Genomic DNA, 72,089 nt, shown 5'->3' with positions numbered 1-72,089 from the left:
TGCTTTTGCTTTCATTTTGCCCTTCTAAGCTTTCGTGATTAGATGTAAAGTAGATTTATTGTAGGAAATAATCTTAATCCTTAGATATGTCTTGGGTATTAGGGTAATGTACGATTATCTGCAAGTATTGCTAGAAGTGAATTTGCTTGTCTTTCTTTTGACCAAGAAAAATATTTTGGCAAATCTTAAGATCACCATCTGATGACGACACTGTAAAATACGTTATTTTAAAACTACTTTTGATTGACACTGTCTTCTCTCTGAAAACATATTTAAAATTGTTTGTGGTATGCAAAAAGTAGGAAACAGCCCTTTGCCATCTTTAGTATAAACCTTTTAATTCTTGTATAGGAATGCTATACTGGCCCATTAAACGCTAGTGGCTTCATCGTTTTATCAGATCAATGAACCATGAACTCGAGAGTCTCCTAAACAGGCCTTGACAACACTGATACTTCTGGAAAAAAGCCATCAGCGTCTTTCAGATTAGTGACTGGCTAAAGACAAATTCCCAAGGAAATGGTCTGAGGTAGCTGCAAGTGCAAAGCTTGGTAAAAAATAAATAAATATAAATGATCGTTACTGAATAATGATAAAGTGAGAGATTGAGTGAAATAAAGATTAAGATGGTTTCTTCTTATGCTGCATTTATGACCCACCCATCTCACAAATACGTTTAAAAAATGGACGTACAAAGAATCTCAAACCTTACTGTGTTTTTTTAATGTGGCTGTTATTTAAAGAAAAGACCTTTAGTAGCTATAATATGTAGCAGTTTATCGGGTTTTGATTTTTAAAAGCAATGACATAGATCTCTTTATTACAGTGCTAATTTTGTGAAAAGAATTACCTCAGTATGAAGTCTACTGTTTTAAGTGTTGAGGTATAAAGACTATGGATTGTATATTTTCCCCTGTGCCCAAGTGGAAATGTTTAGGTTTGTTTTTCATAGAACAAGTGCACATGCTTTCATTAAATTGTGCTTGATTATGCTGAAATAGGAAACAGATTAAGAGTTTGGTGAGTGTGTACATATATATATTTAGCATGGTTTTTTTATATATACACTATATATATATTTGACACTGTGTATTCCTTATTTTTGTGTACCTATGGAGCTCTAGGTGAAATTGTGATGCTTTTGAAGTTAGTGGGAATTCTGACTTCACTGTATACAGGATTTCATTGTGACTATGAGTGATGTGTTCAGTCCCTTGCTTGACCTATGTTAGTCTGGGACAAAGAAGCCTGAAAGATCGTTTAAGTTCTTTGCTGTCATTAAATCAGACATTGGAACACTAAAAATAAATTATTATGACAGAGTGAAGTATTTTTGTCAGTTTGTAATGCCTTTTTTTACTTCTGTAAACTCTTAGGATTAAAGGCTAAGCTGTTGAGGCTGAAGATGTTTACTAATCACAGGGAAATAATTTCAAAGATCTGTGGTCGAAGGCTTGTGGTATTTAGGGGTTATCAACCTTTGTAAGAACAAGGATCAACAGAAAAATGTGCAACCGCAGGGACAATTCTGCAGGCATGATGAGGATTTAAGTTACAGGAGCCAGATTCAGTCCATGCTTAACTGAAGGAAAAAAGGTTTAACTGCTTTCAGAGAGTTGGATTGTGTGAGCCAGGACAGAATTGTACAGATGTGGGAAAGGAATATGTCAGGTTTCAGAGAACAGGGATAGAGAGAGAAAGAAAGGTGCTGGTATGGAAGTGTCAGTGAAGGAATGGAGGGCCTTGTCTAGTAATCACTCAGGTAGTCTGGTCTGCTCGACAGCTACAGGCTACAGCAAAAGGTAGACAAACCTAGATTTTTGGTTCGTAAAGACAATATAACATTGAAATAATTTGCCAGTGGTACAGAGGGTGCTTTTTTCAACTTCTGCATATGTTTCTAGAAATCTGAGGGATGAAGTTTTTACTTTCAATACTTGTAGAAGTGCAGGTGTTGATCAAGTGAAAGTTACGTTTCCTATTGCCTTGAAAGCACAATCTAAAATCAATAATTCAGTTGCATGCTTTTCACAACCGATTAGAAGTGTTGCATTTCCAACTAGTGAATGATGGCCTGGTTATTTTTCCATAATTCAAATAAAATATTACAGTTTTTTTAATTATGGGATTTGGGGTAGAAGAACCTTGCTGTCTGTAACACATAGATCTGCACAAGCGGTGAAGAGCCAGTGCAGCAGGGCTTGGAAGTAAGGCTGTCAGCTTAATACATTGTGTGAAAATTGGGGCCGAAGGTCACCAGTCTCCTGGTACACAAATCTCCCTCCGAGAATCTCATTTCATTCAGACTATCAGTTAGATTAGAAATACCCTAATTATCCCACTGAAATTAAATTACTTTATGTAAGGGTGATATAATGAACAACCATAAAGAAGCTATACAACCAATCATCCTATTAGTCGCAGCAAGACTAGACTATACACTAAATGGCTCTGGTTTGATTATTGCAGGCTGGTCTGTGCCACATAAACCAGGGGGGAAGGGAAAGACCTAAGGGAAGATTAGTTCTGATTTCTTTTTCTATTTTACTGGAGAATAACACAACCACCCACATTTTAATTCACGGTACACAATTTCTAGGTGACAAAAGCATATGACTGACTGTCAGAGCAGGTGTGTTGTGGACTTCATGAATCACGAAGAGGTGATCAGGATCTTGGGGCATGGTGAAATGTGTGTCTACTGAGAGTATGAGGAGAGCTGTGGTAATGTGAGTAGACTGCTCCAGCACCTCACCTAGCAAACTTTGTCACAGAGTCAGCCTTTTTCTAGATACATTTGTAGTCATGCGTAGTCCCCTCTGCTGGAGTAAGGTGATGGTTTAGCAGGTCTTGAACCTGAAAGAGTAGAATGTTTCAAAGGTTGGAAAAGGTCAACTATAAGAAATAAGCTGAAAAGGCTATCTTTAATCTTTATTTAGTCTAGGATTGAAAAAGCATTCTTTTCTAACAGGTCTTGCAATGTCCTGGCAGACCCAATAGAGGCATTGACCACCTATTTCAGATGTGCATTTCTGTCAGAAAAGCCACTGCTGCAATGAGCCACATTTTTCACTTAAGGTGGAAATTTCCATAGAGGGACAGAGAGAGAGTAAACCAGCTGCTTATCTGTGCTTGTTGGCATTCTCAGTCAGAATTTAAGAATTGCTTACTGAGTAACTGTTGTGAAGAACCAAGAGCTGCTGCTGTATAAGGACGGCCAACTATTTTGAAAGGGCAGAATATCTTTAGAGGCTTGCTTAATCTTGATTTGCTTATTTTAATTGTTATACTTCAGAGAGTATTTAACATGAAAGGGCGATTAATAATTCAGCACTCAAAATGCTAAAGATCTTTATGAAATGGAGCTGCTAACATTCTAAAGCTAGCTGGACTTATTAAAAGGGGTATACCTGGAATTAATTCATGTGTAAATGTCAAATGGCTATTTTAAAACATGGACATGAAAGAAACATAGAGGAAGTATCCTTGGAAATGGAAGAAAAGCAGGAATATCTTACTACTTTGGTCTTCTTGCAGTCTGTCTTTACTGAGATTATTTTATGCTGTGATACAGGGCACTGCTGCTTTGCTGGATTTCTGTCTTTCATGGATGGAGACTGGGTGTTGATAGCATTACGCATTTTTCTAAACTGGTCTTCAAGTTATGTTTCATAAAAACTTTATTGTCCAGAATATGATGGTCTATAAAGGAAGATGCTAAATTCACATTCTGTTTCTTTTTCTATTAGTAGTCTTATGTCATCAGTCAATAGTATAAAATGTGTTACGAGGCAGTGCTGGCCCGTATAGTGTTTCCCTGAGTTGTGTCTTCTCTTCTGGGGTTCACTGTAAAAAGTATTTCAGGCATGCTGCATGTTATTTGTGGTTTACCTTTTAGTAGTCATGTAATAGAATTTTTTTTTGGAAAAGCAGCAAACTATCTAAATATTCTAAATATCACATAAAAATGATTCTTTCAAAGAAAAATAAAACATTCTGGAATTTTGTTCAGTTAAATATTTGATTGCTAAATGCCTTATTTGAATGTGAACAGAATGAAAGTATGAAATGTATAATTTCTGTTGATCAGAATAGCAAAGTGTAATTTGTGATGAGCAACACATGTTGACTAGTGATAAAAGTTCTAGTTTATCAGCTTATTAGGCAATCTTTACCTATATATTAGAAACTAAAATAACTTTTCTTCATTCAGACAGTGCCCAGGAAATAAAGTGATTTGGTTATCATGCTATTTTGGGAGAAGTAGGAATGGAGGACAAACACTTTCAATGAGAAGAATAAAATTAAAAACGTAAAATAAATCAACATTGATGCCAGCAGACAGTCATTTGGAACTCAAGTTATGTAGAATTTTAAGGGAATATTAAACCTGCTTTCACTGACAATATACAACTTGTATTCAAATCTGAGGATAGATGGGAACAACAGGGCTTCACAAAATTTTTTGATGAAGCTTTGTTACATTGGAGTTTTCAATTTAAGAAAATTGACTTAGCTGGAACTAATATGCAGTACTTTAATCACGATGTCTGGAGGAAGCAGAGTTTCCCCAACTGCTTTGAACAGAAATTCATGCTGTTTTTGTAGATTGCTACCTGAAAACCTATTGAAAATCTTCCATTTTTGCTATATTAACTTCTGCATATTCTTTAATTTTCATATGTTATTAGGAGAGGGGGGGATGAGAAGTTAATACTGTGCCAGCTGGTGAATGGCAATACCCTTAAAAGATAGTGGTTTTGAAACTCAAATAGTACTGACAACGAAGAATGTAAATTGTTTTCCTTGTTTTTTGGGTTTTTTTGGCTTGGTTTTTTTTTTTTAAATTATTGTTATGGAGTTGCACAGCGATCTGTTCTCCAAGGGCTTTGAGAGATCATAGAATCATAGAATAACCAGGTTGGAAGAGACCCACCGGATCGAGTCCAACCATTCCTATCAAACACTAAACCATGCCCCTCAGCACCTCGTCCACCCGTGCCTTAAACACCTCCAGGGAAGGTGACTCAACCACCTCCCTGGGCAGCCTCTGCCAGTGCCCAATGACCCTTTCTGTGAAAAATTTTTTCCTAATATTCAGCCTAAACCTCCCCTGATGGAGCTTGAGGCCATTCCCTCTTGTCCTGTCCCCTGTCACTTGGGAGAAGAGGCCAGCTCCCTCCTCTCTACAACCTCCTTTCAGGTAGTTACAGATCCTATGGAATAAACTTGATCTGGCAGTTTAACAGCTCGAGAACCACCAAGTTTGTAAAGGATCCTCACTAGCTGTTGTGATAGTAATTGAAAGTGATCTCCTGCTCTGGAGGTAAGACTAATACTGTGATTCTTACCTCATGCAATTTTCTTTATGCGTGAATCTCCCAGAGCTGTCTTGTGGACTGCCATGGATCCCCAGTATGGATGGTTTTGTATGGTAAGTTGACATACTGTTCAGTGAGAGTGATCAGAGTCCTTTGAAGATCTCAGGTTGTTGGTTTTTTTTTAAAAAAAATGCATTTCCCTATTTGTGTGAAATGTCTTGTAACAATCTCTTTCATGTTGACGCCTTATATGACCCTTTGGAGAAGGTATAGAGGGGGAAGTCCCTGGAATAGTGTGTGCAGTACAATTGTACACAATTTATCACAATGTGGCAAAAGCCAATCAGGGCAACAGAGTACGACAATTAAATGGATGACTGAGGAGAACCAGATAGGTAGATGGGATTTTAATGGTGGAGCCTAAATCTTTCATGAGTGCATCCATTTATGTAGCAAGCTATTTTAGCATTAAAAATGTTTTCTGTAAGTACTAATAGTAGATGCATTAGTCTAGCAAGTAATTATGTTGATTTCTCTGGGACTTTCACAAGAAAAATATCATGCAGGATTTGACCTGTCTCAAGTTAAAGCTTATTAACATAGATTACATCAGAAAATAACTGTAAATGGAAAACTCAAAGACTCAAAGTTGAATTTTAAAGCTTAGGTTGTTGGACGTGCTTCTAGCCTGGGACCGTATGCTTTTGCAGACTGGCACAGTTCAGGGAGGCTCATCTTCATGCAAGGCTCTTAGCTCTGGCCTTGAAAGAAGCTAATGGATTGAATAGGTTCTGCCAGGCTGCTTCTTTGAGTGTTCTCAGAGTAACAGAAAAAAAAAATCAGTAAGGAGTGGACTATAGGCAAACAGACTGGGATTTTGTGCGACCTTGTCAGTTCAAACTGTAAAACTTATGCCAGACTAGAATCAGTTGAACTTAAAAAGAAGGTGAGATGTATGTGTGAAAAGTTCTGTCTTTCAAATTGGCACTTTGCTTATGAAGTTTAAGCAGCAATATGAATTTCTCTATTGTCTAATATTGAAGTTTAGGAGGGATTTTGGGGATGCCTTCAAATTTTCTACAGGATTAAATCATATCAGCTCTAGTGTAGATCATAATTGAAAAGATTTGGTTGTATTTAAACAAAATTTTATCAAGGTATAATTGTTCCTCTGTGTCTGTGACAATGTGTCTTGCTTGCAGGGCAGTGGCAACATGAGTTCCTTTATACTTCAGCATCCAAGCAGAGATTTCAATTTTGTGCTAGAGGACTTAGATTGTGAAGCAAAACAATTAGTTCTGCATCTGCTCCTATGTAGTATTTTATGTAGCATTTTAGATAGTTTCTTGCTTTATGCTCTGGCTGTGACTTATTTCAGAATGGTACCTAAGTTTTAGCTTTATGATTTTGGGGGAGGAAATATTTAACTTGCTTATTTGAGTTGCATTTGCTACATGAATTCTCCTGATCACAGAACTTTTTTGGTAGCTGAGTGACATACTTACTGTTATGGAGTTCAATGTGTGTTAAGGTAGAGGTGGTTTCCTCTCTCGTAGTTAACACAAGTAGTTATCTGGTATGATTCAATAAAAGCTTTTTCTTTTGGAGCTAGTGTGTGATGATTCTGGGGCTAGTTCTTCATGTGTTCATTTTCCCCAGGTCTGCAATGCAGGAATGGTAGAAAAGCAAAAAGAGTATGAATCCAAATCTGAATACTTGGAAAATCTGGATTTACAGAAAGTGAAGGTGAAATTCACACGAATCCTATGATGTATAAATACAAGAAGTTGTAAAAAAAAAAAACAAAAACAAAAACCCCAAACATCCCCAAAATATTTTAATGTGGAGATACAATATGTAAATATATGTAGTACAAGGAACGTATCTGATACTACTCCGCTGAAGAAAAATTGACCTGTCAATTTTTACACCATCACAATTTACCTTCTGTTCATTAGAGGCTATTCTAAACACTTGCTTTTTTTTTTTTTAATTTGTCATGTCATTCCCATGCCAAATTAGTTAAGTTAGTTTGTCATGAATGGACAAGTCTGTGGTAAATCTGGGATATTTAAAGTCCTTGAAAGTAAGGAAAAAGTGTCACCTCGGATTTCAGTAAAAAGCCTTCTACAATCAGGGCAAAATATTTATTTCTAATGGCAAGAATTTTTCTCTTTTTTTCTCCTTCCTCCTCTTTATTTCTACCGAGCTTCAGGAGTAACTACTTGTCTCTTCTGCTGGGTTCATGTGCAACAGAAGCAGATCAGAGAAAGGGATATTTTGCTGGCATAATATGAGAACTTAGAAAAAAAATTAGAGGTTGAGCAAGCAGAGAAAGTATTAATGCAGTGGATAGTATAACTCTAAAATCAAATGCCACAAAAAGTTGCAGATACACAGTATCTGTAGATTCAAAGAGGGAGTAGACAAACTGATGGACCTTTCAGTGTCTATAGACAGATACTGAAAGGGTTAAAGTAGGGATGTGTCCTGGAAATATGCCAAGACCATAGTTTTGGATTTTGGGAGGTGCAAGGAAAACAAAACACAGAAAATTATTGAGGTTGTCTGATTCTATAAAATAGCATCTCCTTTTCTCCCTTTGTGGGAGACAGGATGCTTCTGAAGATGGACCATTTAACTGACCCAGCAGAACATGGTATGTGTTCAGAAGAGAAGCAGCTGTGTGATGTTAATCTTTTATTAAATCTTTGCCTTTGCTCTTTTCTCACTGCCACTGTTTGAGGGAGCACTTCTTTCCTCTGCCCTTATACACTTCAGAGGCAGGAGAGGGGATGAAGCAGCTTCCTCAGCTCATGCACATGTTTTTGAACTTCCAGAAGCACCTCCAGAGGACATGGAAACTCATCTTCTTGTTTTATCTGGGCTTCCTGGAGCAAACCTAAAGGGATGAACATGGCCCAGCTTTTCAAAAAGAGGAGGAGTGGTAGCTACATGAAGTTTATTCCGCCCCATCAAGTCTGCCAAGTTTAATCTGCCATTACAGAAAGAAAGCTGGCTGTGAAATGGTTAGGGTTGACTGACAACATTTAGCTAACTACTGAGAATGATTTTGTCTTTGTAATACAATTCATGTCTTTCCATCATGTCCGTGTGTGTAGTGTTTTCAAATGAATTTAATTATGAGTGATGAATACTAGCTTTACGGATGTGCTTTTCTCTGTAATGCTGTAACTGATTACTTTTCATTTGGTTTGTCACCAGTGCTCACAACTGTCCAAGGTTCGCACTTAGCTACAGTTAGTGAAACTACTGGGGTCTGGTGGGAAGAGCTGCATTTTTTGATTGGTTCAGTTTGGGGTTTTTTTGTTGTTGTTTAAGTTCTGAGGAAAAGTTTTGGGTTCTATTTCATGATTATCCAAGAATATTAATTTCTGGTTGGCTAAATGGGATTTAATACCCTTGCTTTAATTCATGATTTCTTAGGGTAGATACTGATTCAATTTCTAGTTTCTTAGGAACTGCTCAGTAGCAAAGGAAGAAGCAAAACTCCTTTTGCTGGTATTTGTGAAGGTGCTACTCTGTGCATATGCTACAGGTATGCATCAGATATCTCCCTATGACATGAGAAATTAAGATCATGGAGTGTCCTGCTAGAAGCAAAACCAGATCTCTATTTCAGGAGAAATAAACTTATTTTCCACTTCTTGATCTATTTATACTTAGCTTAACAGTTTTTAGATTGTGAAATGAAGCATCAATGGGAAAAAAAAATTAAAAGACACTGTTGCAAAGTACATAGAAAGTTAAGCAATAAATGTATAGAAATTACTGCTACAACCATGTTACTGCACTGTCACATGGTGTTATATTCTTTATGTGCTCAAAAGAAGGGGACGACTCCTTTTTCCTCCAGTCTCTACACACTGGCATTTGCTTGTCTTTGATTTCATTCCTGATGCTAATTTTATACCGAGGCTGAGGTGACCTTTATATGTACCACTTTTCCAGGTGTTGCCTACTAACTTTCACCCACGCGATATTTGCATTTCTAATGATGTAAAGCACTAGGGACCAACTTCTGTTACCTTTTATGCTGAGCTTTGCTTTGGAAAATGTGCTCACCTAAAAGGAAACATATTTGTTGGAAATTTCTGAAGTATGTAGAATCAACTTCAAAACCTCTTTTAGTTGGTTAGTAAGCGTAAAAGGAGGAGACAGCTTGATTGTGGACTTGGGAGTCCAAGGCAAAGGTCTGAGATTTCTTCCCTGTATACATTACCACTTATTGAATAATTTCTACCACTTCTATTGTGTTTCTTTGTGGTTATAATAGTGTACATAAGAAAGACTTCTTAACACATCTTGCAAAGGCAAAGGAGCTTTACGTGACAGGCAGGCTTGCTACTCTGCTCAGCCAGGTGAGTAAGACACAATCAGTGTCATAATTCATGAACGTAAAAGTGACTGAATCAGAATTCTTGCTGTGGGGAGATGGCTTCTTCCTAAAGATGCTAGCCAAAAATGATAATCAAACATTGTAGAAGAAATTTGGCTTGCGGGCAAGTGGGACAAATTGACACATTGACATACAGGGGAAGTTGTCGTTGTGGTACAGGCTCACATGGCCATCTTTTTGTGTTCCTTCTAGCATGCAATGTGCTGATAACCTTTGTAGTCTTAAATGAGGGAGGAAATGTAGGAGTTGTATTAATAACCAAACACTGAGATGACCTCCCTTTGATCTTAACCGTTTCAGTGAAATGTCTGAATTTAGTCCATTTGTTACACTGGTGGTGTTGTCATTGTTAAAAGACTCCTAGCTGCCTTCTTTTTTTCTGAACGAAACTGCTCATTTTAGCTGTTGAAAGATGGTGGAGGTCAAAGGAAGAACCACAGAAACTGCCAGCCCAATTATAAATGTGGGCATCTGCACAGAGCTTGTGAGGCCTCAGTCCACAGGTCAAAGTGCCAAATTGTTCTTTGTGTCTCATTCTCACAGATTTCATTTGGCACACGGTTAGTTCCTTTTAAGTGTAGAGTTGCTGTAAATCCATGTCACATAGTTACAGGAGGCATCATAAGGGTTTGAGTCTAACTGGTGTATGTGGTTTTGAATTAAAAGCCAAGGCATGACGCTTTTTTCAGACAGCTACTAAATGTAGTATGCAATACTCAATGAGAGTAGATGAGCCCTAAAAAAAAAAAAAAAGAAATAAAGGCATTTTTATTTCAAGTCTTGTCCATTCATCAATCCTTGTCCATCCTTCTGTTCCCCTCCCGAATCAGCCATGTCCCCTCCCTGCCCACCTGGCACCAGATGTGCTGTCAGGAACTACTGTGTGTCCCAAGTCCTCCGAGTGGCAGAATGCAAAATCTCAGGTGACATTCACCTGGAAGCGCTTAGCCCTCAACAGCTGCAGCCCCTTGATTACCTTGCCCGCCTCGGCGGCTCCGTGCCGCTACCATATCAATTGCTTGTCAATTCGGCTTAGCTATGACTTTGACTGACTGGAATGAGGGAAGTGGGAGTGGGGTGTAGGCGAATGGTTAAAATTAATTGCTACATAAGAAAAAATTGAAAGATAATTATTCCTGCTTTCCTGTCAGTGCTCGAGGGTAGATGACCTCATTAACTTGCAGCTTGTACACAATTCAATTACTAGGAGATGGAAAATACATTTTTAATTACCTCGGTGGCTTGTGCTCCATTCATCTCCATTTGCATGGCTTTTTTACTGTTGTGTTCTGAAGAAGTAGCATGGTCTTACTAAGGCTACCATAAGAGCCTGCTTCTTGCTACAATTATTCTTGTTTGAGGTAGGATATTAAATGTGAGATTAACCCTTTTTTGCCAAGTGAATTTGGAGGTCCTGTGGTGGTACTAATGTTTTTGTTACCGTGGCATGCCAGGATTTTGGAAACCTATGGTGTCAAGCAATTACCTAGGGTAAATTTGTTCCTTTGCGCATTTTGTGGCTACTTATTTTAAGAAAATTGGTGCATAATATGCAGATCACCTAGTTAGACAAATATTATCTCAATCTATGTCATGGGAAAAGCTTCTTTTGAAATTTCTAAATGCCTATTATGTCATTTACCAAATTAACGATGAATTGTTTTAAATACATAGCTAAACAATGGTTTTAACGCATGAGTTTTTAAAATTGTCAGTGATGTGTTGAAATGTACAATACACGTGGAAAGATTATTTGTTCAGCACCAATCATTTAATTTAAAACTATTGCATTATTGAAAGGCTTGGAGCTAAGAATGGAGGAGCCCTGTGACTTGGTGAATAGATTTTTTTCTTTTTCAGAAAGACTTGGCAAGGATTATACAGTGCTGCAGCTTAAGACTGTATGACGGTTAGGGTTGCATCCAGCAACTACCACAAAAAGACTGAAGAACTGATCTTGAGTGTTTCAACTCCTGCTAGTCACAGCACGACACAGACTAATTCTTGGTCTGACAATGTACTCGGTGTTGATAAGGAAAATAGGGTACAGACCACAGAGACTAGTTGGTTTTTAGCTCGTGAGAAAGTGCTTTGAAAAGTCATGATGTACAGCAGGATTTAGTGATGTGAACTGTATATGGTTTATATTGTCTATATCTGGTCACCACTTCGCACTCCACAGAAAAAAGGGGGGCGTGATGCAAGGCATTCATGAACTGTTCATGCAAACTGCATTGTAAATGTCTTAGTCCTATTTACTTCTTTTCTAAAGAGCATTAAAGCAAGATCAGGAGCTTTAAAGGCTCACTGTTAGAGAGCCTTTAATGATATTCTAAGAATTTACATTGAGAACTAAACTATTAGCTCATGGCGTGCTCTCAGCTATGTCCAGCAAGCGAGCACCTATGTGGGCGATCTCTGATGAAGCAGTGTCACCAATTTAGAGAGTTGTCCTTCCTCTTGCTGGTTAGTGTCTCAATGTGATCCAAGAGACACTGAAATGCAAGCCCATTCTTGCTATACAGCAACATTTAGGATGCTTACTCTGCAAAATCACAGTTTGAAAAAAAAATACGGTTGGACTAATACATACCTCCTTAGGCTAGCAAGTTTATTGTGACATTTTTCTTCAAGGATATATGCTAATGTAATGTACACTGAAGAGTTCCTTTACTGAGCGGTCTTTCAGGAGTGAGTGAACATGCGAGTCATTTTATTAAAACAAAAGAATGGAAATATGCTATACTATGTGTTGATTGTTTTATAGTTGATGTTTGCTGCATTTCAGAACACGGGAAGGCATCTAAATGAATAGTTTGGTAAGATTGCTTTTTTTATTTTATACTAGCTTAATATGGAGACATGCAAAATGCAATATTAAGGAATCTGTTGCTTGCAGATTCAGAGGGAAATTGTTTGGCTTTTGCTTATACCTCGTGAAATACAGCTGCAACTTGTTGTGGGTGGGTTTTGATGTGAGGGTTTTGTTTTTAATCTTTAATGATTTGGTGTTGGGTTTGGTGGACTTGATGCTAGCAAAATCTCCAGTGTAGACAAAATTCATGCACTTGCATGAGATGCAATGTCTGTTACTAAGTGCACTGTAGCAATATTTCTACTGTTCTTCCAGAGAAAAAGAGTAATGTAGTCCTAAACTTTCTTGGCTTGTTAACAACAATCAAGCCAAAAGATGTAACACGAAGTCTATAAATATTTTAAGAACATGAACTGAATATGGAAATGAACATGACTTGAATGTAACAGTTGGAAGAAATAAACACGAGCTTGGTTTGCTTGGAATATACCCTGAATCCTTCTTCTTTGCCTCCATCCATTATTTTAATTATTATATCAGTATCTGTTGGTCAAAAATTTTTGATTATCTGAAATGTTTATAGGGCTCCTGTGTCTGTCTGGCATGTCAGGTCTTTGAAATGTATGTGATCACAACAGAATTTTTTTATAGTGCTCTTAACAGTGCTCCCATTAAGGGAAAATGAATATAAATGGTGAGATGATAATTGGTAACTGTCTTACATTTGACATTTGGGCCACCCTCAGTGATTCTTTAGTGTTAATATATTTTTCAGATGACACAGGTGAAACCTTTCAGGATCTAAGGAAAAGCTGATTCAACTTGAATCTCTTTGGGGGTTTTTGTGTTAAGCATCCATTGCCCTCACCATTGAGCAGCAGGGCTTTCTGCAACCCTGTTTCTGTCCTCTACTAACCAATAAACAAACTACACCCATGCCATTTGCAAAAGATGGATCCTATCCTGGCCTCTGGGTCTGGATTTTTCTTTATATTGCTTGAGAGACTGTTTCTCCTGGTATAATGAATCTTTTGTTGAAGTTAGTTTGTGATGGATAAGTGTCATTTAAGACTACTTCTGTTGTGTACATGGGTATAAATCACAGTTCACCAGTGCTTTTTTTTTTTCTGAGCTTGTGTATCTTTGTTGGAACAGTGTTGTCCTACGTTACTTGATACAGTGTTGGGCTGGAAATGATGATGAAGAAAGTGAGATTTTGTTCTCAGTTTACAGAATAAATTTGAAAATGCACACAACCTAACAACCAAACTCCATGTTTATGAACTATTCGGTAAGAGGAGTGTAGTAGCAGGTTGATACATCTTGAGATTTAGCATCTGTAGCTAATATTCTGTCAATACTACAACCATCTACAAATACAGCAGGTGTCTTTGAAGACTGAAGATCCAGACAGACATTCCCAGATAAATGCAAAATGTACCAGGAGTCCCAGCACAGTCCTGGAAATGCATTTCCAGCCCTGAAACATAAGGCTGTGTTGGCACAAAGAGGCTGGTACCTACCTAAAAGTGCTCATCTTTTGCTACTGAAAACTCAGGCAAGGAAGTAGAATGCACTCCTCATTTTAGTAAGAAAAGGAGAATTGCACGTGTAAAATGAAGTTACGAGTGAGACAGTATTCCAGGGCTGTTGCAAAACATATTCTGTAAAAGACATCATGGAAGGGATTTTATGTTCAATCATCAATTTATATGATCACACAGTAGTCATAACTTGTAGTTAACTTGTAGGAAACAAACAGTAACTTGCTTTCATGCAAAAATCCGTGTTGATCTAGCTTGTTGGCCCATTTCCAAAAGAGATTTGCACATGCTGATTGTTAGAGGCTTTCTTTTAATCCTCCTCTGCCCTCCTAGTTAAAAAATCATTGGAGGTCTTTTCCTCCCCCATCCCCTCCACTCCAACTGTAATCAGTAATGCAGCATTTACAGTACAGGACTCAGTTATGATATCAAATACACAATATTATCCATTTACTGTGTTTAATTATAGTAAGGAGACTGCAGTCTCACAAAATATGTGGTTTGAGGTTCACAAAATCCTCAATATGTCAACGTTGATACAAATTATAATATCTTATTTAAACTGCAAAGCCCAGTTACCTCTTCCAACTGCAGAAAAATGGTTCATTAGAAGGATTAAAAAAAAATACAGATGCGGTAAAGGAATGAGCTCATTATAAAAGGTTTCACACATAATCTAACTAATTAACGTAATAAATTGGAGGGAACCATATTGGAATATCATATAATTAAATAAATTCCATATGGCCCACATAAGCTAATGTTTTCTTTTTGGAAAATTGTATGCCTTGGCAAAAAAAAATATTCAGAGGATTAACTATAATGAAAAAAAAGTCTTTATGTAATTATTCTCTCTTGTAATATGAATTAGACATAATTACATTTCCTAAATATGAAAGGAAAATAAGTGTGATCTATAGAGAACAGACAACACCACTGAGACAAGTCTGTCTTTGTTTCCTGACCCATTAAGCGACAATTATGATACTTGTGTTAAACATCTTAGAAGTGGCATGAACTTGCCATAACTCTTCACTTTTTCTGCTTGAAAAGATCATAATAGGAAAAGCTTTTGCTCTTCTGTTTTTAAATGGAGTTCAGACTATTACTTGTGCATTACAAAGAGTTCATAGAAAAATGCCATTGCATCAAGTACTATTTTCATCACGTACATAAAATAAAGGAGCACTCTTCTTGCAATTCCAAAGCCACCTCGGCTTCTGGAACGCACTACTGTAAACGTCTATGAAATGTATATATCCTTACGTCTTGTACAGGCCACTGTCAAGTCCCTGTGTGGTTTCAGTGGAAAACCTACACATAGTTTGCAGTTGTCAGGTGTGTTCGTGCACTTAATTTCATATCCTCATGTAAATTGTGGTTGTAGTTCTTAGTTTCTGTAAGTTTTTTTCCCCCCTCTCCATTTATTTATTTATTTTAAGCTAAGCAATTGTAAACTGAAGTAAATTTAGCATTTTTTCTGTAGCAAACAAATGCTTCAGAACTTTGTATTACCTGACTTCACATATATTCTACGTATTGGTGCATATATAATTAGGAGTACTGTGTGAGCTTGAGGAACTACATATAGAGTTAAACACTTTACCTACTAATTGTGTTGCTCATTCTGAGTGAGAGACTAAATCATATGTTATTGAAAGTATAGCTGCCTACTTATTTTTAGATAGAAATAATAAATTTTGACCTTTGCATGGAATTTATCTGTAAATCACCTACTTATGATTTATTGTGTTGTGATAAAAGTAAATTTTTGGGGTAAACTATAATTATGTGGTCTAGCTAAACAGCTACTGAGGTAATTTCATCATTATTCATTGTTTGCTTTTTGATAGGAAGTAGTCTTTTGTAAGTGAGAGAAATAGCTGGCTCTTGTCGCTGAAATTCTTCAGTAAAATTTCTCTGCCAGCGGACTTCATGACTTCATGAAATATGCTTCTCAATATATATCTGTTGCTCTATCATGATGAAATTTTTTTCCATGTATGTGATAAAAAGTATATTGAGTTTGTTTGCTATAAGTCTTAATGATATTTTGAAACAATTTTTCATTTTTTAATATAAAGTTTTGATTCAGTGATGCTCTTTATGTACAGAGCCTTTTGTTATGTGTTAAACTCCTGTGTTACGCTGTTGCACTGTGATTTCTCCTTTGCTCTTTTGGCTCATGGATTTCAAGAAAAGCCAGTGAAAAATTCTTTTGCTACGTGTGTGATGTCTCTTGCCACTTACAGAACTTCACTGATAAGTCATCCTGGTTTTGCTAACTTTTTCCTTGGAATAAGTTATCTTCATCCATAAAATATTTTGGGATCCTTTGATTTGTAGCAGCCACAGCTAAAGATGGAAAAAAAAAAAAATTAATAGTAGTGATTTTACTTCTTGCTTTCCTGGAAGTCATGTGTACTGGGACTCCTCTCTGTTGTGCTGTTACTTTTTACTTCCAGGGCTTCTACATTGAGAAGATGTTATCCACACATTTAGATTCCTTAAACATGAGTCACAGAGACTAATTTTCAGGCTTTTTACCATCTAGTGTTATAGATAATGATAAGCAGTTTGTTTAGTGGATGTTGTGGCCGTACTTTTCATAAAATTTGAATGCTGTTGCGTTTCTGAATTGCTCACAACAAAGACACAGGGAAATTATAAGAGTAGAGGCTTCTACCATCTACGCAATGTGTATGCCTACTTTTTTTCAAGTATTTGAAAATAAATACACAAATTGGTCTGGACCCAGCATTTTGCTTCTTCCCATGGTGATGCCTCTTCCTGAAGTGTTTATTGAGCCTTACCTGGAGTCCAGCCCTTAACAGGGTGATGTCACTTGGCTGGTTCATGTTTAGTTTTGATAGTATCTTAGTGCTCCCTGTTCTCAACACTCATCCTGACACATTTACGGTCAATTTAGATGATTGCATTAGTAGAGCCTTAGAAGGTGCTTTGATCAAAAGAGTTTTCAGCACTGCCTAGATGATAACTACCTGTGCTTAGTTTGGCAGTTTTGACAAACGTGTAGGAGAGGAGGCTTTCACTCCTCTTTACAAATGCTGTACTTGTGTTGTCTCATGCTGCACTAGAAGAGCTGTTGTGTTTTCAACTACTCTGCTTGATACTGATGCAAAGAAGCTTCAGCTAGAGCCTTTAGCTCTTTCTCTCTGTTGCTTTGCCCTACTCAATTGACAGAATGCACCCATCTCTGTCTTGTAGACTCAGAGAGATCCACTGAAATGGACTGTGATGCGTGATTTCCAGGCCCATACATAACACTTGTTGTTTAAGCTGGTTTTAAGTATGATCAACCTTTGGCCTATGCCATTCCTTTTAAATGTATGCCTGTATTCAAACAAAATTTCTTTTAAAAGCTATGATGTCTGCTTCTCTGGGAAATCTTTGTCAGCCTCATCTGGTTATAATTTGTAGTGCAAATTCACTGAAAACAACCACGTCCTTATTAGATGTCTCTGTGGGATATTTAACTGAATTTCAATAGGTTTTCCAGCAGACCATGCCCTCAGTATCTGTGAAATAACAAGATTCTTTTTATGCTGAAGCCAGTTAACAGGAATATTTTTGCTTCTTGGTAGTGTCCCAGTTTTCCTATTTATGTATTGCTGGTTAAGCAGATTAAGTGATGAGAAGTCTTCTGAAAGCCAGTTATCCTCCTTGCTCCTCTAGCTTTGGCTGTCTGTTCTGCAGATTCCTCTTATTTCTCTGTAACATTGCAATCCTGACTTCATATCTTGCTTTCCATACTTCAGACTCATTTTTGACACCATCGCTTTAAATATACTTTTTCTTCTTTTGAGTTATTTTTAAGTTTCCTAGTTTTCCCCATTATGAGCTGGTTTTTACTTCCATCTTTGCAATAAATAAATCATTTCCTTTTCTTAAAACATTACTGTGTATTACTATTACATATCATATTCTGCAAGGAGGTCAGCCTTAACCATGATCACTGCTGAACTGTGATTATTCTCCTGTAGCCCTTAGTGTTTGATTAGGGGCTGAGTCAAAGACAGCTACCAGCTTTCCACTTTTATCTGTTTCACCATAGGTTTTGTGAAAATCAACTGACGATAAACCAAATATTAGTTTCCTAACTTGTGCTCTCATGAGACATTCATCCAGTTTTCCCCATCTCCTTCTGTTCTGCTACCCCCAGTATCTTACTTTAATGCCTTTTTTCTGATCCACAGACTCCAGATGCCTTTCAAATTCTTTGGTCTTTAGAATTTTCTATAGAGAAAACTCTAATATCAGGTGTAGAATGGAGACAACACAAAGATATGAATGGGATTACGGCATTGTTCTCATTAGTCCTTGTTCCAAATATGATCATTTAAACATAGATTCAGAACTGTTGTTAGCCATTCTAACAATTTAATTCTGTTAGGTGTTTAAATTAGACCTGTACAAAGATACCTAGGCACTTGGAATTGCATGTCCAGATGCTAAACTGTGCAAGCAGAACCTTATCTTACCTTGTTAAGGTAAACTGAAAATTCTGGCCCAAATAATTATATGCTGATTTTTATTAGGCTTTGTTTTGTTCTCCTTTGCCAAGTGCCGACCAAGTAAGTAGATATTCGTGTTTCTGTTCCAGCACTTGGGGTTTTAATTCTAACAGACTTTGCATAAGGATTTAGGGATTCATGGATCATCACAGTCTGGAATTTAATTAATCTTTGTTGGTTATGGAAGAACTTAGCATTTTATTATGTTACTTTTAGGGGCATGTTCCCAGTTTGTAGAGACCAGTGCTCTTGGCTTTTCCTGACCTCCAAGCTCATTGCAAGCTGGTGTCCAAGTGCTGTTTTCTGTGCCGTGGTTAGGTGCTGTTGTTCCACAGCATTGTGGTGCTATGTGAGGCATGGCTCTTGACTTCCCAGTGTCAGGAAGCACTTTATTGGAATGCTCAATTTAAAAAATAGAATAATGTAGCTGGGAATATATTTCTGGAAGTTGGCTAATCCAATCTCTTGCTGAAGGCTGCGCTAACTCAAGAGTAGTATCAGGTTGCACAGGGCTTTGTGTAGCTGAGTTTTGAAAAAAATGACATGGACGGAGATGGCACAATCTTTGTGGGCACCTGTTTCACCCTGGTTATCTTGTGAAATATCACCATCTCCTTCTCCCTGCAGGTCCCTCCCTGTGACTCTAGATGTTGTTGGTATTCCACAGGCACTGTGGCTCTAAGCTTCTTTCACACTGCAGGCTGGAGCTCTGTGGGACCTGAGGTCTGGCAGCTCACACATAGCAGATGGATGTAGTGGCTCGATTTCTAACCAGCTGCATGTATGGTCACCTGCATTTATGATGAGGGAATTCCCTGTCTCTCTGACTTTACTGCCACAAAACAATAATATGTTAAACCTAGAAAGCCAGGGGACCATTTGCCAGTCACAAGATTTTATTAGTTTGACAGTCAGTTTATCTTCGTGTAGACCTTGGGTACATTATTCAGATAAGAGTGAGAAGAGATCTTTTTTTTGTACCTTAAATGGTTGATCTGAAGCCTATATGACTGGGTTTTTTTGTTGTTTGTGTTTGTTTTTTTTTAAACCTGCTGAACATGAGGTCTACTGATAGTTAAGTGATGCAAGAAATCAGGCATTTGCTACTCTCATCCTGCTTGGTTGTTGACTTTCAGAATTTGGTGGCCTTATATGACCCATGTCGGTATGTAACCATGTGGCTAGTAACTCTCCTGGTACTGGAAATGGCGATTTGCCCTGTAGGGTGTGTGAGACACTACAGCGGGGATGGGGGGTGAGGCAAGAATGCCCATGTGTGAGAGTCTGATCCAAAAGTTATTGACGTTGCTGAGGATTTCTCATTTTATTTTGGTATTACTCAAGCCAGGTCCTCCAGGCTGTAGATTTTGTTTGGCTTGCTAGTTTTATGTTTTTGAAATGTCTTCTCTTTTATTCACCTTCACTTTGTCTGTTTGGCACTCTTCCTAATCCTCTTATTTCTGAGAAGTAGTTAGGATGCGCAATATTTTGAGGTGCAGGAAGAAGCCTTGAGCTGTTTGTTCTCTTACTCAAACAAATGACACAATGGAAAAATAACATCAAGACGTGAAGGGGAAGGCGGGGAGGAAGAAAGGAAGGCATTTGTAGGCAAGGGCGAAGGGAAGAGCTCTTGGGGAGGCTAATCGGGTGGCAATGGGAGCTGTGCTCTGAAACACGTGATGTTCTCCTGCTCCCTTGCTCCAGCCATACCCTTCTGCAGCAGGGACTTGCCCCGCTCTCGTTTTCCTTTCTTGCTGGCCTCTTGGCTCAGGATGTTTTCAGTCTTCTCCATCTTTCAAAGCTTTGCAGTAAATAATCAATTCAAACCAGCACTGAGCCGCTCTTTCTGTAATTCTGAAAACCCATTAAATTATATTGTTGGGGGAAAACAATAGTTGTGCTAATCACGCTCTGTGCATGTGCATATTAATTTCCCCAGGGACCCCAATATGAATTTTTACTAACATGTTAATTTTGTGCGTTAATCAGTCGCTGTAGGCCGAATGAATGGATTGACGATGTAAAACCGTTTGATATTGAAACAACTCCTTTTGACCCCCTCAAATTGGCTTCATTCCCCTAAAGACGGTTAAAGTTAATTAAGCCCTCCCTGGCTTTATGGCCTTTAAATTAAAAGAGAGCGCTCCTCGCGGCGCAGTCCCCGCCCGAGCCGCCAGGGGGCGTCGTGACGCTGCGTTCGCCGCGGGGTTCGCTTGGAGCTCCCCAACTAACCCCCCCCGGCTCTGCCTTTAACCCCCCCGGCTCTGCCTTCCACCCCCTGCACCCACCCCCCCACCCCCCTTTTTCAATTAAATCTCTATGGTGAAATGCCAGAGCCCTGGGATATCTGTTTACTGAGAAATAACTGAAATTATGCATGGGAAAAAAAACCCACGCGAAATACCACTTAACTCTTCCTTTTTTTTTTTAAAAAAAAGACGCGTTGAAAGCTGCAGCAATTGATGCGCCGGCTTTCCCCTCTGGGCCCTTTTTAAAGGGCTGGCAGTGGCTGGGGGTAGCGATTGCTGCTTTTCAGAAGCCGTGACAGTCACGTTAAGCACCCCGAAAAGAATTGGATAAGAGGTAGAGTGCAAAAAAATGAGATAATGGTAATTCTCGAAGGAATACATGCTTTAAATTAAAAAGCCGCAGCGCTGCTGATGCGAGCATTATATTAATGCTTGTATGACACAATCCTCAAAGCTCTTTCTTCTTCCTTAAGCTGTTTGCTTCACCCTTGAAAGCGAGAGCAATGCAGCACCCTGGCAGGCTGGTACCCTGCACATACCTTACCTGTTTACTCAGAAAACAACAGAAACAAAACTCCAGAGTGGCTTTTGCAGGCTGAATTAGTAGCTGGGTGTTGTAGCTCAGTAGAGCTGTTCCTTCTCATTAAAAAAAAAAAACCAAACCAACCAACAAACCCCTCCAAACAAACAAGATTTCTTCTTTCCCCCACCCCACCCCCCTAAAAAATGCACATCCTCAACACTTCAAGTATAATAATATACACTTCTATTAATGACTTCAGAAATATTTGGATTGTAACTGAAGTTATATTTGCAGACACCTAACATCCTTGGAAAAAGTCAAGATTTCATCATACAGTTTTCATGAACAATCTGCCCTTTCTGTAGGAGGGAGAGAAGGTGCTGGAATCTGAGAAGACTATTTGGTTGTGCCTGTGGTGGCTGAAGCCCTGGGCAGCAGTGTGCATGGGCTACACACGCGGCAGATCGGCACAGGAAAATGGAGTGACCTTGCTGTGTGGTGCAGAGGGGCTGCAGCCCCATTTCAGGTGGAGGTGAGGTGAGGTCGCTCAGCCCTTCCTGCGGACCTTTCTGCTGGTAAGATCTCATAGCACCATAGAATGGTTTGGGTCAGAAGGGACCTTAAAGATCACCCAGTTCCAACTCCCTGTGGTGGGCACGGACACCTTCCGCTAGACCATGTTGCTCAAAGCCTCATCTAACCTGGCCTTCAACACCTCTGGGAATGGGGCATCCATGACTTCTCTGGGCAACCTGTTCTAGTGCCTCACCACCTTCACAGTACAAATGTTCTTCCTAATATCTAATCTAAACCTCCAGTCTTTTAGTTTAAAACTGTTCCCTCCTCATTCTATGCCGGCACCCTCTAATACAGAGCTCCTCCTCATCTTTCCTTCATCTTTTATAATACTTCAATAAAGCTCAGGCTGCAAATCTTCTCTGTGCCTGATTTAACTTGGTGCTCTGTGTTTAAACAACACATTGCTCTAACCTGCCCTGTTATTGTTACAGGGAGGCTGGTCAAAAGCCAGTTCGTCAGATGGACTTACAAGCATTAAGGCTAAAAATGATTGTTTTCATACTGGACGTTCTTGACTTCTGTGCATTTGGATGCATGTGGGTGAAATTTCCTGATCTTCGATGGATGACATATATATAATTTTATAAAATGAGCAGCGTAAGTTACTCTTGTCTGAGCTACAGATTAAATGTTTTCCCTAATTCTTTCCTCTTATGTGCAGATCTGTGTTGAAGAGAATGTCATAGTCTGCTTTGCAAGGCCACAGCTGACAAGTACTGTCTCTGTTGCAGCATATTTCTACCTTTCTGCAGTAAACTGTTTCCTAGTGTTTTTTAAATGTATTTCATGTTGCCCCATCTGTGCGAAGCAGGTCTATTGAATCTACTGCTGGGCAGATGAGCCAGAGGCAGGGCTATTGTAATTGCATCCTCCACGGTGAAAGCTGAGAGATGACTTCTTGCCTTCTGTACCTTGTTATAGAGCAGACCTCTCCAGGAGACGCAGCTAACGTTTACATTGGCTGGTGACAGGAGAGGAGGAGGCCTTACCGTGCTATGAAACGCTACTTCCTATTGAAAATCATAGTTCACATTTATAGTCGTCACCACAAAAGGCAAATGACATTTTTACACGATAAGCTTTCACGGTGGTGCTCAGAAAGCTGATAAATGGGTTAGACTAACTATGCAGGAACGATTTAGCATAGTGGACCAACAAAATGTTCTTATTTCTAAAATATCTGCAGATGTGATTGTATCTACAGTGAGGATTCTATACAGTGCGATGGCTGTGCAGATGATGCAAGTACCTAATAAGCAGGGGTGAATATTAAAACAGAAAGTGACTTTCTTTTTTCCCCTTACTATAGTACTGCTTGATATTGGGATTACCACACTTGCAGAGATGACATATACAGATCTTTTACTTCTGAGCTTAAGGAGTTAGTGTTGTGTAGCTCTGCCCACCATAACCTAGACATGAGGTCAAAAATTTGCATCATTTTTTTCCTTCCTTAGTGCATCTCTTTGATGCCAGCCCACTTCCATTAATAAACTTGTTCTGTGAGCTTATATTCAGTATCATGATTTGCATACGGTAAGAGTTCATCCATATAGGAAATTTGCACTAACACAATCTGTTAACCAAATTAAATAGGTGAAATTGGGGGTCGGTAGCCTCTTCAGAGTGGCTTTGTGATGTAAATGAATTTGATTGCCACGGATAGTCATTTGCCAAAAGAGCTTGAGGATTTGGGGCACCTTAAATAATACATGGAAGGGTCATTGGTTCTAGAACTGTGTCTTTGCTGGTCTTTCCATGCTGAACGACAGCTGTCGCTGGGAAGTCTGCATGTGCATGGAGAGCTGAGTGGCTTCATGGGTGCTATTGGCTGACAGAAGTCAACTTGGCTCGGCATGGACGTGAGCTATTACCTGTTGTTTCTTGCCTGCAGTTAGTCAAGGTATGAGAACGTAATACTTAACAGGTGGTTAGGTGATTTCAGAGAGAAAATCTTGACATAATAATAGCTTAGTGAGCGCTATAGCCAGTGGGAATAGGAGAAAGAAGCTTTTTTTTAAATATTAAATTCTTATTGTGAATGATAGTGTTTAAAAGAGAAAGAAGTATTAAGTATAAACAGTATCTTAATATTTTTCGTCCTCTAATTTTTGTGTCTAGTTTGGCAGATGGTGAGGGGTTGGAGTATCACATGCAAATTTAGCCCAGGCATAATGTAGAAACCTGATTTGAAGAGCTTGTATTGGAGCAACTGGCTTGGTTTTGCTCAGCAAACTTGCATCTTCCTAGTGTATGTCCTTGCTAAGAAGTCATGTATATGTTTTATTAGGTGTACACGGTCTGCTAGCAGCAGGACCTTGTCTGCCTCAGAAGCTGAATATATACAAATTGTAATAGCTGTGTATATTCTTTTAATCATGGGTTAGTTAATATGGAGAGGAGAAACATCTCTATTCCTAGCATATTATGTAATGTGTTTTGGGAGGGATGTCAAACATGCTCTCATTTCTATTCAGCTTTTGTAAAAAGTTGTTCTACATGAGAGAAAGTGGCATCACAGATGATATAAAAGCAGCCTCGTATCTTCTGCATAAGGACTTTAAAAGTACTTCCCATCAGAGGTATACTTTTAAGTTACTGGAAATCTGGCATGTGGTCTTGAAAATGTGTCAAGATGCTGGCATACAGATCTTCAGCTGCTATCATTCCTTCCAAGAAACGTCTACAAACTTGTTTTAACGCATGAAATATTCCCTGGATTTGGACTATTCTGGGTCCTCATTCTGTGTTTTCACACATTTGTCAAGGAACAATAATCTATTTGATGGATGCTGGGTGTTAATATTCGTTGAGGGAGATTTTTGTCTAGCCAGAACACTTTGAATCCAGTGGTCATCATTCTGTTCCTTCTGGATTGATGTTAATTTTCCGTGATGCTGCTGGGGCTAGAAGTGGACTCAACAACTTTCAGTTCAGATGTTCTTCCATGCAGCAAATGAAGGAAATAACATTTCTTATTTCAAGAAGTTGTGCTGCCATATCATTCCAGATAGCTATAAACAATCATTTGTTAACTTTTATTTTCTGCCTTATTTGGATATTTGTTGAAAATCTGGAGAAGGATCAGAGGATGATTGGCATACCCTGAAGAAAGAAGGCATGTGTAACTCAAGAGCAGATGGCTTTTTAAATTTTTCTTGCATTGTAGAACCTGTCCATGAAAACCTTTTAGCCCATTGGGTTTTGAATATTTTGCTGCTGGCTCATAGCCTCATGTCCTTTGGCTTACTCTGTCCTGATAAAACATGACTTGTAATTTAGAAGAAAATTATGTAAATGAAGATATTAAGTTCTTACGAGGGCATTGTAAACTTCAGTTTTAAAGGTCAACTTAAAGAAAACATAATCTTTTTGATGTTGTACTTTTGGGGTGATTTTAATTGGCAGAATGGGCAAGGGGGCACTTTGATGATGATGATGATATTTAGCAGATAACAGCATCATGATCTCTGTTGACTAAAACTGCGTAATAGATTCTTTGAATACCATTAGTTTCTACTCTAAATCTAAATAAGCCAGTTTAGCATGGTGTCAAAGTAATCAGTTTAGTATCTATCTTTGTAGTTATGTTACTGCATATACTGTTTGACACAAAATGTTGTAATCTAGAGTGAGTTATGGCCGGCAAGGAGGAGAGGAGACTTCCAGTCATGTGGCAAAATGTGCTGCCTCAGAGGCATCTCAATGAATGCGTTTTTGCTACAAGTTTCATATCATTGCAGAAGATCAGGCTGTCTGCTACTTCCGATATCTGCGTTCAGGGGAAAAATGTGTTGGTGTTGTGGTTGTCTCTTTCTATTGCGTCTCTGCTGGTGGTACACAAGTACTACTCTGAGGTACCTTTGCTTTTAATACCAATAGATGTTGTCTTTACCATTATTTTTTTAAGGATCAAAATTTTCTATGCTAGGATGTCAGGGAGTTTTCAGGGAGCTGGGGTCTCACTTGAAAGCTGTGTGGAATTGTGATTTTTGGATTGAATTGCCTTGAAAGATTGTTTCCAACACCACTCTCTGCTGCCTGCCATCTGCTCTAAGGGCTGTTTCTTTTTTCAGCTATGAAATGCAGCCAATTTGGCCCCTGTTCCTCAGGGTGTCAGGAGGAAGAGCTTCTCCCCAGCTGTTGCCGATGGGAATTCCCTGCAACTCCTAAATGTCCCAGAAAGAGGCGAATGCAGAATGAAGCCTGACAACGGACATTGCCAGGCAGAATTTTGCTCAGTGAACTCTGTCCTGTTCACGTCAGAATATCTGTCAGTTCTGGGCTGAGCTATACAGCTGAGGAAGTTGGTCCTGGGTGCGTGTGAGAGGCAGACTTGGAGCTTTTTGTGTAGTCCTCCCCCTTCCTAGCTCTGGCAGAGCAAAGTGTGCGATATGGAGAAAACAGGAGCTGAGTCTCAGGTTAGATTCGAATGCTTGGATCTGGCTGTGGTCTTATCATTATATTTTAATTCTTTCAGGTCCATGCCAAAAATGACAGCAAGACCTCTTAAATGATGTATTTTTCTTTTGAGTCACAAGTTTGGTTTTTACGTAAGAAAACTGGCAATGCCTAAATATTCTAGATCTTTATCTTTGGGCAGCTCCCTGTTGCATGAAGACGCGGGAGAAGTAAAAAAAGTTTGTTTTTCTAGGTAGAATTTTTTTTTAATGTTTTGCTGCCAGAAAATGCAGTAGATTCTTAAAATGAATCTATTAGTTGCTATACTCCTTTTAGCTTGAATGTGAATAATTTGGGGCTCAATGAAGAGTTAGCTACCAATTTTTATTAAACCATCAGCAATACACATTTTTCTTTAGACCAATGTCTGTAACCTGCTTTATTCTCTGTTTCAGTACTTGCTTCTTCCTTGTTAATGTGTAAGTCCTGGCTCCCACTTCTGTAATGCTGCTAGAGATTTCCAAGTTCATAGCACAACTGTAATGCTTGGTCACTGTTTTTTCATTTTTTTATCTTCCATTACCTTTGTGTTTGCTGTATCTCAGTTACAGGGTGTTGGAGGCAGGTGTTCCTCCTGCTCTTTAAAGACCTACCTCATCACAGAGAAACTCAGAAGTGATAGTTTTCCAAACTGTAAAGTCGGTGCCTGCACCATTCACTCAAACCTCCCATAAGCTTAGTTCACCACCTCTGAACGGAGAAGAATCTGGTTTCAGTGTCAGGACACCTGCTTCTGTTATCCCATCTTCAGTCATTGCTTCCATTCTTAAATGGTGTCTAACTGGACAACTGACCAATTTCCTAGTGTTTCATTTGCAATTTCAATTGCAACAAAATGTAATTAACAAACTCAATATATAACATTCTAATAATCGGGGAGTGACTTGGAAGTGCTCTTTCTTGGGGGCTGCCTAGCCAGGAGGGCAGCTGTGGGAGCCAACACCCCGTATCACAGATATATTCCTTTTGTAGAATGATAACCTGGAGGACTTTCATGCTTCCATGATGTGAATACTCACAGATGCTAGCTGTAGTTCTGCTGTCAGTAGAAAATGCTGTTTACCTGCCTTACATAATGCAAATCTGTCTTTAATTTTCAGCATGAACATGTGGGAGTTCAAAAGCAAAACATTATAGTGGTCCTGACTGACAAACAATGCTAATATATCTGAAAAAAAATATGTAGAATGCTTTATGAACATTAATCTCACAAGTTGATGTGGATATATAAAAACGTTCAGTCATAAAAATTAAGTTCTTCTAATGAAAATTTCTGAAAACAAACCAAAAAGAATGGCAATGCCAGGAGACAAGAAAAATATTATCTGGTATAAAGCAGAATACTCAAATGGTTTTAATCCTATAACTTTGAATGTGACAAAGTTGAAATTACTTTGCAGAAAAAAAACACAAATGAAAAGGAAGAACTTTGGCATGATTGTCTGAAGTAATAGTAGAAAGCGTCTATTGTACTCTGTGTTGTATCAAATAGTCAAGGTAATGGACACATTTGTCATGCACTGCTTATTTTGCAGTTCAGTTCACTGCTCTTTCTCTCACTTTGTTATTTTTTTAATTTTTAAAAAATATTATTTTAGCATGTGAGATAGTCTTGATGCTAATATTAATTTTCTTTTTGTGTATGTACATTAACTGATGCAGCAGGCCTGACTGGGCTCTTTGGATGCAACAGCAGTGCAAATTATTTATACAAATGCTGCTGGGAGATTATTACAGCAAAGGCAGCACCAGGTTATGGAGAGAAGTGCAGTAGCAGCATCCAGGAATTCCTGAGCTTTCAGCTCAGACCAGCTACCAGCTCTTCTCAAGTAAATTTCTTCACATCTTGCTGCTCTTATCCTCATTGCTTAGTGAAAATAGTACTTTCTCAGTATAGTGTAACACAACTGTAGGCAATAGAAAACCTATATCAGCCTTTAAATGGAAGAAAGCGCTATTATAAAACAGGGTTTTTTTGCTATCATGCACATGTACATTTTAAGTCTTCTTTGCAGAAAAAGAAATCCACATAGCTTGAGAAATTACATTCATTGTCTTCTGTAGGAATGAGACCAGTACTGTTTTAGCATTAGATGGACATTAATAGCCTGGAGTACGGCTTATAGATGGGAGCTATTGCAGACAACATGCATGTATGGAGTTGTGGAAACAGAGCAATTGTACTAGGATCACCAGATTACTAATGAGAATTAGACAGCAGTACACCTCGCACAGGACCTCCAACACTCGGCCCCTATGACACACACAGATCAAACATGTTCTTGTCAGCTGTAGAAGAGCGCAAATATCCTCTCCTGATTTCCCTTCCTTCTGCCTCTAAAGTGTTTTTGTTCTGGGTATTGTGAGTTTGAACAAATAGATATGTTATTCTTTTGCAAATAACTCCTTGTGCAGTTTCTAATTAAATTCTTTTAATCATTCCATTTCGATCAACCTACATAAACATCAAATATCAAAAAAGAACCTCTGTTCCTGTAGTCTTTTGCTGCCTTCGTAGAATTGTTCTCAGCAATATAAATGATGTTTGCTCTCCTGTTACTGCATCTCCAGATAATGAGCAGTTTTATTATAGTTGAAGCATTATCCCAGCATGTATTTGGAAGAAGCATATGACGATGAAAGAATAATATTTCATTATTTTTCTTAATATCTTTAGATATTTATGCATCTGATAAATATTTATACGCAGCTTCATATAGAAATGAATTCTTTTTTTTTCCTAAATCACCCTCCACTGCAGTTCCTTTATATGACTTCTTTTTTAAAGCTATTTTTAACGTCATCTTAGCATTTTGCATGAATGCTTTTTCTTCTCTATATTTATTAAGAATGTGTGTTATGGACAAAGGGAGCATTATTTAGTCAAGGTAATTTTAAGTTTTAGTTTAGATCTATGCATATTACAGATTGCTACAAAATGTTTTGTTTTCTTTTAATATGTATCTTTGTTACTGCTAAAATGATAATGGTACTTTTAGCGCTGCTTAATGATCTTGTTTTCAAGTGCATTCTATCATAAAAAGGAGTATTATGAGGTATTCAAAAGTATTTTGTTTTTACAAGACTTTCCCCTTTTTAATTTGAATGTCCTCCTAGTTTGCAAAGTTCATTACAACTAACTACAGAAAATCTTCATTGTATTTACACTTGCACAACTCCCTAAAGGAAAAAAAAAATCTCTATTTGTTTATAAGGCTTTCTGTAAAGGCAGCAAGTTTGGCTGGCCTGGGAGAGTGACTACATCAAAATATTTTGTGTAAGAAATACTGCCTGCATCATTTTCAAAAGTAAGAAAATGAGAATGAAAGATTTGAGTGCCAGACAAAGGGATGTCCGGATGTCTCAACTTTGTCCTTATTTTTTAAACTATATTCTGCCTTACAACAAATTTTAAAGATTGGACCAGTTCTCCTGCTGTTGGCGTTGTTTCCATCTACTGCAGTTTTTACATTTACATTGGTGGTAGTTAAATTGAAGATTGCGTTTTCCCTCTTTTAATTTTGATCTCATCTAAAAACAGATTCTATAGCAGAAAAGCATAATGGAAGATAATGGGGTGAATACACAGAAAGGAAACACCAAGCAGCAAGAGAAAGACCAGATACATTCTGTCCAAAAAAATCTTCTTTCTGTGTAGCACTTAGCGCTAATTATGAGGAAATAAAGACATTGCCCTCTAATATCTTGTCAGCCAAAATCCAGCTGTTTTCTGCTGCATCCTAATTATTTTTTTCTTTATATGTTTCTGCAATTGTATTATTTTAATTTTATGTTTGTTTAATAGGGAGTTTAATTTCAGAATTGTCACAGATCTTATTAATGCAGATTAAACATGAGGAGCATTGTCTTAGTGATCAGGAAGAGCACACTATTTCTCGATTGTCCCTTGTTCGGTGTGAGGGAAGAGTCTTCATCTATGTAGGAGATGTAGAAAATGCATGTGGGATGCGTCTTTTTTCTTTCTAATTTAAGAGAGTTAATGTTTGTGTCTTCATCACAGATGCTTTCCAGCAATTTAAACTGCAAGGAAGATATACCTATTTTACATATATTTGTAATATGCTTCAGTGTTTTTTATTATATAGGGTTGATGTTTCGATAGTTCTGTGGTATTTGTCATTACCTATTCTTCTCGAGTGGATATTAAACATGGCCTTGCACAACTCATTAACACATTAAAGGTAATTGGCAGTATTATTGATATTTGCAGGCATGCACTGTTTCAGAGGATTACATTATGATGAGTCATTTTTCACTTAATCATCCTTTTTCCTCTGTCAGTGTAGGCTACGTTAGCTCTGCTGATCATTAAATGAGAATTTGAACCTATATTTTATTGCCAGCGTGTCAGAATTCATATGAAGGAATTAATGTGAACCCTTTTATATACTTAGTGGAAAACTATAGTGCGGTGAAAGCTATACATGTTTTCATGGTTGTCTTGGTAGAGAAGAACCTGTTATGCCTTACAACTTCTTATTGTATTATATAGGACCCATGAGATTTTGATGCGGTTGGCAAGGGTAAGAATGAATGCAGGAATGCTTCAACAGATGTCACAATTGTGCATAATTTTGTATTTTTGCTGTTTTCAAATACTTTGTGCTTTCAACAGTACCTGTGTTCTACTAAGCGGAAAAAAAAGTAGTTTTGTATACTCAGTGTTCACCAACATTGTGCAAGGCAGCTTTGTCCTTCTATAGTGTGCTTCACACAAGCTGCATGGAGCTTTGCAGCAGCTGTGGTTACACACGTGCAGTTAATAATAAGAACAGCCCAATGCCTGGGTTTAAAACTCCCAAGAGCTGAACAGAGCTTATTGCATTTACCAGCCCTTCATCTACTGTAAAGAAAGCCTTTTTGTTGCTGTTTTCAAACAGCCGTAGAGTTAATTATATAAGAAAACACAGCAGTTATTAGCCAGGAGGAAAGTATAGAAGGAAAGCATAGTGGTATGGCAATGGTACAGCAAGGAAGGAAATCGTGGTAAAAAGCCATGATAGAATACTTTAGCATGTATACAGATAGCATTGAGTCTTGTATGTGTCATATAAAGCATTTAATAAAACAATAATTTCCATGTTTACCAAAGCATGTGCCTTCAGTTTGCTTCAGTGGTGCATTAAAACGATGGAAGTTTGTGGTAACAATTGTAATTTGGCTTAGTTTAAAAGAATGACTTTTAGCAGAATTATACTATATCTGGAATTTGGAGATGTTGAACTGCTATTTTGTGTCATGAAACTGATTTTTTTCTTTTTACAAGGAGAAAGACTTCATTTATGGTTTTTTTTGGAGTACCTAATTATAAGCTGATGAGTTTATGCAGTTGTATTTTGTCTGTGAATCAATGTTACAAAAATATTGCTTATGCCTAGAATAGAGATTTCTGTTTTCTTTTTCAAAAGCATTCATCTTCCCATTTGTTCTTAGAGGTAAAAATGATTTTGAAATTGCACGCTTTTAATTTTAAGGTGCATTTTAATATGTGCTTTTACTTTCAGTTATGGGGCTGGCTAGCTTTTATCTCTTCTACAGATTAATGGAAAAATACATCTACTTTCATCCAGAGTTTTGATTACAGCGTATAAGCTTATAAACTTTAGTAGGGATATGGATATTATTGAATAATTCGATGTCAGAATGGTACTGTTGCACTAATATTCTGTCTCTTTCCTCTTGCTGCTGAATGCTTAAGATCTGAATTAAGTTGTAATGATCAATATTTATCTCTTCCCTCAATAATTCTTAAAAAACTTTGAAATCCAAAAAACTGACTCCCAAAGGTGATTGAAACTTGTAATTTCTTTTTGCTCGACGTGAAGTTATATAATCCTTCAGCACATTATATGGTTGTCCTGTGGCATTAGGGTATTAGTACTAATGGAAAGACATAGTTATTACAAACAATTCCAAATTTCACGGTGTGTATCTTAATAGCAGAAAGGGATTTTCTCATGATTAAAAAGAAAAATGGGTGGCAAAATAAGGAAGAAATGCTTGCTACATAGGATGATCCCCTGGAGGCTTAATTACTGAAAAAACAAATAGGAGGTAAATGTTCAAGATGTTTACAGGTTAAACATTCCATAAGTATCTTTTAAATAAGAGTGTCTGCAGGCTTGGAGCAGCTAATTGCTCAAGAATCACAGCCATTTATGCTGCTTCATTTTCCCCTGGGATCGACACTCACAACAGGATAATTCTTACCCTGATATAAGTGTCACAGTAGGGACTCAGTGTAATTTATTGATATGATATCAAAAATAGCATTAAGGTAATTACATTTTGCACTTGTAATGTTTCACAGGCAAAATATAACTGAAAATTGCTCTTTTTTTGCTTGTAGTAACCTGGCTGTTCCCCATCAGAACCACTTTCCCCCCCCCCACTCTTATGGTACAGCAGAGAAGTTTCCTAAAAGTTTTGGGACTTTTTTTAGTGTCTTCAATGCAGAAGTGTATCCAATAAGCAGAGTTAAAAAACAAACTGAATTAAGTATTACCCTGTTTGACTTGTGGGATAGTCTCTAGGCTAAAGTGCTCCATTGCATTATTTTTCTTCCATGCTGTTCCACGGCAGTTTAAATCGAACTCAATGCTCCTTTCATAATCTGGAGGAAAGGTAAAATGAGTAGATGCTTTTTGTTGGTTTTGTTTGGATGTATTTCCATTAATGAAATTAAATCTTTATGTTGAAAAATTATGTTCTTTTTAATACTAACTTGAACTTGTGAATTATGCAGCCTTGTGTAAGGAAACCCAGTGTTTGTAGCTCTTGGTATTACTTAATAGTACCACTGTTCTGACAGCCTAGGGTAATGAGAGTGAAATGAAAAAGTGACTAGAACAAGACAACTTGACATTAGTTTGTTAGAAATTGGCATTGAGATCTGAATTTAAATTGAGCTCCTCTAGTTTACACCAGGTGACAGAACTGGGACAAAATAAATAAATTCAATTATCATTTAGGATCAGCTTGACCAGAGATTTTTCAAAGCTTTGTAGTAAACTGGTGGTGTTTCTTTCAAATCTTTCATCTGTTTCTGGGAAATGCCCAACTAGTCCTGGGAAGCACTTTCATGTTTAAAAGTGATATGTTATTTAGATGATATCTGATAATCTTATTTATGTATTGTAGATTAGATTTACCACTTTGGTGTTACAGAAAGGGTGGTTGCTTATCAAATCCTGGTCCAAACAAGCAAAGGAATCCCCAAGGTGCCAAACATGGGATCAGACTTTAAGCTTTTGTAAGCAGTAGTACAATATAGACAACTTGAAGTGATGGTAATGTTCAAACAAGCTTGTATAGGTGCTGGCCCACAAAACCTCTTTGAGCTGCCCCATTGAGAGGCAGTTGCATTCTGTTCTGGAGCCAGCTGTGAGCTGGTTCTGCTTCATCCAGACCCCTACTGAGTTCTTGCAGGAAAAAAATAACAGTATTTTTCTACCTGGCTTTTGCTTTGAAGGACTCGCCGAATGTGCTGCACACAGTTGACTGTTTCCTGTCAAAGGCTGGTCGTGAAAATAAGGAGAGAAATCATGTTGGACTGAATATTTATTTCTGCAGCTGCTTTAATTCTAATATAAAGAAACAACCATTTAAACTGTGATTGCTCTTCATTATAAGAAGCACTCTGAGTAACTCAGAGGTGAAGCTTAGAAATGAAGGCTAATTGATATGATGGCTTTGAGGACTCTTCTGTAATGGGCTAAGTTACACATAGGAAAAAGGAAAAAAAAAAAGCACATTTGAATATAATTTTATTTTGCCATTGAAGTAGGGACTCTCTTTGCAGACAGACAAATGCTTGCCATTACTTTATGCTCAAAGGCAACATCGAAAGTGACCTGGAACAGGCAGGAACTGACTTTTTTCTACTAATATGATATGAAAGTTTTATCGTATTAGGAATTTTCTGTCATGGTAGATTAGTATCAGGTCATATTAACGTTCTTTTTTACTAACTTACAATGAAATGTGCTAACGTGACTACACTTCACTATCACAAGAGAAAAAAGCCAAATGATTTTATATTAATGTGATACCATAGAAAGATTTCAGTACCTCTGTCCCATGACAAGTAGGAAGAAGTTGAAAATAAAATAAAATACAATGGCTTGGGATAAGGAGTTTGTGACTTTTCCCAGGGATGAGACTCCTTCCCCAACCAACCTACCCCAAACACCTCATCCATATTTGTTTAATAGTTCCTGGGATTTTGAAGTGATTAATTTTGAAGCAGTCTGTGATTGTGTTGTTCTTATGTTTTTAGCTAAATTGTCATTCAGAGCTGCAAATACTGAGTGCCTATACAAAACAACCTAAGGTGTTCAAGGTTCGTTATTCCTTGACTTTCAGCAAAGTGAGTGTTGATTTCTCACAATGTTGACCTAGAAGCCAAATTAAAAAAAATAAGGGTGGGAGGGTGGAGGGGAAAGGAGAGAGCAAAGCCATCATATTGTGTCCGTGCTTCATTATGCACAGAATGCTGTGGCCAGAAATAATTAACAGGCGCAAAGGGTGGCAGTTAGTCATTTGGCTGCATGATTGTACCTGCAAGGTTTCTTTCATCTGGAGCCAAAATCTGATAAAAATGGCTAATGTCAGAAAAGTCCAATCTTATCTAAATTACGACCAGAAAATACCTGGCTTCTTTATAATAATCTTGGCTCCAGACTTCATACAAGACAATGTAGATAGGTTTGGATGCTAGATTTAAAATCAAGTAATCTCTGATTCTGAAAGTCTGTACTATGGCTTCCATTTTTCTTTTGACACAACTGATATTCCTAAAAGCTTTCATTGGAAATAAAAGGAGATTAAACCTTTCAAAAAATCCAAAGAGGTGATTAGTTAAAATGCACTTATTTTCAAAAGTTGGACTCGGTGATCCGGTGGGTCTCTTCCAACCTGGTTATTCTGTGATTCTGTGATTCTGTGATTTCTTTATTAGATGAGACCTATGAATAAGATTGGGTTTCTTGCTAGAAGGTGATGAAACATGTTTACACTTGGTCAGAGGACATGTGCAGTCTTTTTGCTGTTTGTGTAGTCCTTGGCTACAAGCTCTTGGCAGGTAAGGAGAGGAAAAATCCCCCCTTTTTCAGTGTGATGTTAAAAGCTATATTTTCCAGTTGCTATTTTAAGTAATAGAGGCACCCTTATGATTGATCTGGAGTCACTCATCCTTTCTCTGTTTGTCATACTTGCCCTGTGTGGGTTGTGCAGTGATGACTTCCAGGAGGACTGTGGAGTGGGAAGGCTGGAGATGCTGTACCGGCTCTTATGTTTTCACTCCTACAAAAGAAATAGGCCTTTGTGCTCTAAAGAATGGGAAGGTCAAGCAGACACAGTGGGCTTTCAGCTTGTTTCACAGGATGGGCCATGCTCTCCATTGACTGAATTGGAGACTTCAGCACTGCTGTTGAGCTGGGGTACAAGCCTCCTCCTGATCCAGGTTGTTCCAACTTCTTTTCATGAAAAGGTTGTGGCATCATTTTCTGATCAGCAAGAATTGTGGTCTTTACCCAGGGAATTTGGTACCTGAAATGCCCTGTATCATTCAAAATACCGACTTGGGATATTAATGCAAGCAAATCCCCTAATCCATGTCTCGCCATAGAAGCAATAGCCAGCTAGTAATGGATACTGTGCAGGGGGTGTGGAAAGTCAAGCTGAACTCAGTCTTTCTGAGAAATGTAAAAGATCATCGTATTAGAGAGAAAAACTACGAAGTTTTTATGTCAATACATTGGGAACACGTTTTTTAATCACATGTAGTCATTTAAAAGCACTAACAAGTTAGATACCCTAGCCTCGTCATACTTGAGTTTGTCTCCATGAGGTTCAGAAGCTTCTCATCAGAATGGCCTTGATTAAAATGGCAGCACAACTATCTGTAGATTACTGCTTTCCATCATTACTACTGTTATCTCCCTCTTCAGACTGATTTTTAATTTTTATGTTTTCAATTATAAGTGATTTATGGGAAGATTCATTGCACAACCTGTCCAGAATCATTAAATTCACCTAGGTTGAATAACCTGATGTTCACCTGGAAATAACCAAATCAGTGACATTATCTTACTGAATTTTCAGCTGCCTTAGAAGTATATACGCCTTTTTTCTCTCAAGTATAGTGGTTAGTGGAGGGGGGGAACAATTTTAATTCATAAAAGGTAATTAGTGAAGTCTTAAAGGTGTGCACTAATTACAGAATGCTGTATATCTTGCGTAGCTGATTGCAGAACAGGTTTCTGAATGGTAGCTATGATTTTTTCCAAACGTTGTTCAGTAATTTGAAATGTTATTAGGGGATTAACTTTCCATATGAAAAGCTAAACTAATACTTATTATACAGATTATAACAGCAAGTGGTCTAAGAATCTGTTGAGGCCATTATTTTGCAAGCTGTAGTCACTGCCAAAGACCAAGGAGAGTCTGGGATAACCAGCCCAGCTAGGGGAATGCACAGAGCATCATCCTCTACTGTTCCTCTTCCCTTCTACCTCCGCCAGCGTGAGTCAAGTTGATGGGATGCATTTGTGAACGTGACTCCTAAATGAAGAGGCAGAGGACAAGAGGTGTAGGGTTTCTTGCATGTTATATTGTTTTACTACTGTTCCAAATTAATCAAATGATGCTCGATCGTATTGAATTTTTAGCTAGTTTGGAATGTAGTTGTCATCTTATTTAGAAGCCAATCTTTGGGAAAAGACTAAGTGGATTTACTCTTTTCAGAGAAAAACTGAGTAGTACACCTTTAAATATTTATTTCAGCTTGGTTGATACTGGGTAAAATTATTTTTTGCAGTCACATTAAATGGCTTGGTTTGATTTATTCTTTACAGTGGTGTTAAATGTTGTTTATCCTCCCTCCTTCCTCTGCAGGTTTTATGCTCCTATAGAGCCATATATTCTTTCTTTGTGACCTCTAATATTTTTCAACACATGGGAAATCAAACTGGATTCCTCCAAGCTAAAAGCATGAGGCTCCAGCCAGAGGCTTGTAGTTACAGTAAAAACCTCTCATCACCTGTGAAGGAGGCAATAGCAAATGCAGACCTAATTTTAAATAAAGGCCATGCAGCTATGATCGTGGAAAATGGATGTGGGAGTACGTTCCATAGTAGTTCATGCCAGTGGTGATGGAGAAGGAAGCTCTCTGATTTCTCTGCTGAATAAGCCAGCACTCAAGCCTAAGGCTCAGATTAGGGGCTGCAAAATGCATGCTAATTGGTGGATGGAAAATACCTGCGTACAGTTTGAGCTTCCAGGGGAATATAACACTGATTTGGAAAAGAAAGGTCTAAATTATAAAGCTGGCTCATCTTTTTAATTCTGCACCCTTGTAAATTGTTAAATGCCAGCACCACCCCAGCCCACCCCTGAAAAAAACCCAACCTCGTTAAAAGGTTCTTTGTTAAAAGGAAATTTTTAAATGAAAATAATGTATAATTAAATCATATTATTTATACCATCTTAGTTGCACTGGGTTGTATTCTTTGTCTTGGAAAGCTCTTGGTGAGTCCAAGTAAAATTTTTGATTAATTATTCAAAGCAACTTTCCTTATGACATTTTTCTAGATGTTTTTGCCTTCATTCTAGATTCTTTGATGCATTAACTATACTAGACTTCTTCCTAGGAGGACTTCCTTCTTCTCTTTAACGAATGTCTAAATCATTTTATTGAAAAGCAAATTATTGCTTCTCCCCCCCCCAAACTTGTTAATGAAGGCTTCCTTTTCTTTTCATTTCAGTGTTATTTCTGCTTGTAAAAATGTTAGCCTAATCTCCTGTTTTTACCAATATATAATTAAACAGCTTATCAAATGTAGTTTGTATGCATTTCAGGAACACATTTGCTGTTCTAAATTTTTTAATGCCTTTAGCTTCCAATATGAAACCTGGGGAAATGATTCTGAACATCATTACATCAGGTTCCCATTGCATCCCTTTATCTATCCTCATGGTAATATCCTTGGAGATTTTCTCTTACAAGCATCTCTGGAACCCTTAGTTGACCCACTAGTGTGCTTGTTTAAAGTGTTTCCCTCTCTTGGTTTTCTAAAATGATTTTTAAGCTTTCCCAACACATGTTTTCAGTTTCCCTAGTCTTTCCTTTAACTAATGGCATTGTGTTGGTATCTTTCTTGTCTTCAGGGATCTCTCTTGAACTACATGAAATTATAAAGCATCAGTGAAGACTTCCCTCAATTTCTGCTCCCATTTTTTTTCTCTTGGATATCTGATGTCTAGTATATGGTCTTCCTTAGGGCCCAGTTATAAGTAGTTGTGCATCCTTTTGCAAGAGAAGGGGCATAAGTCACTCCCTTACTCCCTTGCATGGGCTGTTCAGGCAGGAGAGAACAATATGAAGGAGTATTTCCTACTGCCACTGGGCTGATAAGGGAAAAATAAGTTGTACCAGGAAAAAGTTGGCATAGATCACATTACCATTGGATGAAGCAGTAAATTCTTTTGACTGGTTATATCAGGCTATGCCAATATAGTGCTTGTGTGCTGAGTTTAGTTGTCTAATCAAAGTTAGAAATCTCAGACTAAAGTAGCAGTGAAGTCTTTTAGGACATAGCTCTGGTTTACATGTAGGTCAAAGTTATGGGAAACCTTGCAGGAAAGATTAAGGAAGATCTATAGAAGACAGAGGATACTGATCAATTAACTTGTTTCTCTAAAAAGTTTACTTTGATTTAGACAAATCACACAAAAAACCAATGCTATCATACTACTTTTTACTCAGTAGAGCTCAGTTACCATGAAAACCTTCATCTTTCAACTTTTGATCGTTATTACAGTGTAAGGAGCCAGATAGGTCTGCTGAAGGCACTTTGCCTCAACAACCTGTAGCAAAGAAGTCATTGTGAATTGCTGGCATGATCTGTATCACATCAGCCAGAGGTAATGTGCTGGGAATGCTCTGGGGCTGAGATGGGGAAGAACAGTGTGTGCAGTGAGTTACGATCCAGGTTCCACGTAAACTTCTGGAGGACCTTAACCATAAATGCTTATGGCTCCCGGGCATCGCACACCAATAACCAGAGTATGTGAGACAAAGTATTACCTTTGCTCATGCTGAATGAAGATACAGTGCAATAAATGCAGAAATTGCCCCCCAAACACCTGCTACTGCAGAGGTGAGGTTGGTCATGCAATGATGATATTTCCCACAGTGATCACCTTGACTGTTTATTCAGTTTGCCTGAATGTGACTCAAAATACTTGTTCTTGGCAAGTGCTGTCAGTGCATAATTTGCATTGATACAAGAAAGTATTAAAGGTTGGGAAAAGCCTTAAAACCTCCTTGTAGGAGGATTCAGGTGTGTTGCATTAGATACAGTTATATCTTAGAATAGTTGCAAATTAATTCTTTAAATATTCCAGGTAGTTACTGTGGTTTAGTTTGATCTTTTTCACTCTCATTCTGAGCAGCAAATTCTTAATTGTTTTGTCCCAATTTAAATAAAAAAAAAAAACTTCAAAAACCAAACCAGGAAAAAAACCCTCTCCTACTGAGAGATTTTGAGCTGTATGATTCACTTTTGGTTTTGTTTCATTTCATTTAGCCTTTTTCTTTTAATACTTAATCAAATCTTTCACTTCTTATATTCAGTGGATGGGTTCAAAAGCTTTTTTGTTTATCTTACGTATTGTTCCATATATCTGTCTTGAACTGCGTTGGCTTCTCTTGTCATTTTGACACTGATTTACTGGAATGAACTCATATTTTAAACTCCCTTACTGTTCTTTAAATGTCTTCCATTCCACATTAACATTTCTCAACAATAGTTATTTCTAATTAGTTTTTTTCCAGCCTGTTTGCAAATCTAGCACGATACCTTCTGAAAATAAACTTACTGAAGAATATCAGACATTTTAAGCTAATAAGCTATCAAGTGACTTTGCTGATAATTCATCTATTTGCTGTGTGGGCTTGTATCCAATTATATATATACCAAATAATGCTTAAAGAAAAGAGTTTAATTCTATTAGAATATCTGCTCCAGAAACTAATTTTTTTCAGTGACCTATAGTAAGTGAGCTTCAAAGGCTTTTGAGTAGGTCAAAGATTTCTATTAGAGTGTTCCGAAAGAGCTCTCGTATTCTGTTGTGGCTTAACTCCAGTTAGCAACTAAGCCTCACGCAGCCACTTGCTCACTCACTCCTGGTGAGTTGTGGGAGAGAATCAGAAGAGTAAAAGCCAGAAAACTTGTGGGTTGAGATAAAGACAGATTAATAGGTAAAGTAAAAGCAGCTCAGACGAGCAAAGCAAACACGGAATTCATTCACTACTTCTCATTAGCAGGCGGGTGTTCAGCCATCTCCAGGAAAGCAGGGCTCCATCACATGTAACAGTAACTTGGGAAGACAAATGCCATCACTTCAAATGCCTCCCCTTCCTCCTTCTTCCCTCAGCCTTTTATTGCTGAGCACGACATCATAGGGCAAGGAATATCCCTTGGGTCTGTTGGGGTCAGCTGTGCCAGCAGTGTCCCCTCCCAACTTCTTGTGCATCCCTAGCCTATTCACTGGTGGAATGGTGTGAGAAGGAGAAAAGGCCTGCACCCTGTGTAAAACCTACACGGCAATAACAAAAACATCCCTGTATTATTAACACTTTTCAGCACAAATGCAAAACATAGCTCCATATGAGCTACTACAGAAAAAAACCCAGCATATGTTTTGATGGCATTCTCACTGTGTACCTATCCTTTTATGGATCTTAAATAGGTTTTCAATTCTTCTAGGGACAACAGAAAACTACAGCAGTACCAGGATGTCTTTATAGGCCTCAGTGAAACGAATTTGCATATGTGTTACCATTTTTATTCTTTATTAATACAAACAGCTGGAGAATTTGCTTCCTGATCTCTTTCTTGTGCTGCTGGATGCACATCCATTACACATCTGTTATGGCAGCAAAAAAAAATATACAGGGATGCTTTATTCAGTGTTTCTTTTTATCTAGGAGGATTGTTTGCAGACAGATTTATTTCAAATAGTGCCTGTGGATGTAAATGCATAGGTATACTGAAGGAGGCAGATAAAACGTATATTTTTGAGCCATAAAAAAAATTTTTTGGGGCCATACCAATTAATACTAGCTCAGGGTTGATGCATTTGCAATGTGCCATTCTTGTCTGTGTGGCTGTTCTCTTTTTGCCTTATATGCTATTTCTTCATGGTTTGGTGGTCTTGAGGTATGAATTTTAGTCAAATAAAGTTAAAAGTGGGTTGTTTTATTACTTCTGTTACTGTAACTCTTAGGAATCCAAGTCATGAGGCATAATTTCACTGTCCTAAACACTGTACCAGCACTGAACCAAAAGACATTGCCAAAGAATTTACAGTGCAAGACAAGGGAGAACATGTGGGTAGAGGCAAAATAAGGAATGTGTGTAGGCTGTGTTTAACACCCAGGGTGGGGCTTGTGGAAGTCTTAAGAAGTTTCTGAAATGTCAATTGGTCAATTGGAGAGCTTCCTTTCTTCGTCTCCATTTTGTCCTGCAGAGAGAAAACATAATAATGTGCTGGTTGGCAATTATTTTTGGAAGATGAGGCTGAGGAGAGCCTTGGGAGGAGGGCATTGTGAGCTAAGCAGAAATCTAGAAAACGTTCTCAAATATGAGGAACAGCATGGGAGCATATATATGATATTTGGCTTTTATTTGCCCTTTAAAAAATGAACTGTTAGTGCTGTGGGTAAATGATAGGAATAAAATTTTCAGCAGTGGGTGAGAAACTAGGATTATTGGGGACTGTAGGTTGTGAAGACCTTTCAAGGTGGAGATTAGTCACTTAGACTTTGGTGGAGTGGAGGGAGCAGAGTGTTGGCTTTGCTTTGCAGTAGTGCTTTCAGCTGAGCGTGAGCAGGGGCAAGTCTATCAGGAAAAAAGTATTGTAGTATTAAAGCTGAGTAATAAGTGACTACTCAGTTAAAAGATGGGGATGGATGGAAGTCTTATATAAAAAGAGTCTGTAAGACTTCAAAGATTGCATTCCAGAAGCTGGGTTTGGATAGATGTCTAAAAGAAGTGCAACTTGATCAAAGCAAACTGTTACACCTTGCCTGAGCAGATATTTACAGTAAATTTGAGGCCAGTATTTTTCATCTCAAACTTTCAAGGGGAGCAGAGGACAAAAAGTGAAACAGATGTCATCCATGAGAAGGCTAGTTTTCCAGGCTTGATTGGAGAGCAGTTGGATAGGCAAAATTCCTCTCCCTTTGTAATACTATCCCTGCCTGCATATCCCTTTGTTGTGCCTGCTCGTTCTGCCCTAAGCCTCTATGCTAGCTGCACAGCACTTAGGTGACCTTCTAACTCTGGTGTTTGACTTGTTTCCTATATGCCAGAAGCTCCATGAGATACAAGAATGACGTATGAATGAGTAAACCCTTGGGAGAAGAGGATTTTTGGACAAAAGAGCTGCGGCAATCTCAGCAAGAAAACGGTCTTGCTCAATTCCTCTGTGTTGTACCAAGGGATCAAATAAATGCTTGACATGACTGTCAAATTACCATTCTTTCCAAACAACCTGCAAGACCTGCAATTTAGGCAAAACACTGGGTTTAAAGAAGGAAGCAAAGCATCACACAATGTGCCTTAAATTGCTATGTGGATTCTGTGCATTCGTGTCTGCACCACACAGCCTCATCCACGTGGCTTCGTTATGCTCCTTCGTGGCTGTAAGAAATGGGAGTGATTCCTTGCATAACGGTGTCTGCTGAGTGGAACTGTGGAGGCAGCTCTGTGAATCACCCATGCATCAAAACAAAAGGCATATCGGGGAAGGGACAGCTGTGGTTCTGGTAAGGCTGGTTTTTATCTGAGATTGTTCTGAGTTTTACCAGGAGCAAGTGGGATGGTGCAGAGCTGAAGAAGGTACAGGAAATCCAAGGCTTTCCTTGCCCTCCCTGAACCTGTGTTGCGGTTAGCCTATGGCTCACCCCTTTGACTAAACTACAAGGTGCTGGGCTTTGCTTACAATGTGTATAAACTTTTCCCATTAAATGAATTTTAAAATACAATTCTAAAGCATATCTTTGGAGATGGCATAACCCTGTCCACAAAGTACATCTGAAAATTTGGTGTGCAAATAAATGTCAAATAAGTGTCAAATAAATGTCAAATGTCAAATTTGATGCTGTTTTAATAAACTCTTGCTTATAGCATATCATGTAGGTAGAGAAAGTATAAAAGCATGATATAATGCAGTGCAATGCATGAGTATCTTTTCAGTTCTATTCTGAGAACACAGCAAAAATAGCCCAATGTCAAATGCTGTTTGAATATCATTTTTAATGTGTCTGATACACTTACTCTTTATGTGAGCCCACTGATATCTTGCTTACGCCACAAAATTTTAAAAATACCTATTTTAAAAATATGTATTTTTTTGCTTCCAGGTGTCCTATATTAGTTTCTTGGTTCCATTCTCAGCTCCTTACGGTTTCTGCAATGACTGATGATATTCCTACTATCATGTTGTATAAGAGAATTTGATAGTTCTAACTTAATAGCTCAGTATAGTGTTTACAAAATCTAGTATCTCTGCAGCGGAAAGAATCCTACACAGTTTCACTTCTTGCTGTTACTATCTTGCCAAATTGAGAGAAGGCAGCAGTGATAAATTCTAACGCTGGTACATCTGGTCCAGTATCAATACTGGATAATGCTAGAAGAAGCAGCAATAAGAAAGCTACATAAAAATCTTCTCTGTTAACTCTGACAGACTCTTCAGTGGCAAAGGCAATGCTGTGTGTGGCTGAATTTTATTCTTCACTACCAATATGCAGTAAGAATAAAGCAAGCAGACAAATGAGAGAAAAAGCTATTAAATGTAATGCATATATTAAAATTAAATGGCATTTTTGGCTAAATTAGTTGATCCGTACATCCTAGGAGAGCCTTCTTGCTATATTGTCTATAACCTTTAGCCACATTTCGGATTGCGGGCTTGAGTTACGTACTGACAATAACCGCACTGTTTCGCTGACTTATTTTGACAGTTTCTGTCCGGTTACTTTCAGTGATTTGCAAAGCTGACATTTCCCTTTAGTGAACCTGAAACTCTTTTCTGCTGTATTGCCCAGATATTTTTAACATACCAGACAGTAACGAAAAGCAGAGAAAAGAGAGGGGGTCTTCATTCTCACTAAACCTAAAGAGTGAGTCTTATAGCAAATGTGAGGGGTGAAAGGAGCTGTAGTATAAAGAAGGGCTGGGCCTAACATGAGTATATTTGTGGTCAGAGGTGTATTGTTATGAATTTTTCATGCTATAAATGCCACACTAGTGTTTTGTTCCGTAGAAGTTTTTTTTTTCTGATTTTGCAATATTACCTTTCCTTATGGTAAAGTGTATCTGACTGAGTCAATTTATACTGACAGCTTTCCTAAGTTAACTTCTCTGTGAATTCCTAGTTCATTTAATATTTTTTCCTCCTGCTTCCCACATTTGAGCTACCTTTGTTCTGTGTCTGAAGGATAGGAAGATGATAGTTATTTTATATTTATATTTCAAGGCTGCTTAATGTTTAATGAGGCTGAATATGTTGTAAAAAGCTTCAGAACGCTCAGACTGGTTAATATTTCATACCAACCTACGGAGACAACTATATTGATCTTTTAAGCATTTGCTAAACAAGGCAAGGAATAAATTAGATTTTGGTCAGTTTGATTTGGCTAGTGAGTTAAATAGCTTTTAGAGCATTATCACCTTTTAAAATATTTTGTTTCCAGTTGAATAAAGTAGATTTTAAAGGCAATATTTTACCATGTCGTTTCTCATTGCATTTCATCTTGCCTGTTTTATTTCAACTGTGTTTGTGTATGTTATGAAGGGATGCAGAAACACGAAGAGAGGATATTTGCACTGTCTGCTTTGTGCACCCAGTATTATACCTTCTGAAGCTGTAGTTTAGGGGACCCACTTGTCTATATTGACTGTATTTTGGACCTAGGTTCCCATTATTAATCTAATATTTATTTATACTACAGTTACCTGCCTAGAAAATTCTCTGAATACACTGCAAAGCTGCACTATCAATAGTTTGATTTAGGGGAAAACCTATCTTATCCCCAAGTTCCTGATCGTGACACAAATTATTTGAATTAACTTTGTTTAGATCTAAGTTGTATATAATATTTGATATTCATATGCTGTTTTTTATGGCAAAGGACACTTTTTAATGTGTGTATGCAATCTTCCTTTTGACAGGCTTTGGGGTAGCAAATGCAATAAGTTGATTTCCTTGGAAAAAAAGGGAAAATAAATTATATATCCATTCAGCTGTCTACATAACCGTTCTTTAAATATAATGCTTGTTGATAGAAAGGCTTTTGAAAGGTCCTTTTTATACTGTAATAATTTCATAACCTTTTTGTGACAACTGTGAGTTTCCAAACTTTGCACCTAGCACATGCAGCAATTGCAGAGCTGATAGAATGTGTATCCTTGGAATAAAGTTATTGAATTTGATTTTTTAGTTCAAGAACATATCCTCAAATTTTAATGGTCATGCAACTACACTGAAGAAAGACCAGTGCAGGAAACATTTGCTACAAATTGTGCTAGTTTGACTGAACTTAACTATAAATTACTGCATTTATTGTCTTCCAGGAAAACAGTACTTCGCAGCCTGCAAGTATACAAATATTTTTCTTGTCTGGAGTTCACTTTTAAATATTTTTGTAGTAAATATTCCAATTCAGTGTAACCCTAAGTCTATCTGTTCCAGGTTAGACATTTTTTTGTTTATGAACATAGATGGGAACAATGAAATAGTCTTTTTAGTATCTTGCATTTTATATCTTTGTTTCAGTACACTTTGCTGCACCCAGTTCAGAGCAGACAATAGTTGTGAAAACTTGCTTTCTTCAGCATAAAGCATTTCAGAGTTATCACTGACTGGGGAGGTTTGAGGCTTCCCAGAAATGTTATGTCTTTAATGGTAATTGCATTTGAAACTTCAGGACAAAGAAAGAATGGGAGACTCAGGCAAAGGAATTGATGCAAAATCTTCTAAATGAAGAGCAGTAATGGAGGAGAGAAGCTTTCAGTTTTGTTAGATTCTAGGACACCTCTCCAGACACTCTTTCCTTCATTTCTATTGCCTGTGGAATTCACTTGTGAATTCAGCTTTAAAAAAAATCCTATCTTTTTTTTAAAATGTTTCATCTAAATGTTACCAACTAAGGGTTTCAGGAAGTTTCAGCTATCTGAATTCTTTTGCACTTTTTCATTTGATGCATTCTCAACTAGCAGTCCATTCTTTTCTGTGTTCCAGCAGCAAAGGGTCTGTTGGATGCTATGAAAGCAATCTCAGCAGAACTTCAGTTTATTTGAATTTACAGTTGGCAGGATGGGAGGGGCATTGGGAGTAATTGAGGGCGAAAGGTTTCTACTATTTTGGGTATGTCTGTGTTATCTTACAGCTGATCTAATGCTAATAGTGTCCCCCTGTCCCGCTTTGTTTTTCTTCCTGAAACATCAAACTCACTGACTTTTAACCAAGCAGAAGGTAAGTCCTGAGAACATCATCTTTTGAGAGCTGAGTAATTAACAACTGGAATTATTTTTTTTCACTCCTAGCTGCTGTGGCCTTGATAACCAGCTTGTTAGCTTCTATCTTGAGTGGTGGGATTCATGGTGACAAACACTGTTCATTATCATGCACCTATTAAACATCCATAGACTCTAACAGCAGCTTTAGTTGGGAGAAGATATGAACACACTGGAGCAGCCTGTTGAGTATCTTCATTTTTATATTTTATTTTTACCTAAACATCAGCAATCTGTCAGGTATGAATGTAGCATCTGTCTCTTGGGCAGTGCTGTACTGGATCTGTTTGAGAATGTGGCATGTGCTATGGGATTATCAACTCACGTTTCTGTGATGCCACCCACAAAAGCACCAAAGAGTCTTACTGAGAATTTTAAAGTATGTCTTCAAAATCTATACTAATTTTTCATTAAGTTTTTGTAGCCCCATTGATCCAATGGACTTTCATTTTAAGGACTGTCAGGCTTTTCCCATAAAAAGAAAAGATTCCCCATTTAACTGTGAAAGTGTCTTGATGCATATCTGAGTTCTTGTTGATATGATGAAACATTGTCATTTCTAATGTATGTGTCACTCTTAATTACTATTAAGATTTAGTATCATGCAATGACTTGTTCTATACAGATGACCTGGAATTTCAAGTATGTGGTAGTTTCAGACCACAAATGTGGCCAGCTTCACAAATGTGAGGCTAACTTCAAAACACCTAAGCAAATACTAAAACTTCAAACGCTAGCCAACCAGATCCTATTTGGACTCTACAATTACAAAATAAATTCCTCCACGAGGAAAACTACAAACACACAGTGTATGAAGCTGAGCTTCAGAATTCCACTGCCCTCACTAAAGCAAATACTTGTGATGAAGATGAATATCCTTTAATTATCAATAGGAATTGTAATGCATAGACGTAATTGTATTCTCATTACTGGCATAGTGAAGAGACATTCCCATCTATTGAAGACATTTTACCTCATCCTGTGCAGATACAGAATGCAGGTGTGAGATTGCCCATTGTGCCACATGAGAATTTATGTCCCTTGTATAGTATTTCACACTATGGGAAAGCTGGTACCTTTTCTTCTGAGGCTACTTTGAAATTCATTGTCTGTAATAATCTATAAATCACTTGAGTTTACGGGACTTCGGTCTTACTGCCACCTGAAACTTCAGTGGAAGATAATCCTAAGATCTTGCTTTGTAATTAATGAATATGGTTAATATGGTCCTTGCTGGACATAGTAAATGGAATATAGCACACACCAAATTAGAGTGATAAAACCAGAAGGGTACTGCTTATTAGTGGTGGATGTTTCCAAGTATTTAACTACAAACTGAGTCAGGTTTGGCCTTGTAATGTTTTCTGTGGCTCCTTCTGCCAGCCTATAAAAGCAGTTCCATTTGCTACTGGTAACTTGTTGTCTAGGATTGATGCCACCATTGATCAGTAAAATGGCTAAGCTTATTTGAACAGACCAGTAAAAGATTAGACACTGCCTTCCGTGAACTAGACTTATGCCCTTACTATCTTATATGAGTGTGAATCAGTCTAAATTCCTAAAAGTTAAGTGTTCAGTAGTAGTAGTGAGATCAGGATCTGATAGCTCTAAGTTTATTTGCAACTTCAAGTCCCACCACCCTATCCACTGGGTGGCTAAGGCCATAGTTCTTCTATACAGGGAATAGGAATTCTGCCATTAACTTCCCTGGGATCAAGATCAACTTCTGCATTGCAAATAGTATAAAGCATTATGCAACTAATTCAAGATACTTGTAGAAGCAGATCAGGATAAGCTACACTCTCCTTTCCTCAAGGAGTTATGTATGGTACCTTGATAGGAATTGGAGACAAATTTAACCTGATTGAATCATTAAATGGAAATATAAGACAATGAACATTAGCCACTTAGTTCATTTCATAAATTCTAATAATTAAAACTGCATGTGCAATAATAATGGCTGTTTCAGATATCTAAGTAAGAAAAATGCATCTTTGATATGTTGCGGCATAGGAATAATGAAAACATTTAGTTAATGGAGGATCTATGTAATAAGAGTTACCATACTGAACCTGCAGTTGGAAATATATAAACACGTTTCCCAACAGAATTTTACTACATCACAATTCATTAAGGAAATCGGCAATAACTGACAAGATAGGCACAAAATGGATTTTCATGTTGCTGGGATGAAGTATGGCTCCCAGCAATTAATGGTTTTAGTCATATTAAGCAGATAAATAATGCTATCTGACATTACAGTATTTCACATTACACTAAAATTTTGTAACGTTTGCTCATAATATGACTTGAAATATGTTACCTAGGAAAAAAATGTTATCGCTGGAACAGTCAAACCCCATTAGAAACCTTAGGCTTGAAAAATCACAATGTTAACAGTTATATCCCCTAGCAAAGGTTTGCTTTCCTTAAATAGTGTTAAATTTAAACCCAGAAGCTCTAGTCTCTTTTGGAGTTACTCTTCCTCAGTGCATTGAGCCTGAAAGGAAAATTTAGTGCACGAAACGTACTGTGCATTACTGAATGCTGGTAAGTGAAACACTGTGAAGAGCTGCAGAAAGAAGAGTGTAGCCTTCACAGTAAAATCATTTCAGTGATACTTACATTCTCTAAAAAAATATTTCTATACTCTCATTTATAAAACAGCTCCTAATCTTAATATGACCCCATTACCCTTAAAATAATTGATAAATAACATGATTATTTTAAATCTTATTCTAGTTGGTGTGTTTGCCTTTTTCATAGCTGGATATAGTTTACCTGAGTACCATTCTTTTCGTAAAAAAAAATTACTGTAAAATGCTGTGTATCTAAATTTCCAGTTCCCATTTCCACGAGTAACTCTTCTAATTTTAGCACTGCTACTCATGGAAATATAGTTTTGTACTGGAAAATACCCACTGCATTCCAATCATTGATACAAACTAAGAACAAACATGGGAATATGATTTTTCTCTCATTTGACACTAATTCTGTTCCAAATTCAGTGAGTAATGTGGAAGAAAATGTGATTGTTTGTCAAAGCTCAGATGCAGTGTTTTGCTGGGATAGAATGCAGTGAATTCAGAAGTGTCATGTTTAGCTGAAGGCAACAATGCTTAGTGTCTCAGCACCCAACTCCCACTGAATTTCAACAAGAGTTAGCAAACAACCTTCCCCTGGGCTCCAGTGAAAATCCTTGGCTTTAGTATCCAGACAGAGCTGCAGTTTCACTTGCAGGAAACAAGCTTTTTTGAGGTCTTTTAGGATATTGTTTCCTGAAACAGCAGAAGATAACTGAAATGCAGAGTACTGCAATTCTGTTACTAAAATATAAAAATGTTGACATTTAGTATGAAAGAACTACTAAAAAGAAAGTGTTAAAATCTTGAGAATCATTGAATGCAATAAACCTTTCCAAGTCATGAACAAAACAGATAATATTTTACATATGCCAAGATACAATTTTATTGCTTCTCAGATAACACTGCATTTAGGCATTTATTTAACTTGAGGGTACTGGAAGAGCAAAAACACTCACTTATGTCTTATGACATTTGTCCTACTGTATGTTAGTCAAAGAGGTAAGGACTTTTCAGAGACATTGCTGGCAATGTCATAAGAAGTGCACACCAAAAGCTTAATAATCATGCTAGCAAGAACATGTAATCTCTGCCAGACTCTGATATCTGGATTTAATTGCCTTCAGTTGGGAGATGTAATATATTTCACCACAGTTTTTATATGACCTTATAAAAATGACACCGTTTATGGAGCTCACAGTTCTGCATTGTCTCATAATTATTTTCACAGATTTTTTTAATTGCTGAAGTACATCACGATCTGGGAGTCTCAAAGCTCCTCTCTGGATGGTGGTGTGTGTGGTCACTGGCTTGTGACGCTGCACACCATATCTCCAAGGAACCTCCAAGTGAACTATGCTGTGGACCCCTCATCTCCCAATATTAGTGTTCAGAACAGATACTAGCGATAGCAGTAGCAACTACGTATATTAGACTTATATCTAGCTTTTTCATTTTACTAAAGTGAAGAAGTAACAGTTGGTGGCATATGTCCATTGTAGAGGACCACCCAGTGCTGCAGGAGCTGCCACTGACCTAGTGCTTTAGGAACTACTGGCTTTAAAGACTTGGTTCTTGTTTTCACATCATCTCTCAGTGCTCCTCTGTGTTAGTGTTATAGCACCTTTGTAGTATCAAAAAGACATATTGGTTTTATTGTGCTTATTTTAAAATCAGTACATTTAAAATCAACCAAATTTATCTAAGTTGGGTATATAAAAATAAACACGTAATAGCTTAAATTATACAGTAAAAAAGAAAGCACCTGTGTGGACAGCTTATCCCTTTCTTTAGAAGGAAAGTTGCCTTCATGTAGTTGCTTCAGTAACATGTATTTATACGTATATACATATAAAATCATAACTTTAGCCACATAAATTTGTCCTCTTATGTGGTACAGAAGGCCTAGAGGGGTGATATGTCTCATTCTTTCTCCATCACAGAACCACTGCCACTTACACTGTGTGAAGAAGTGTACGGCTTCGGTAAAGTGCAAAAAAGCGTGAGATAAATTATGCTCCATGTGGCATCATTCCTCCCAGGAAACAGCATAACCAACAGCCCACAAACAATTGTACGTTATTCTGTTGTCAGAAGGAGCAGCTGTCACTATGAATGCAACAAGCCCTGCTGAGGAATTGCCAGCACAGGGTGTTGAGCCACGTGTGCTGTCTCTGCACTGGGATGGGAGTTAGAGAGAAGGGCCAGTTGTACATGTTGCACTTGCAAAGCTACACACCAGATGGCTGCTGGATACTTTCTTCAGCACCTCTGGCCTGAAACTGTGAGAGAAAAACAGCGTGGAGAAAAAGGTTGTGTATCTTGATTTGTCAAACCTTTTCTCTGTATAGGAAGGTCAAAGTATAACTCTAAATTGTTACATGCTATTCAAAAAATTAACTAAATAACTTAAGTCTGTTTAAACATTACGTTTCTTTCTAATCTTAGTTGCATTTCACTATAGTAAAAATGTTTTTCTTCTTAAAAATGTGTATTTTAAGAAAATATTTCACTATTAAAGATCCTTGCAATTATGTTTTAGAAGTGCCTTTTCTAGACCGGGCTCTAATCTATTAGGAAAAGCTACCTTTTTATTCTTTCCAAAACAAAACTGTAGTAATTAGATATTGTACTTAACCATATGAAAAGAGTAAAAAACTATTCTACGCAGTTTCTGAGGTAATAAGCTGACGTGTGAAAAATAGGTTAATGCAAGTCATTCAGTTGTGAGTGTGTCCCTTGCCCATCATCCCCCCAAAAGGAGGGGATGGGCATAGTGATTTCAGTAAAGGTCTGTGGCATAGTGGCCGGCACGCTGTATCATAGTTCATCGTGGTTTCTTGTGAGGTCCTCCCCGTAATTAGTAGCTTGACTTCCAACGAACATATTCCAGTTGTCTAGAACCTCCTCTTTTGTTAGTTTTTGATCCTGATGGGAGGAAAATAAAATCTCTGTAAGAACATTTGCAAAGCTAAGGAAAAGACACATTAGCACAGGTTCACAAGAGCTCTGGAAATAGACAGTTCTTCAAAGCAGGAGACTGCAGGTTCAGGAACTGTGGCTGTCACGGTGAGTGAAGTTTAGGCCCCACTGGAAGACACAAGTTCCACTGGCTCCAGTTGGGTCAAATTGCTAATTGAAAGTTCTTTGCAAATAACTCACTGCCAAATAGTATATGAGTTATCTGGCAGGCAGTTACGCCCTGTGGTTTGGTTTCACCTTCTTAACAGCAAAAATGAAAATCCTCTGGTGTATTTTGTTGAAGATGGTTGCTTACATTAGCAATTTACACGCTCTCTTGTGTAACAGTGTTCTGGCTTTTCAAGTTCCAGCTTTGCTCACATTACACTTCAGAAGATTATCTCCTGGGGTCTACTCAGCCACTAATCTCCAACATTAGAGGAACTGGATGCATTGAGCCAGTCTTTAAGACAAAGATGTGTGTTTGATTATAGAAATAGGTGTCTTCTGCTACCTCCTATGTAATGTATCTTTAATTTTTCTCTTGCAAGATAATAACTTAGCATACAAAATTAATGACCGCTCTTAAAAGGAAAAAGAATATTTCTGCTGTATTAAAACTTCCAAGTTCAAGATGATAAATAATTTCTTATTTAACCTAATAAAAGCAGGGTAAAGGACTGATAAACCTCATGTTTATCAGCTAGATAAACATGAGCTGATAAACCTTATGTTACTACTATTATTGATACATTAATGCACTAGCAATTCTAGCCTCTAAACCCCCATTTAAAATCTACTAATAAGAAAAATTATTAGGAATTATTTCTTACTAGTTGATATGTTTAAAAAAAACACACAACCTCATACTACTTTAAAAAAATATATACTAGAACACTAAATACCTTGTCTACATCCGACTCATAGACTAAGTGCCTGGCTTCAGCTAGTGCGTGATCATAGTCTTGTGGAAGAATCCAGTGCTGAATTTCCTCTTTGTCCATCTTTCCATCTTTGTTAAGGTCACGAAAATCTGCAAACTGTTCACGCTCTGTAATCACCCAGTCAGGCTCTGGTCCACCCTCTTCATTTGCAAACATATCAGCTGGAGAGGAAATAAAAGTCTCACTCAAATCATATTTAACTTTCAAATTATGCACAAACTAAAGACATTTGCACAGTGCTCCTCAAAGGAAGGCTAAACTTTTCACGCTTTGCACAGCACTTCTTTTTACAGAAAATGAATGTGGGGAGTAAATAGATCAGCTGCGTGTGTCTTCTCTCAGGCCTATTTCTCCACTGCTGGTGATTCTCTCCATTCTTACATTACCCTTGCATCCTAACTCTGCACCACTGCTGTGGCTAACATGAGAAGAGAACATGTCCAAAGGTGGTCATCCACTGAATTTCAGTGTGAATATGTTCTTTATGGATCTTCAGTAAATCATAAGCTTTAGTGCCGGGCTCAGTCACATGGGGAGAAAGGAACTCAGCACTTTTACCTTGTCCTTGCCAGCAAATGTCTTTGTGGATAAGATCAGGCTCCAGACAGTGCAGTGGTTAAGGCAAAAATGGCACAGGGGAAATTTACGAAAACAAAAATTGATAAATGGAACTTGAATGCCTTTGTTCCGCTTTCAGAGCGGTCTGTTTAATAGAAATTCATCATTGTAAACAAGTCCTTTTTTAACCATGCAGTTTTGCAGAACGCTCCAGAAGAAGGTATGCTACAAAGAAAGACCTGGAGAAGTCATTAGGAGTTGGTGGTGCATTCTGGATGAGAAACCACCAGCAGCGCACTTCCCATAGAGTGGTACCTTGGGATGGAGTACGGTTTGTGACATACGATGCACAGATTACATACACAAGCTGCTCTGTACATCAGTCCTGTGTTATCTTTAACAAGCATTAGTATGAAAATGCTGCAGTAGCTTCTATGTAGACCTGGGAGAGTCGCAGTGATTATGAAGTGATATCTGTCTATTCTTTAGAGCACAGGCCTTCCAAATAATGTGTAGTGTGTCCACTCTGCTCCTCCGGTCACTGTAGCAAATCAATTGTTTCCTTCTCATCCAGGCTGCTTATTACTCAAGCTTTACACTTTTCAATTTATAATTACAGCCTGCTTTGTGATCCTACGCCTTTTTTTCAGTTTTCAAGGATGTACTAAAGGAAAATGCACCCCACATGGATGGTCTCTGGAACAGCGGCTGGCTGGTATCTATAGGAAGTATAAATGCTGGTCTCAAATCTAGGAATAATCTCCTCCCAGCCTGCAGTTCTCTATTGGTAGAACTGTCCACAGTGTCCCTGAAATACTCTGTTAACTGTTCATGCACCATAAGAATTTAGTTCTCTCTTAACATAACTAGGGATATTTTCCTTTGCTGCTTGTGTAAAATCTAAGCCAATTTTTTTAAAAGACAAAATAGGATGAAGAAAGGAGGAGACAGGGGAAATTGTTCTATAACCTTCAGCAGATTTCCCCATCAAATATCTGATCTAGAGATTGTAATTTTTTTATTTTTTGTTGTTGTCCCTTATGAACACCTGAGGAAGAAATTTAGTTTTCTAATTGCTTAACCCCAGCCTGATCAGAAATAAAAAAATTATATCTGAAAAAGGGAAGTAGGCATATTTTAAGCATATTTTCCTCAACTCATGAAGAAAACTTCAGACAACACATTCACTTTCTTTTTCCACTTTTTTAAAGTGCAAATTATATTGTTTATTTGAAGCAACTGACATGTCCTGTCAATTTGATTTTTATCCTCCTTGCCAATGTGAGGTGATCGTGACTAGAACATTCTATGTTCCTATCTACAGAAGACAAGAAAAACCAGCATTCACATGGTAACAAATGTTGACAATTACCTTATAATTATATGTCGGTAATGTCACTGAATGAACTGAAATTACTGTGGAAATTATGCTGCTCTGTTATTTCAGTCATAAATGAATAGCATTCACATTCTGAGGCTAAATATAATTTACAAGGAATAGAAACCTCCTGCCATTAATTAATGTGTATATATTGTTCCTGATTATATGTGAAGTGATCTTTACAGCACCACAAGAAACAGAAAGATTTATCTGAGTTTGCACTAATGCTTTCCTAGTGCTACTTTCTTGGTTTAAAATCCATCAAAGTAAGTGCAGTGGAAAAAGTTAGCTTTTGGAATCAGCATAATGATTCAAAAGGCTAAAATGTATTATGTACTGCTGAATTCTAGTCCTGCTTCTGTTTTGTCTTTATAGGTCTAAGTGCAAGACAGCAGCTAACAGCCTAGTGCGCCTGAAGTTTGTGCAAATTAACTGTGACTGATCTGTTATTGGTGTTTTCCATTTTGTTCTTTCTGCTACTGAAGTAATTCACAGCTGACTTTCATGCACTTCACAATTCTTTGAGAATCTTAAGTGTTATTTTTACACTGTTCACTTTTGATGCATCCTATATTTCCAGAAGAAACCTCATACAAACATCATACATCACCATACAAGCCATTAGAGAGGTATGGGTTCTTACTTACTAAGTAAATTAAGAGAATAACTAGCAGAAAAATAGTGAATTTTCTTTTTTGCAATGTGTGCTTCACAGCTATTTTGCATAGTCAAGTAACATTCAGACTTGGAAAGAGACTAATTCACTTCCTGATCCTCCTGCATTTCTAAACAATGCATTCAAAAAAGCTGTCCATGTGGTCAAGTACACAGTCTTGAAAAATATTATGCCAGACCACCTTAGCCAAATTATATAAGGCTTTACAGCAGAAGATCCTCCTCTTAAGTGTGAGGAACCTTTTGCTGGTGATGCTCCTATGTGCCTAAAATTAATTTATACTTTCTGGATTTTATGGTTGGTTTAAAATAGTTGAACTGGAATATGCAAACGTTCATCTCTGGGTTCTTAATACTGCTGCAAAGTTGAGAGAAGATGGACAAATTAAGAAACAAACTTTAACACTTACCAATGTACTCATCTTGATCCACAAAACCATCCTCGTTTTTGTCTATGTCTTCTAAGGTTTCCTGGAAAACAGTTTTGCATTGAAGTAATCGAGAGAGAACTGAGAATTCTGGCTACTCACCTCTTAAATCTTTTCACATTTGAGGCCTTGACCTGCCCTTGTGCACAAGTAAATGTAATCTCACTGATTCTAATGTAACTGTTGTTTATACAATGAATATACAAATATCCTCTCATGTTGAAAAAATGCCCTGCATATGAATGAACTGGACACCATGCCTAAGTTTTAAGTTAGGGTCAGACAGAAGCTCGCATCAAGAACTTGTTTGCCACATAGCAGCATATCCTTCCTTTTATTTTGGTGTTAAGTCCATGCCCTAAGACAGTTTATTGATTCCAATTAGGAGCTGTCTAAGTGCATTTAACAGATCTTTCTTGTACTGGGAGCTCTAAATCAAGTGAATTTCATTAAAGGCATTCCCTTCTATTCCCCACTTTGGTATTAGATTTGTGTCTCTTTCTAAATCCCGTATGAAAAGATTACACAAGCATTTCAAAGCTCATCCAAAAAAGGAAAAACAATGGCATAGGTTTTGCTCTGCTTACTAAGACAACGATGTTTTTCATATGCTCAAACTCCTCTGGGTGAAGGAAAGCAGTGAATTCTTCACGAGTGGCAGCTAGGTCTCCATCCAGATCTGCAGTTTTGAATCGTCTTTCATCTCTGGGCAGCATTTTTTTAAAACTGTGCTGATCGGTTGCATCTTGGAATTCTTCTGGATTTTCTGTAAATGAATCAAGATGATCTCAAAACTATGTTCCTTTTAAAACATATTACCACAAGAAAGTACCCCAATTTGATGTTAAAGTCTAGAAATACAAAGGCTTATTGCTAGAACAGCTACTGTATTAAAATGGAACTACTTTTTCCTGTAGAGTTTTAAAGTCAGTGGTCGAGCATTTGATTTTTAAAGGTGACTCAGTAGTATAGGTAAGTGTCTGAGTAAGCCTTCTGTTGAAATCCATGCTGATGGATTTTGCAGTATTGTATATCCTTCATAGATTTATTCTTTTTTTTTCCATCTGATTTTACAAGCGCTGCTTCGGCAGTATTTGGGGTAGATTCCATTCAATGAAGTTTTATTCTTCTTAGGAATCAGTATGATCTACACAACTTTTCCATTTCAGAAAGCAAGCAAACCAAAGGTAAGTGGTTTCAGAAGCTGGCAGCTTGACTGAAATTATCTAACTGCCACGCCTCTGCTACAGGGAACCTAACAATTATTTTCAGTTTAAAACAATGACATTTTTTCAGGGTGTTCAGTGGCATAAAATGAATGGTATTTGATATGATTTTTAAAATAGAATGACTAAACTGACTTCAAACTTGAAAAATATTCATATTATAACAATTTCATAGTTCATATGTTAGGAGATAAATGTAGTTGAAAAAGACTAGGCCAGGAATCACAGATGGGGGAATTTTAAGTGTGAGTTAACACAAGACGACAATATTGTAGCTGTTCTCCAAATCTTGGGGATTACAGAAAGCAAAGACAAACACCTGAGAAGGGCTCTCAGCGATACTGTTTCAGGGATGGTATGTTAAATATTTCCTTCCACAAATTTAATAAGCTCCATTTTAATCTAAGGTAGACTTCGGAATTATTACTGCTACTGGATGCTTGCTCCAGAAACTACCTCTATAGAAGGCAGATGTTGCCTTCTAATTTCCAGTATAAATGTTCAGTTAATACCAATTTGTAGTTATGTCAGCATTGCCCTCTAGATTAAGTGATCTTTTCTCCTCCTCTCCCTTCATTAACTTAAAGAAGGCAAAGAGAACATATGTGGGGGGAAAAAAAGAAGATTCAGGTATATTTTTTAATACGTGTTTCTTCTGCCTGATTTGTTAAGGATTTTCATTTGCAGTCTGAGGCGTGTTATTGTGCAAGACCTATTTTAACCAATAACTTTATTATAACTTAGACCTAATCTTAACTTTTAGCATCTAGACTCTTAGGAGTTTAAAGGGAACTGAATGAACAAATACTGGTTAATTATGCAACGTATATTTAATTAAAGTACTATTTTTAATGTTTAAAAATATACATTTCTAACTGGAGGAGACTTTAATTCAGCTTTGTCAGTACATTTAATAATTCCTCTACAAAACTTTCTGTGTTCTGGTGACCCATTTGGAAATAGCTGCAATAAACAACTGAGAACCTCAGTTCTCAGACCTCTGAGCACCTACAAAATTTAGTACAATTTTCAAGAATTCTAAATGTGACTGTTGACTGCAAGGCATCAAATCATGCCTTATAATGTCATAAATGTTATCTTACCTAGGTAATAACCATATGTGGCTTGTTTGTATTCTTCCCAGGCGATTTTATTGTCCTTGTTTAGATCATAGTCTTTCCAAACTTTAGCCACGTTTTCATAGATATAGCGTTTCTGTACCCGTTTGATCCAGGTTTTTAATTCCTCTGTTGTGATATAGCCATCTTTGTCATCATCTATTCTATCCACAATTTTCCTGTAAAAAGAGACCAGCATCCTTAGGAGTTGACAGAAAAATAAACTATGCCAGTCCGATTTTAATACTCTTTATCTGGTCCACATTTTTCACAAAAACACAGTGCCTAAAACTTATAAAGTGGCAAAGGTTTTCTTGCATTTTGCAGGTCATCTTAAGGAATATGTCCCTATTCATTATTCAGTATTGGTATGAATAATTGAAATGGAACTTGCACAATCAAAGCAAAGTACCTCAGATAATACCTGGATTTCCTAGGCTGTATCTACTAACTTAGGGGGACCTGTTCTTCCCTGTCGACAGGGAGGGGCCTTGCTGGGCTCAGAGCAGCAGACATGAATTCACCTCAGGAGAGAGCCTGTAATGCAGCTTGCTGGAGAAAACTAGAGCAAAAAGCTAGGATTTCATGGGCATGTGCAGTTTCTCCCACAGTTTTCCAGCAGACTGATGGTGGAGTGAGTTTTATGACTGGTAATGTTGGGTATGTACACCATGTAGATTTCCATTCCCATTCCTCCACTTCTATTTCTTTTCTTTCTTTCCCAGCAAAAAGCAATAGGGGCCCAGAACTGAACACAGGTCCAGGAAGACCACATCCACAGCCTTTCCCTCATCCAGCAGCCGAGTCACTTTGTCATAGAAGGCGATCAGGTTAGTTTGGCAAGACCTGCCTTTTGTGAACCCGTGTTGACTGGGCCTGATCACCCAGTTCTCTTGCATGTGCTTCATGATAGCACTCAAGATCACCTGCTCCATGACTTTCCCTGGCACTGAGGTCAGACTGACAGGCCTATAGTTCCCTGGGTCCTCCCTGCGACCCTTCTTGTAGATGGGCACAACATCAGCCAGCCTCCAGTCCAGTGGGACTTCCCCAGTCTTCCAGGACTGTTGGAAGATGATGGAAAGGGGTTTGGCCAGCACATCCGCCAGCTCCTTCAATACCCTTGGGTGGATCCCATCCGGCCCCATAGACTTGTGGGTGTCTAGTCAGGCTAGCAATTTCTAGCAATCTTGTATGAGTCTGATACTAACAGACTGAATTTATAAACATGCTATTTCTGAGCTGGAGGCAGGGGAAGCTAAATTTGCTTTCTGACGTAGTAAAGTATGAATTAACTGACGGAAAAACTTTTCTCTTTTGTATAAATCTCATGGGGAACTGACTGCCAAGGGCCCCTTTCACTTCACGATGGACTGTATTTGTCAATGCGTTTGCCCCACAATGAATTTGATTTAATTAGTTTAGCTGATATTTCTTTCTATTGTTAAATGTATTAGTTATAATACATGATTCTGCTAGTAGCTGCTTGGTATTTTTAGCATGAAAGAAGTTGGGACTGTTCACCATAAAATGTTTCATATCTCTTCCTTTTCACCTGTACTATTTGTTTTTATAGGTCTATTGCATCCACGTGTGCTATTTCACTCTGCTTCCCAGGTGAAAGTCAGGACTAAGAAATAGTCTTGTCCACAGGTTCCTAAAAGTATTGGTAAGAAGCTCTTGTATAGACCGCGGACCTCACTTTTTATGCTGACAATCACCTGTAAAATGACTCAGGATCATTCTAAATTTTGTAGCAGAGCTGATGTACATTGCTTAGCCTGAAAAGCCTTAGTGCCTCTATCTAAAATAGTTAATTCCTGAATTCAGCAAAAATTCACGGAACATGTTAAGAGACACAAAATGCCAGTTCATACACAGGAATTTACATACACAGGTGTATAATACCTAAAAGCTTACTTTCTCCCTTTCAGTCTGATGGGACTACAGTCAGTATTAGCTTCCAACCTCATAAAGCTAGAGGGCACATGCAACAAGTACATAGAACCTACTATTACAGAGATTTAAGCTGCCCATCTGCAAAGACACCTGTTGGTGAAATAAAGTTGGGGCAAGTAAATCACTGCTATGAAGTGGCTGAAAGAGGAAGGCTTAAAATGACTTGAAAATGCAGCAGCATGCGCTTTGGTTAGATCAACAGACTATATGTTCCTGTTTTCTCCAAGAAAGCACAAAAAAATAGCTTTTCATTAAGTGTCTTTTTCCTAAAAGCCACTCACATGCCAAGAAGTGACACTACTTTCTCGCTGCAGAGGTTGCCCATAACAAAACTGTTTTTCTCAGTAAATCTGATTATTAAACCACAATAAGAAAGGAAGAAAGTTAAAGGTTTCAAAAATCCTCTCTCCCCTCTACCTCCTAGTACGATATCTGAAATTATGAGGTTAGGAAATGCTCAAAGTTAAGAAACTGTCACTCAGGGCCCCGCAGGAACCACATTTATGATGTTCTGCCGCATGATGCCTGGCTGACAATGTGGGCTTTGGTCCTCAGAGGGACACATTAGTCACCTCCACTTAAAAAAAGGTTATTGACTGTGGCTGTAGCTTAACATGCCCGTGTCGACCCTCCAACATGCACACAGTTAGATGGCTAAAAGTTAAGCTTCCTCCCTTACTGAATTAGTGTTTGTAAAAGCTGTTTAAAAACAACCCTATCGTTAAATCACATCCCTAACTAAAATATCTGTACTTCTGTAAGCGTAGACCAGTTTTTAAAAGACATGTCCATTTCAGTGATACATTTAATGAGAATCTAAGTCATATATCATGTACACTGTGACCATGGTTTCTTTTGCTCCTTCTTCAAACAGTGTGCACAAAACTGGTCATTTCTGATAACCGCTTTATCTGTTTACCCACTGAGATACAGCTAAATAGTAGTGACAGCTTACAGAAGGCTCAAGAGGTCATTCTGGAGACAACAGCGATACCACACTAAGAGCTTATGATGGAACTAGACAGGCATACAGTAAGTAACACTCCCTATGGAAGGGCAGTAAAGGCAGAGCTAGTCTGGGAACATACAGATATTTAGAACTAACTTCTCATCACTAAATACACAAAAGGATCTTTCTTTTAACTACTGTTAAACTTCATACTAATTAATGTTCTGACTCCTGGCAGGTGTTGGGGAAGGAGAGCAGTAAACCAGGCAACTGTTGCGTGAACTCTATTCTTGGTGTAAAGAGCAGAATGGAAGCAAGAGCAACGCCGCTACACAGCAGGTAAAGATTTCACAAGTGGAAAAGTTTGGGAAGATGGCTTCAAGTGGACTTGTAAATGGTGCTGTGAGGAAAGAATAGTTTAAACTCAATTCAAACTACTACGGTCTTGACACGTGACTCAGAGGTAAGGAATTGTAGCAGCAAAGCCCTCCAGCAGCTGGTGAGGTCTGTCCGACACCGGACACAGCAGCTCGCTCTGTGAGGCTTTTTGCTGTAGGACCAAAAAAGGCAGCAAAGAAAAACTCAGAAGTGATGACTTGGTGGTTGCTCGTTGTCAAAACCAGCGCCATGTGAAAGCCGTCAAACTGAAGAGGCACCACTGGCTACGTGGAGGCACAGGGAGCCCCAGGAGCCCCTCAAAGTGGGAGCAGGCAGCGCACAGCACCCTCCAGCTGCTCTCCCCTCCTCTGGCTGTGACCTGCCGGCCCCTCGGGCATCCCCGCACCTCCCCAGCCCGCACCCGCACCACACAGAATCATAGATTCTATGATCCTGCACCGCCCTTTGTCCCCATCCCACATGGAGTCATAGATTCTGTGATTCTATGATCCCGCATCCCATCCCTGCACTGCTTCCCGTCCCCATCCCGCACCCCTTCCCCCCATCCCTGCACCCCATCCCGCATCCCCTCCCGTCCCCATCCTTCCTGCATCCCATCCCCATCCCTGCACCCACTCCCGCACTCCCTGCCACTCGCATCCCACCCCATCCCGCATCCCTGCACCCCCTCCCGCTCCTCAACCCTATCCCGCACTGCCTCCCGTCCCCATCCTGCACCCCCAGCCACTCGCACCACGTCCCCATCCCGCTCCCAACCCTCCCCGCATCCCGTCCCTATCCCGCACCCCCTCCAGCTCCGCATCCCTGCACCCCTTCCCGCTCCCCATCCTGCACCCTGGCATCCCCTCCCGCTCCTCGTCCTGCATCCCTGCACCCCATCCCGCACCCCTTCCCATTCCCATCCTCCCCGCATCCCGTATCCCGACCCCCTCCCGCTCGCACCCCGCTCCCCATCCCGCATCCCTGCACCCCCTCCCGCTCCCCATCCCGCATCCCTGCACCCCCTCCCGCTCCCCATCCTGCATCCCTACAACCCATCCCGCACCCCGCTCCCCATCCCTTCCCCCCATTCCGCTCCCCGCCTCCCGCCGCCGCCCCCGCCCCTCCCCGCCCCCGTCCCCTCCCCGTGCCACGTCTCACCCCAGCCTCTCCCTGCTCTCCTCCGGGCTCAGCTGGTCGAAGCTCCGCGCCTCCTCCTTGCCCAGGAAGGCCTCGTGGTCGTACTGGAAGCCGGCGCGGTCCTCGTGCCGCGCGCGCTCCTGCCGCGCCGTCGGCTTCCCCAGCGCCCCCGGCAGCGCCAGCAGCGCCGGCACCAACAGCAGCGCCCGCCGCCAGCCCGGCCCGCCGGCCCCCATCGCCCAGCGCGCCGCTCCGCTCCTCCCCCGGCCGGGCGGGGCAGCGGCCCGGGGCGGGGCCGCCGGAGCGGGGCTGGAGGGGGCTCGGCTGGGGGCTTGGCAAAGGGGGCGGCCCGTGTCCGGCGGGACCAGAGCCGCTCGAGTCTATTTCCTGCTTGTATACATAGGGATAAGTCCTCCCAGAAATCTTATGCATGTTCTATTACCTTCTAAGGTCTAATTTTATGTTATAAAACTATTTCATAGTATCACTAGGTTGGATGTCAAGCCTGAACCTCCCCTGGCAGAGCTTGAGGCCATTCCCTCTCGTCCTGTCCCCTGTTACTTGGGAGAAGATAGGGATAAATTCTCCCAGAAATCTTATGCATATTCTATTACCTTCTAAGGTATAATTTTAAGTTATAGAACTATTTTATAAAATATATTTTATAAGATACATTACAACAAATAAATATACAAAAAATATAGAATCGTAGAATAACCAGGTTGGAAGAGACCCACCGGATCATCGAGTCCAACCATTCCTATCAAACACTAAACCATGCCCCTTAGCACCTCATCCACCCGTGCCTTAAACACCTCCAGGGAAGGTGAATCAACCACCTCCCTGGGCAGCCTGTTCCAGTGCCCAATGACCCTTTCTGTGAAGAATTTTTTCCTTATGTCCAGCCTAAACCTCCCCTGGCGGAGCTTGAGGCCATTCCCTCTTGTCCTGTCCCCTGTCACTTGGGAGAAGAGGCCAGCACCCTCCTCTCTACAACCTCCTTTCAGGTAGTTGTAGAGGGCAATGAGGTCTCCCCTCAGCCTCCTTTTCTCCAGGCTAAACACCCCCAGCTCTCTCAGCCGCTCCTCATAAGACCTGCTCTCCAGCCCCTTCACCAGCTTTGTTGCTCTTCTCTGGACTCGCTCCAGAGCCTCAACATATATCATGATCAAAATAAAGATATAAAAATATATAACATATACCATAATGAAACATATATAAATACAATACAAAGTACATTTTATAAAATAAAATTCTGCATGTGCAATAGGAGAGAATCTCTGTGTGCGACAGAATGAAATACAGCTAAACATGTTGGGGTAAATGGATGTGAAAGTTTTCTTGAGCTTCAGAATTTTGAGCCTGGAAATGAATTGCAGCCCTGTCCACGCAAACATCTGGGACAGATTTTCTTCTTTAGCCCAGCTCATTCTGAGTGGTAAGGGCAAGCTAGTGAAAGAGAAATAAAATTACAAATACTTGTTGGCATTATTGCAGCAAAGGAAGACATTCTTCTGGTTGCAGAATGTATTTCCCACTTATATACAGAGGGATAAAATCTCCCAGAAGTCTTATGCATATTCTATTACTTTCTAAGGTCTAATTTTATGTTATAAAACTATTTTTTAAAATTATAATATAACACATAAATATATAAAAATATATATCATAATAAAAATATAAAATATATAACATAGATTATAATGAAATATATATAAATATGATATAAAGTATATTTTATAAAATATATTATAAAATTAGAAATGCGAGAGCTCCACTCAGGGGCCTTCAGGTCCTCTCCCACTCACCCATTGCCGTAACCACTAAGCTGAAAATGTTTTCGAAGGCAAGCATCCTTGATCAGGCCTCGGCAACGCAAGGGAGCAATGTTATGAGACTTCGCAACAGTCAAAACTCTTGCTAATTTGGAGCTGGTTCCAGCTCTCTGCTTGTCCTTGCCTTTGAGATAGGGAGAAAACTCCAAACAGAGGTGATTACAGGTGAAGGGAGAGTATGATCTTGGCTCTCAGTGGGACAGCCCCACTTGGGGATCTTCAGGTCCTCTCTCACTCACCTATCGCCATAATGCGATAAGCTTAAAGGATCCCCTCAGTGCAAAATAGGCGGTAATTTCTGTGCCTCCGTTATCCTGTGTAGTTTGTTCATCATGAGTATCAGGTTGATCACATCTGCTGTCATCGTGAATTGGCTAGGAAAGGACCTTTAAGACCATCAAGTCCAATGGTACCTGTCCGCTACTAAATCATATCCCTGAGCACCTCAACTACCCATCTTTTAAGCATCTCCACGGATGGGGACTCAACCACCTCCCTGGGCAGCCTCTGCCAGTGCCTGAGAACCCTTTTGGTGAAGAAATTTTGCCTAATTTCCAATCTGAACCTCCCCTGGCACGACTTGAGGCCATTCCCTCTTCTCCTGTCTAACTAAACTAACAATAAGGCTACAAGTGAACCACTCACTCCATCCCACCCCCAGTGGCTCTGTCCTGATTGTTACAGCAAGCTGATACTCAAAAATGTAGGGGAAAAAAAAAGTTGTCAGCACTCTCATAGAGGATATTTATCATTACAGGATCACTATCACTAAGGGAAGCAAACTCCTGAAAACTGCAGGAGAGAGAAAGCTGGAATAATTTAGCATACAAAGTGTTTTGTTTTGTGGTTTGGTTTGTTTTTCTTCTTCTTAAATTACAGTTTATTTTGCTCAAGGTTGTGAAAGTCTCTTGGTGGCAGTAATTGAAATTTGCACCGGATATATTTCCTTTTCCTACGGTATATCCTTAATTCACTGCTAGGGAGAATTGTCATTGTATGCAATGTGTTGTATGTTAATGATCCTGTTGCTAAGGGGCCCCGCTTCAAACTTTATGACCAAACTGTGCAGCTAAACATCACCAGTGGGGCTTGTCTGTCTATTGTCACTTTGGAGATGAGGCTACTACTGGTTTGAAATTGCAGTGTCTGATTTAGCAGCCCAGTCCACAGGGCATATAAACCATATTTCTGATGTGGCCTGTGGCTGTGCCACTGACAGTGACGTGGAATATGTTGAACATGACCACAGCCTCCCTTCCACTGTTGTTACACTGGCAGGCATCTTTTTGAGCTCAACCTCATATGTGGCTGAACTATGCTCGGCACAGGGCTTGGCTGCGAGGACAGCAAAAATGCAGTCTCGGAGGCTTCCACATTTGCTGGTTTTCTGCCCTGTGTGATTCATGCAAGGTGTGAGGGACAGCCATGCAGGGCTAGTGGTGGTTTTTCCTCTGAACCATTGGCAACAGTAGCAGATTTCAAGCATTTAAACTGTCAAATATGTTGGTTTGTTACTTATGTCTTGCATCCTTTTCACTTCAGTGCCACAATCTGTCCTTTGCTTTCACAGAATCACCAGGTTTGGAAGAGACCCACCGGATCATCGAGTCCAACCATTCCCACCAATCTCTAAACCATGCCCCTCAGCACCTCATCCACCTGCACCTTAAGCACCTCCAGGGAAGGCGAGTCAACCACCTCCCTGGGCAGACCATTCCATTGCCTAATGACCCTTTCAGTGAAGAATTTCTTCCTTATGTCGAGCCTGAACCTCCCCTGGCAGAGCTTGAGGCCATTCCCTCTTGTCCTGTCCCCTGTCACTTGGGAGAAGAGGCCGGCTCCCTCCTCTCTACAACCTCCTTTCAGGTAGTTGTAGAGAGCAATGAGGTCTCCCCTCAGCCTCCTCTTCTCCAGGCTAAACACCCCCAGCTCTCTCAGCCGCTCCTCATAAGGCCTGTTCTCCAGCCCCTTCACCAGCTTTGTTGCTCTTCTCTGGACTCGTTCCAGAGCCTCAACATCCTTCTTGTGGTGAGGGGCCCAGAACTGAACACAGGATTCGAGGAGCGGTCTCACCAGTGCCAAGTACAGAGGGAGAATAACCTCCCTGGACCTGCTGGTCACGCCATTTCTTTCAGCCTGAACAGGCTGTTCTCTGGATGTGTGTGCGTTCATCCTCAGCTGAGCAAGTGCTTCAGTGCTGGTGTGCCAAGAACTGTGATGTGCATGTAGTGACTTGAAAATGTTCAGCTGATCATACTAACTGTGTTTGAATTTAAAAAGCTAGTGAGATGCAGTGCTTTTACTGTTTTTTTCCTTTTATTAAGCATATATTCATTACACAAACTTTTTGTTAATGTATTCAAGAGTCTCATATTTGTGCAATAATCCAGATAGAGCATTTTTGCGTTTCAGTCTTCTAATGTTCACGTCCCTTATTCCTACATCTGTAATATTTTTTCTAATGTTATTCCAGGTGAGGCTATGCTGAGCTGCTGAATTTTTACCTCCTTGACTCATTGTGCCAGAGTGTGCTGCTAGTTAATTTGCATGGGTAACAGGTATGTTGAGCTGATCATTCATCCCATTAGTGTTATGACATTGTAGCTTGATGTTTGATCTTAGAAGCGGAGGAGTATGAATTTATTTGAGGGATGTGGGAAATGCATCTCTGTGTTCTGTTGTCAGAACAATTTGGAGTTGCTTCTGTGAGAAAAGCCGCAGTAATAGGAGAGCAGATGGATAAATGTATACATGGGGCATTCATTTGAAAGCCTGCATACATTGGGAGGGTTATCTTCAGGAAAATGGGTTCTGGCCATTGGAACATTTTAGTTTTGCCTTGTGTTTGGATTCAAGTATGACTGAGCCCTGAAATGTGGTGATCCTATGACAGATAGAAAATCATGAATGTTCTGATCCCTCTAAACTTTGTTTGAGACCAATGGTAATAACAATAAACATTTGATTGATACGATATGACTTTTTGTGGAAAAGGGAGGATATTGACATTGCTTGTCCTTAGAGGGCCAAAGTCTTAGATTCTAATTCTGAGAATAGACTGCATGTTCAGTCAAAGCAGTTGTTGATCCAGTCAATCAGTGTTGACAGATTTTTTTATCATCGGGATTAATGTTCAAAGATTTTGCTGCTGGGCTGTTGTGACCTCATCAAATACCTCAAATTCTCAATCCTCTCTGAAAAGCCGCGTCTTCTACTTGTTTTACTTGATTCACAAAATGGTAGAAGTTTTCTTTTAAACCCTTTATCTGCAACAGTTGTTTCTTGAAATACTGAATAATTTTTTCTGAGGTACTGGTATTTTCTGGTTTAGTAGTATTATGACGAACATCTCTGCTGAGAGAAACCTACTGCTACTGAATGACTAATATTAATTAGGCTTACAGTTTAAGGTGCTATTTTCGTAATACATACTTCTTTCAATAATGCATCTGAGTTTTATACACATAAGATTTCTTTGAAACATTGCAAAATACCAGGTCTGCAACATCGACAATGTTTCTTAGCAATACATTTATGCAGCAGCAGGCATGCTGGGTAGTTTATAAGCTTTTAATGAAACACTGGCAGATATTAGGGTTTTATGGGCTGGAAAACAGTGCAAATCAAAGAGCTTTGCTTACTGTTTATAGCATTTTCCCCTGAATCTAGCAATATTTATCTCACTTTTTCCATCTTGCATTTTCCTCTTCACATATTTACTTTCACTTTCACTGATATATTTACAGTCAACAATCTATTTTTTATGAAATATCCTTAGAGCTACAATATGCCAGTCATCATGGAGTCCCATTACCTGGATAAAGCCAGAGATGACTTGTTTCATTTCCTACCATATCTTCAGCCTCCATTTATCCTTAGGAGGATACATTTATATTTGTGTCTTTAGTCAATATTTCTGGACACCATTAACTGTGCCTTTCCTGAGGTCAAGCAAATGATCCCTAAGGTATGGCATGTTTTTTGACTGCCTGCTGGCTAATACCTGTTCTTGTCATGCTTTCAGTTGCAAAACTCTTCTCTACCAGTATGTTTCTCAAGTATCATCTGCTAAAATCATCAAAATACTTGTTTACATTACAGTGTAGCTTTCTAAGTAAGGACTTTTGCATGCTCTTACCTACATTTAAGGCCTGTATTAAAACTAGAATGAGAGTCAGACCTAAAGACCGAGTCACAGTTTGATTTGAAAGGCTATGGTGAAAGTAAGAGTAGCACCTAATAGTTCTTTCAGTGCAAATATATCTTGGTTAAGAAGTCAGTCTCTGAAATGGCTTGAAATCTGCCTTGTCTAAATCTTTACAAACTGTGCAGCTGTCTTTGCATTGTGCAAAGACATATTTATCCTGGCTGATGCCTGGAGCTGATACTTTTCTTCTTCTGTCTTTTGCAAAATTCATTTATTTCCTGCTCGCATAGAGTTCCTCATGGGCTTGGCTCCATTTACATAGAGATCCTGATGTAAGTAGGTAAAACACCAATACTCTTTATAGTTTTCTCATCAACAAATGGTTAGTGCATTTCAGGGTCTCATGTAGCTATGATTAATAGTCTCCTGAAGCAACCTGGAGGAATAAGAGAGTAGATTTAAGTCAGCAGTAATGGTGGCACTTCGTTATCAGGGAGTGAGGGTTTTCTGGGACTGGATGCTGAAATACAAGTTAGTTTAACTTACTGGTGGTGAGTGTAGGGAAGGACCATCATTCTTAGGGTCATTGTGGTTTTCCAGGAAGAACTATGGAAGGCTAAGTCTAGGGCTAGAGCCTGTTTCAGCACTGAAAAAATGTATTCTGCAGCTCAGTTAGGGAAAATGGTGACCTTAGATGATACCTCTGTTAATATTACTAGGAGGAAAAGATAAATGTCTGTGAGAAGCAGATGATTTCTAAGTAAGTAAAACAACTTGTTTTTCAGAGCAGCCAGAAGTGGAATATATATCAATTTTTCTCCTCAATTCCACTATACTCTGTAAATCCAGAATGACTAAATTATATTATTTCTCTGTCCACAGAACATATGATTGTTTTGGATGGATATGAGACTAATGCACATCACTCCAAATTAAATTGTAGAAACCTATTTTGTATTTTACAGATTAATATTTTACTCTGCAGTTAGCCTAATATGCTTTACTCAGATCACAGCAACAGCACTATTTTTTAAAACCTTGTCTTTTCCTTAGGACACAGAAGACCTTCATCTACCTTGTTGAAAAATTTCCAGTAACACCAATAGACTGCAGCTCATGATGTTTGTATATAGTGCTGCTGTATTTTATTGGAAATGTAATTGTAGCAGTGTTTCAGAATGAACTTTTTGTGTCTAATTTATTTTGGATGACCTAGTATTAGACACCCTGTATTTGCACCTTCAGCCAAATTCTGCTAGGTGTTAATTGCTCACTTCAGCTTGGGTGTACAACTGTAGCTGACCTGTAACTTTTATCTCGACTCCTGTGGGAAATAAGAAGTTAAGAGATCAAAGCACAATCAGATCCCAGCCTGCAAATACAAGGAGAAAAGTTGTAGGAGTGGAAATGGGGGAAATTTCGAAGAACCACCACTTGGATTAGACTTAGTTTTGTCCTGTCCTGACTAGCTTCTTCATCACAACACCATGTCCCTTTTCTTTGTTGCTTTTATTTACACACTAAGTGTAGTCTACATCATTCCCTCCTCCTTCTCTTCATCTTTTTGTGCCTAGCTTGCCAGAAGCAAGTTTCTTGTCTTAAGACTTACTCTATCCAAAATAATCTTTGCAAAATAATCATGCCAATACCATGACGTTTACAACCTTGTTTGCTCTGCATGAGGCACCACTTCTCTTACTCTCTACCTTTCTCATCAAATTGCACTGTAGACTCTTTCGGCAGGGTGTTTTTGTTGTTTCTGCTGATTAGTTTCTGGTTACCACTACTGGTAACTGTTTCCACTGATTTTCTACCAAACCTGTGTAGAGTCTGGCTCACTTGGGCATGGTCTGAGTTGGCCCTTAAAGTACTGTCATAAATAAGCATAGTTAACCTCCATTTGTAGATAACTTGGGAGCAGTATTGAAGTTTTTCTCATATCAGGAATCTTTGTCATTAGTGTTTTTTCAAACATTTACATTTTCAAGCGTATAAAAATATCCTTTGCTTTTGACAGCATGAATCTGTGTGCTGTATGTGCAATTTGCCCTGGTAATTACTTATGTATGGTGATAACCATAGCAACATCCCAGGTAGATAATGTCATGCAAATTACTGCAGCTCCAGGAATGGAAGATGTTAATACAAGTATGTACTCACACCCCTGGTCTTCAGCATTTTGCAGCCACTCTCCCTTCCCTTCCCCCATGCATGTTGCTTTTAAATTTCTTTTCCTCACTATGATCAGGAAGGGAATGAAAATCTCTCGCTATTTTTCTCATTGGTATTCACACAGAGGGAGGGGGAGGGTGGTCCTTCAATGTTTCTGTCGTGAATAATTTGGAATGCACAGTGGAAATTCCACAGAGTATATAGGGCATAAAAGTCTAGAGACTTGGATACGCTGCAGGGCCGTGTTGTACTTAAATCCAAGTTCTTGCATTTGTAAACATGGAGTGTGAGCATGAGGGGGTGGAATTGTAGCCACAGATGGTTAGACTTGAGGTGTAAACCTCCTCAAATAATTTACAGAGAATATGGGATAGCAGCTTTGTTTATCAAAGCAGACGTGCTGTGGCTGAATACTTATCAGGGCCAGTGCATTGTTACTGAAATGAAGAAATAGCAGAGAGGGAGCTGGTAACAGTTATCCCTTGTTTGGTCATAAGCAAGAGAAACAAAAAATCTGTATGAATGCTGATCTGCACGCATGCTAGTTCTTGTGTAACCTTGGAACCCTGGAGTTGTGAAA

General features: G+C 38.8%; 1 protein-coding gene across 1 annotated transcript; it reads right to left on the bottom strand.

Annotated features, from left to right (window-relative positions):
* Positions 1–50,010: 50,010 nt before the first annotated feature.
* On the bottom strand, positions 50,011–63,600 carry RCN1 (reticulocalbin 1). The gene is made up of 6 exons (XM_069857496.1): positions 63,377–63,600; positions 58,915–59,108; positions 57,173–57,351; positions 56,568–56,628; positions 53,505–53,704; positions 50,011–52,566 (listed from the first exon to the last, which is right to left on the bottom strand). The coding sequence occupies exons 1-6, from the start codon at positions 63,589–63,591 to the stop codon at positions 52,459–52,461; spliced, it is 957 nt and encodes a 318-aa protein (XP_069713597.1). The 5' UTR covers positions 63,592–63,600; the 3' UTR covers positions 50,011–52,458.
* Between the last annotated feature and the right edge of the window lie 8,489 nt (positions 63,601–72,089).

This window comes from Phaenicophaeus curvirostris, chromosome 5, assembly GCF_032191515.1.
Source record: "Phaenicophaeus curvirostris isolate KB17595 chromosome 5, BPBGC_Pcur_1.0, whole genome shotgun sequence".
Lineage (NCBI taxonomy): Eukaryota > Metazoa > Chordata > Aves > Cuculiformes > Cuculidae > Phaenicophaeus > Phaenicophaeus curvirostris.
This window is presented reverse-complemented; position numbering and strand designations above follow the sequence as displayed.

Excerpts from the sequence above, each read along its gene's own strand:
- RCN1 (XM_069857496.1), bottom strand. The coding sequence starts at position 63,591 with ATGGGGGCCGGCGGGCCGGGCTGGCGGCGGGCGCTGCTGTTGGTGCCG. Across the intron at positions 59,109-63,376 it reads GAGAGCAGGGAGAGGCTGGG|GAAAATTGTGGATAGAATAG; the intron begins GTGAGACGTGGC and ends CTCTTTTTACAG. Across the intron at positions 57,352-58,914 it reads CACATATGGTTATTACCTAG|AAAATCCAGAAGAATTCCAA; the intron begins GTAAGATAACAT and ends ATTCATTTACAG.